At 43.5% G+C, this 72,089-nt stretch overlaps 3 non-coding genes across 3 annotated transcripts; all 3 read right to left on the minus strand.

Annotated features, from left to right (window-relative positions):
• Positions 1–20,224: 20,224 nt before the first annotated feature.
• On the minus strand, positions 20,225–20,304 carry TRNAL-UAG (transfer RNA leucine (anticodon UAG)). Its single transcript has one exon. It is a non-coding gene; the product is annotated as a tRNA-Leu (tRNA).
• A 1,544-nt stretch (positions 20,305–21,848) lies between these two features.
• Positions 21,849–21,928, minus strand: TRNAL-UAG (transfer RNA leucine (anticodon UAG)). The gene has a single exon. It is a non-coding gene; the product is annotated as a tRNA-Leu (tRNA).
• Positions 21,929–22,841: 913 nt separating this feature from the next.
• On the minus strand, positions 22,842–22,922 carry TRNAL-UAG (transfer RNA leucine (anticodon UAG)). Its single transcript has one exon. It is a non-coding gene; the product is annotated as a tRNA-Leu (tRNA).
• Positions 22,923–72,089: the final 49,167 nt, after the last annotated feature.

Genomic DNA, 72,089 nt, shown 5'->3' on the forward strand with positions numbered 1-72,089 from the left:
GCCTCCCCTCCGTGACTACCAAGACGACCTCAAGGCCCAGATCGCTAGGGCCGAGCTAGCGGAACAAAACCACAACACTATTGGCCAAGTACGGGAACAAGCCGCGTGCCGCGAAGCTGACCTCCAGCGACGTCTTGCCGAAAGCTCGGTCGCGCTCAAAGCACAAGAAAGAGAGGTGATGAACCTTAAGGTCGCTATCACTGAGACCAAAGAACAATTCATCAAGGAAGAAGAGAGGAATAGCCAATGGGAACGCGAGCTATTCGCAAACAACCAGGAATTATGGAGTCAACAAAGGGCCTTACAAGAACTGGGAAACGAACACATGCAAAAGTGGAGGATCTCTGAAGAGCAACGGGTGCAACTTTCCGATGCTTATCACCAATTGCTAGCAGAGGGCATCGCCGCCAGGGAACGACAACAGGACGTGTGGAGACAAGAAGTGAACAAAACTATAGCACAACTCACCAAACATTACGAGCAGACAATCGCGCTCGTAACCGCAAAAGCAAAGGATAACCAAGCTACTCTTGAGCTCCTCGTCAGCAAATGCCAAGAAGATGCCAAGGCCGCAAGGGAGGAAGTGGAAGCTCACCGAGCTCACATCGGCATGGATGATACTAGAATAAAGAGCCTGATCAACAAATATCGCCAACAACTCACCAAGAAGATTGAGGAAACGCTCGACCGCGTATTGTAGGAATGGTCAGCCCAAGCCGCTGAACTACACATATTACGCACGGATGCCGAAAACCGAAGGAAGGAAGGCCGCGGGTTCTACAAGATGGATGACACCAGCATCCAGACCCTCCGTGAAGACTTGACCAAGGAATATCATACCTTAGCAGAATCCCACACTGTGGCAATCGAGCAACTTCTAGAGGAATTCAACGACGATCAAACGATGTTCCGTTTAGATGCCGAAGCTTACGAGGACGAACACCTAGCTACCATGACTAACAGAGCTCCCACGACCGATGACCACGAACCAACGCGAACAACAACAACCACCACGAAAGCCAGACAAGGGGGACCCGCCCCTATAGACACCCACATCACAACCGAGCAACAAACTACGACCACAACCCTGCCTGAATCGGAACCAACAGAGGGCGGCCCACGCGAAGAGACATCCATCCCGGACTCGGCAGCAAAACCCCCATCACCAACCCCACCATCCGAGCAGCCTGACCAACCCCATGCCCCCGAGGATATCCTTGGCATATTAGAAGAGGATTAAAACAAACCCTTAAGCCCCCTTGTATAAAGGGCAATTTTGTAAATTTTTTTTGGCAAAATCCGTGGTTATCCCTCCACTTTGTGAATCGTGGTTCCGATGGACAAAGTCCTGTCCCACGGGCGTGCCAGGTGTTGTCCATAGGCCAAAAATATAAATACAAAATATGTAAACTCACCAGTAGGTAGAAAAGTAGGTAAGGAAATAGGTAGAACTAAAATAGTCGAGTTTTGAGCCCTCACAATCAGCCGACGGCTCGGCTCTGTGTAAAGAAGAAAACTATATAAACCGAGACCTGCATACCTCAAGAGGGATATACCCAAATTATTAGCAGGATTAATATAGCAACGCTTGGATCTTCACGAGACTGCTTCCAGCCGAGAGCCGTGTATTGTAAGCCGTGTACTGTATTCACTCTGAGCTTTCATATTTAATATAAATCTCGCTCTTACTGTTCCTTCATCTGTGTATTCTTCCTGTACTCGTAATCGTAGCTATGTCTAAGTCTACCGGGTTGTACCCCATGTACGCTCCCAGTTCCCTTGACGTCTTCTCGGTGTAGAGGAAGCCCTCACATAACACGACCCCTTGATACCGATAGTCGGTGGGCTCATCGTAGGTGTCTTCTCTAGAAAAGGTTAACATTCTGTAGAGTTTTATTGGTAGATTCGGTCAATCCATTGGCCTGTGGATAATAAGGGGTGCTTCGCTTGTGCACGACCACAGAAAATGTTGTTACATTTTCCACCACGTGGTCGAGGAAGTGTCCACCTTGGTCGCTGATTAATTCAATTGGACATCCATACCGGCACCAGATGTACTCGTATAGGAACTTTGTCGTTAACGACGCGGTATTGTCACGTGGTGCCTTGGCTTCCACCCATTTGGTACAGTAATCCATGGTCACAATTATGTACCTGTTGCCGGTTTGCATTCACGGTGGCTTGAATGGTCCAACGAAGTCCAGCCCCCATTTCTAGAATGGCTCTAGAGGTAGTACCTGTTGTTGCGGCATGCGTGCTTGTTCCGTTGGCTGGCCCATTCTTTGACATAGATCACATTCCTTTGTATATCGGGCCGAGTCCTTTAGTGTCCTTGGTCACCATCAGCCACTCCGCCATATTTTCCTTGTCGTAGCTTCACCGGCATAATGTCCTCCGACGACCCCACAATGCACTTCCCATAAAATGGTGTCTTTTTCATCACTCCGGACCGATCGCCGTCATATGTCGTCCGCTCCTTTATGATACAGGGTATCCTGCACTAGACAAAAGTCTCGGCTTTGCACCGCCAACTATTTACATTCAACCCGGTTCATCTCCTTTGGGGGTAGTTCGATATTTAAGAACTGGTGCATATTCGTTAGCCATTTGTCCTCGTCCACGATTGTCCCATCTACCATGGTTTCCACTGTAATTTTAAATAATGCGGCATCCGAAAATTCATCTTGAACACCGACACCGGTCTCTCCGGATTCTAATTGGCTCAAGTAATCGGCAACCGCATGTTTCATACCCGGCCGGTGATAGATCTCAAAATCAAATTCTTGTAATAATAATGTCCACCAGGCTAGCTTGTCGGTGAGTGATGCCTTCGAGATCAAGTATAAAAGCGTTGAATGGTCTACATGGAATGAAAACTTGCGGCCCAACAAATAATGTCGGTATTTGGTGACACTATATGTCATTCCTAGGGCTTCTCTTTCCGGAGTGGAATAATTTCGCTCCGGCTTTGACATCTTCCGGCTAGCATAGTACACCGGTCGGTACCACTTCGGTTTGGTAAATTGGATGAGGTACGCTTCTGATTGCGATATCCAACGCATCCACGAAGACATGGAACTCTTTTGACCAGTCCGGGGATTGTACCATTGGTGCTTGTGATAGCATTACCTTGAGTGTGCGGTAAGCCTTATCCTCTTCATCCATCCAATTAAATAGTGTCCGGTGTACAACTGCGCGTAGTGGCGTGGCGAGGTCTGCCAAGTACCAGAGCATCCGGCTATGATACCGATAGTCGGTGGGCTCATCGTAGGTGTCTTCTCTAGAAAAGGTTAACATTCTGTAGAGTTTTATTGGTAGATTCGGTCAATCCATTGGCCTGTGGATAATAAGGGGTGCTTCGCTTGTGCACGACCACAGAAAATGTTGTTACATTTTCCACCACGTGGTCGAGGAAGTGTCCACCTTGGTCGCTGATTAATTCAATTGGACATCCATACCGGCACCAGTTGTACTCGTATAGGAACTTTGTCGTTAACGACGCAGTATTGTCACGTGGTGCCTTGGCTTCCACCCATTTGGTACAGTAATCCATGGTCACAATTATGTACCTGTTGCCGGTTTGCATTCACGGTGGCTTGAATGGTCCAACGAAGTCCAGCCCCCATTTCTAGAATGGCTCTAGAGGTAGTACCTGTTGTTGCGGCATGCGTGCTTGTTCCGTTGGCTGGCCCATTCTTTGACATAGATCACATTCCTTTGTATATCGGGCCGAGTCCTTTAGTGTCCTTGGTCACCATCAGCCACTCCGCCATATTTTCCTTGTCGTAGCTTCACCGGCATAATGTCCTCCGACGACCCCACAATGCACTTCCCATAAAATGGTGTCTTTTTCATCACTCCGGACCGATCGCCGTCATATGTCGTCCGCTCCTTTATGATACAGGGTATCCTGCACTAGACAAAAGTCTCGGCTTTGCACCGCCAACTATTTACATTCAACCCGGTTCATCTCCTTTGGGGGTAGTTCGATATTTAAGAACTGGTGCATATTCGTTAGCCATTTGTCCTCGTCCACGATTGTCCCATCTACCATGGTTTCCACTGTAATTTTAAATAATGCGGCATCCGAAAATTCATCTTGAACACCGACACCGGTCTCTCCGGATTCTAATTGGCTCAAGTAATCGGCAACCGCATGTTTCATACCCGGCCGGTGATAGATCTCAAAATCAAATTCTTGTAATAATAATGTCCACCAGGCTAGCTTGTCGGTGAGTGATGCCTTCGAGATCAAGTATAAAAGCGTTGAATGGTCTACATGGAATGAAAACTTGCGGCCCAACAAATAATGTCGGTATTTGGTGACACTATATGTCATTCCTAGGGCTTCTCTTTCCGGAGTGGAATAATTTCGCTCCGGCTTTGACATCTTCAGGCTAGCATAGTACACCGGTCGGTACCACTTCGGTTTGGTAAATTGGATGAGGTACGCTTCTGATTGCGATATCCAACGCATCCACGAAGACATGGAACTCTTTTGACCAGTCCGGGGATTGTACCATTGGTGCTTGTGATAGCATTACCTTGAGTGTGCGGTAAGCCTTATCCTCTTCATCCATCCAATTAAATAGTGTCCGGTGTACAACTGCGCGTAGTGGCGTGGCGAGGTCTGCCAAGTACCAGAGCATCCGGCTATGCCACCGGATCTGTCCTAAGAACTGGCTTAAAGCTTTGGCGGTCGTTGGTGCCAGCGCCTACAAAATAGCCTTGACCTCATCTGGGTCCACGACAATCCCTTCCTTGCTAACAACATGACCCAGTAATGTGCCGCTGGTCACACCGAACAAACACTTTGCTGGGTTTAAGATTAACCAGTATCCTTTGCACTTTTCCAAGTGTAACCTAAGATGCTCGAGGTGTTCCCCTTTCCGACTGTGTACCGCAAAATCATCCAGGAATACCTGCATAAACGTCGGAATGAATTCTCCAAATACTTCCATAATAATCCTCTGAAAGGTTGTCAGCGCCGTCTTGAGTCTGAACATCATTACTACTTCTACAAAGACTCCCCATTCTGTCACGAACATCGTCTTTTCTTGATCGTTCGGATGCATCCTTATTTGGTTATATCTGCAGAAACCATCGTGAAAGCTATAAACCTCGTGCCCGACTACCGCATTTAAAACTCCATCCGTAAACGGAAGCGGAAATGCGTCAGTAACCGTTGCCGCGTTTAATTTCTGGTAATCCACGCAGACAGGGATGTTGTCGTTCTTCTTCAGCACTACAACAATTGGACTTAGCCAAGTGGCTTTCTTCACCGGCCAGCAGCTTGTCAATTTCCTCTTTTACTCTTGCCGTGTAGTTTAGGTTCATCCGATAGCGTCATTGTGCCACCGGCTTAGTGTCCTTGCTGAGGTGAATCTGGTGTTGATAGAGTTGGGGATCAAGTCCCTGCATATCTTCGTAGGACCAGGCGAATACGTCCCGGAATTCTTTTAATAATGTTATCATTGACGATTTGTCTTCCGGTCACATCTCCTTAGCCAAGTGTACCGGACACGCTTCCTTTTCGGTGCCCAAATTTACTTCTTCTAGTTGGGACGCCTTTACTCGTTGGGATACCGGCATTTCCCGTTCCAAGGCCTCATGTGCTTGCCGTAGTTCCCAGAGTGCATCCTTATCCGGTTCCTCCCCGACCTCTTCCGTTTGCACCATGTATGGAGATACCGCTTTTGCCATGTCCTCTTCGAACATAGGGACTATCCTTGGGTTCTCTTCAAGGTAGTGATCCACCTCCTCATTGGCCACTCCTGTCATCATGTTCACGCTTTCGTCATATAGTGGGGTCACGTCTTTGCTGGGGCCAGCTTGCGGTTGCATGGGTACTCTTACTTTCTTTTTCCCTCTGCGGAACGTAATATTGTTTTTCTCCAAGTTCTGTTTGATATGGGCAGTCTTCAACCATGGTCGTCCTAGCACCAGTGGGTATGCCCCTTGTGCATTCAACTGGTGGACTACCGAAGGAATTCGGAAACCATGACCTCCGATCGTCATCTCCAAGTCGCGGATGAAGCCAGCAAGTCGGACTTAGCTGGTGTCCGCCATCCAGAGCCAGAATGGGCATGGTTCCCACTCCTGAATTCCCAAAGTGTCGCATGTCCGGAGGCTTATCATGTTTACTCCTGATCCGCCATCGACTATCGTACTCGGTAGCTCCCGTCCTTTAATAATCGCAGTGATTGCAGGACTGCTGGTGTTCACCACTACCGGCGCTTCCTCCTATTTTGAAAAGAATGCCGGAGCCGGTGCAAGACTTAATGGAGCCATTGCTGATTTCAACCCATCGGTGAAGCAGGGCACTAGTTGCAGTAACTGGCCCAGTGGTAACGTTATTTGGCATTATTGAAGTGCTTTCCATGTGGGGTTCTTTTGTTGTGCCTTTATGGTGAGTTTCTCCACTGCATTCATGTGCTCTTTCATTTTTGTGACATTGCGTTTGTTGGCCTTTTCAATCCATTCGGTGGTCTGTTTTCGTATGCCCTCTTATGCTTCCCACTCCGCCGTCTTTCCTTATGATCTAGTGGTGACTTGCTGTATATCCGCTACTTCTACTACCACCATATTGACTGTCGGCCATTTTTCGTTCTTTTTACCTAGGCATTGGTTGTTGTAATGGTCCTCCTTGCAACAACAGTAGCCATATGCCTTCTAGGTATTGCTAGATTTTGCTTTTGTTTGGTACCCTATTGAAATCCGTTTACCGCTCGGTTAGGTTCTTCTATTCTTCTTTGTTCTGGTTGGGTGCCACTTTTGCATCTATCCGTATCCATTGGTACTCCTTTGGTGGCTCCCAACGATCCTCTTTCCGAAAGATCCGTTTCTTAAGAAAGCGTTTGTTCTTGTAACCTTGCTGTTGCTTTTGATCTGGTGGTGACTTGTTGTATGTCCGCTACTTCTGCTACCACCATATTGATCGTCGGCTGTTTTTCGTTCCTTTTAACCGGGAATTGGTTGTTGTAATGGCCCTCCTTGCGGCAATAGTAGCAATATGCCGTCCGGATATTACTAGATTTTGGTTTGTTTCGGTACCCTGTTGAAATCTGTTTACCGCTCGGTTAGGTTCTTCTGTTCTTCCTTGTTCCGGTTGGGCGCCACTTATGCCTCTATCCGGCTCTCTCCAGGCGATCCTCTTTCCGAAAGTTTCGTTCCTTAAGAAAGCGTATGTTCTTGTTACCCTACCGCTGCCAGTCTTCGTAGTTTTCTCGTTGGTCCTCCCTCCTCTAGTTGTAGCTTGGACAGTAGTCACGACCATACCGGTCATAAAGCATCCCTTCTCCGGTCGTAATCCAGTGAATAGTCCCGTTCATACTGATCTCGATTGTGGCCTTCCCTACGTTGGTCGTCGCGATCGTGCCCATAGTCATCACATCTTCTCTCATTGTACCAATCCATTTTTTCTGGTCGGTATCAGTCCTCCCTATGGAACCGTTCATCGTCCGGTTCGTGACTGCAATATGGTTCAATGATCCTCATCGGTGTCGCAAGTCCGTTGAGTAGGTTGTATTCGCATCAGTCCGTTGTGTGTGCCCGTAAGTGATAGATCATACACTGCATCCTCATTGTGCAGTGTACTGTCGAATGGCCCGGGTGTACACATGTTGTGCATTGCAACACCTGGTGAAACCTGAGATCCTCTTGATTTGGAAGGGCCCTCTGGAGGGCTCCCATCGTCATCAGGGAGCTATGTTTATCCATTTCCAACACCCGATCAATGACTTGATCTGTGCTGGCTCGGAAATCTAGTACCCCGCACATCATTCGGAGGGGTTCCCGTAGAGCGGCCAGAAACACCGCTTTGGCCTCTTCCTCCAGAGGTGCCCTTGTTAACTGGCTGTATACTGTTTGAAATCGGATAATAAATTGGGGCACTTTCTCCTGCTCCTCTTGGCAGGTTGTGTAAAACTGTCTGACTAGTTCGTGTTGTTCCAGTTGCCTATGGAATAGTCGGAGAAATTTTGTTTTCAAGGCCTTAAATGTGGCAAAGCTTCTGGGTAGGTGCTTTACGTGCCAGCGGGCCGCCGGTCCCTCTAATGTCATGCCGAATTCGGAAAATTTTGATCGTTCGGCTTGGAGTTTGGTCAGCCTTTGGGATACATGATTTTCCATATTAATAGACTATATAATGTCTTATACGAGGAGTGCGGGCACGATACTTCTTTGGCTGTGATTAGTGTTATTTGGTTAACTATTTGAGGATTTTGGGTTTGAAGGTTTCGGGTATATGGGTTAAATGAGGTTTTTGGGTTAAATATCTTAAGGGTTTAGGGTTTTGTTCGGAGGGTTTAGGGCATATGGGTAAAATATCTGAGGGTTTAGGGTTTGGTAGACTATATGATGTATTGCACGAGGAAAGCGGGCACGATACTTATTTAGGCTACGACTAGTGTTATTAGGTTAACTATTCTTAGGGTTTATGGGTTTGTTCTGAGGGTTTAGGGTATATGGGTTAAAATATTCTGAGGGTTTAGGGTAGTGTGTGCAAAAGTAAAGGTATTAAGGATTGGTAGGTTTAGGGTTTTAGTGGTAAAGGGAGATATGTTTGGAGAGGTATGATGATGAGGGTATGGGTTGGCGGGGATATAATGTGTTAGGGTTATTAGTTTAGGGTTGCGGGTATTGGGTAGGTTAAAGATTAAGGGAAAGAGGGGGGAGTGCCACGTTTTACTTAGTGGGAATGAAATAGCATATATATTATTGAAAGCACAACTAACCACAACATAAAAACAATAGACACTTGAGAAGAAAATATATATTGATCAAATATATATTAATATGACCTATGTAGCAAACTAGTTTCGCTCATATATGGAGCTCATCAGTGCTTAGGTCATTTTCGAGTACAAAGGTAAGTTTATATAGGTTTGTGGTAAGGGGGGTGTAAGATGAGTGGTGGACAAGAGTGATAAATGTGAAAAGAAGTGAGGAGTATGGGAGGGAGTGGTGTAACACGGTGATAAGGGGGCAAGATATGATTTTGTAAAGGGAGGGAGTGGGTATCATGAGTTTGATAGAGATAAGTGGGTAACTAGAGGGTATAATAATGGTGATAAGTGGGTGACCGGAGGGTATGATAAGTGAGGGGAGGGGTGTGTATATGTGTGTGATGGTGGCTAGTACGAGGTAAAGATGTGGGTGAAAAACGAGGGGAATACGAATTTAATAGTTATGGGGAATGAGGAGAGAGAGAGAGAGAGATAGAGAGAGAAATTTAACTAATGAGAAGAGAGTGTGAAAAAAGGTGAGAAAAGAGAGAGGGAGAGAGAGAGAGAGAGAGAAAAGAAAAAAAAGAAAGAAAGAAAGAAGAGAGACGTAGAGAAAAGAAAAGGTAGAGAGGGAGAAAAAAGGAAAAGAAAAAAGAGGTGAGTTTTAGAGTGTAGAGAGGGAGAAAAGTAAAGGTAGAGAGAGAGGAAAAAGAAATGATTTAGAGAGGGAGAAAGGTAAAGGTAGAGAGAGAAAGAGAAGGGGAGGGAAGGAGGAGATAGAGATAGAGAAAGGGAAAGTTAAGAGAGAAGAAATGTGAAGGTAGAGAGGGAGAAGATAGGGGGAGATCCTCACGTGGTAAATATAGGGAGATAAAACTTGTGGTTTAAAAAAATAAAAATATGGAGAGGAGTTAGTGTGGATCTATAGTAATGTTTTTTGTGTTGACTAGTGAAGAGTGTAGATTTTTAGATTTAGTCCAACAAATTATTGGTTTGGGGATGTGTTGTAGTAGAGGGTCTTCTTGGAGGTTTAAGTGTAGGCTAGTAAGGGTTTCTTTTATTCCTAGATTAGGGGCTTGGTGTGTGAATTTTAGTTTAAAGATTATGGGTGTGGGGGTTTGGTTAATGGTTTTGTTTGAGAGGAGAGTTGGTCTAAGGGAATAGGGGTGTTTTTTGAATATATTGAGGATAAAGTGTGTAGGGTATCCTCGTGCTCGTAGTCTCTTAAAAAATAGTTGTTGCATTTTTAAATAACCTTGGGCTGTACTTTCTCTAATAATGTATCTTTTAAGTTCGTTCGAGAGGAAGCTTTTTTTGACGTGGATAGGATGTGTCGAGGTGAAGGGTATGTATTGGTAAGTATTAAGTTCTTTTTGAAAACAATTAAAGTTGAAATTATTATTAGCGAGGTTTATCCAAAGGTCGAGAAAAGGAAGTTTAGTGAGAGAGGTTTGGATGGTCAGTTTAATGGAGTTTTGAGTGGTAATACTATAGAAATTTAGGTAGTCTAAGAGTTGTGTTTTCGTACCGGTCCATACACCAAAGGCATCGTCAATATATCTCGTGAAATAAAATAAATGGGGAGATGGGTTGGAATTCTCGAGGTATGACAAAAAAAGGCAAGCATATACTACGGAAAAATTGCTTCCCATGGCTGTGCCTTTAATTTGTTGATAGATTTGGTTATTAAATTTAAGGAAGTGATATTCTAAGGTTAAGGCGCTGAGAGTATAGATGAGGTTGGCTTTTTGTTTTGAGAAATGGGGGGTAATTAGGTGTTTTAGGGCTAGTAGTCCTAGTTTTGGTGGAATACTCGGGTAGAGGGATTCTACGTCAAATGAAAAGATGAAGCTATTGGGTGGTGTCGTAAGGTTTTCTAGGGATTGTACTAAGGAGAATGAGTCTCTAAGGTATTGTTTTTGTTGTAGGAGTATGGGGAGGAGTTGGTGGTGTAGCCACTTAGAAGTTTGTTCAAATAACGAACCGTTGTAAGAACAAATAGGCCTATAGCCAATGGGTTCTTTGTGTACTTTGGGTAGGAAGTACATGGTGGGGACTCGGTATTCGTTGGATGGTTTGTGTAAGATGAATTTTATTTCTATGAGGGAGAGGGTTCCTAGGTGTTGATTCATTAAGGTTTTTAATCTATGTAGGAGTTCTTCTAAGGGGAAGGTATCTACGGGTTTGTAAGTGGATGTATCGGATAGGTGAGCTAGGGCTTTATCTAGGTATGTTTGTTTGTTTAAGACACAAACACCTACATTTTTGTCTGCGGGGAGGATGATAATGTGTTTATTGCTTTTAAGGCTTTTTAAGGCTTGTAGTAGGTGTAGTGGAATGTGTTTAGTGGGTAGGTTTGTATTATGGAGTTTTATGGTGAGGAGATTAAGGTGTTTATGGAGTATGTCTTCTAACGGTGGGTATTGTGTAGGGGGGTTCCAAGAGGGGTTGGGTAGTTTAAAGGGGTTGTGTGGGGCGGAGGAGTCGTCTTGAAAGAAATGTCTAAGTCTAAGGGATCTACTAAGGTTATGGAATTCTTGAAGAATAGAAGTGGAGGTGGGGGGGGGGGAGGGAGGTATAAACTTAAGACCTAGGTTAAGAAGTTTAATTTCTGACTTGCTAAGGGTATGTGTAGAAAGGTTGTGGATTTTACTACTATGAGGGGGACTAAAGGGTGTTGTAAGGGGTTTCCAAAATTTATATCTAAGTTTCTTTTTACGTGTTTTTTTTGTATGTGGTCTAAAGGGGATTCTATGTGACATGTTACCTAGCCAATTAGAGGAATCTAGGGGGGTAGAGTTACTATTAACAAAATACCACACACGTTTAGTTGGGTGTACGGCGTGTCTAAAACGTCGGTTTGATCTTTTAGCACGCCGTACTAAACGTTTTTTGGCCGGTGGAGGTTGTGAGTGGTGGGAAGTGTGATGTGAGAAGAATACATAGGGGATTTAGGGTGACTAGTTGAGGGGTGGATACAACTTGTGGATGGTTTGGTAGAGGTGGTGTAGGGAGGATGTTGGGTATGGGTTGATTGGGTGTAGTGGTTAGGGATGTAGGGGTTAAGAGAGGTGTATGAGGGGTTGGGGAAGGCTAAGGGTATTTGGGAAAATAGGGGAGGGTTTATGTTGTGATTGTGGGTAGTTTCTTTAAACCAAGGGGGGCTTAGTGTGTGTGAATAGTTGTGAGAGGGGGGGGTAGGAAAGGTATTTCTAGAATTATTAGGAGGAGTATAAAAAGAAAACGAAAGAGAAGGAGAGTTAGGGGTAGGGTGAGCGTTAGGATTTACACAGTGGGTATGGGTAGGAGGGTAAGGATGAGTATTGTTTTGGGGTTGAAGGTCTTCGGGGGAGGGATACAAGGGGGGAGCGATGAAGCTGAATGGGGTGTGTTGGGGCTGGTGGTGAATCTGATGATAGGTATCTCGCGAATGGTGGAGTGGTGTGTCCTCCTCAAGTGGCGGCTGGAGCTGATAATTGGTGGTGGTTATGTTATTAATTGCCGTCTCGTATGTTGTCCGAGAGGGAGGTTGATGTTGGAGAGGGTGAGAAAACGGTGGGGGTCGAGGCGTCGGCAGAAGAGGCTGCTGTAATTTGCAGGGCTGGTCGCATGGCGGCGGCGGCGGCGGCGGCGGTGGTGGCGGCTGCGGCTGAAGATCATTGTTGGGTTGGCGTTGATTTATATGTTGATGTCGATGCTGATATGAGTGCATTTGGTGTTCTCTTTCCGTCATATATCTCCAGGGCTCGTGGTGTTGCGGTTGCGGCGGCGGCGGCGGCGGCGGCTGAAAACCATTGTTAGGTTGGCCTCGGTTTTGATGCCGGTAAAGGTATACTTGTTGTTTGTTTTCAGGAGGAAATGGAGAGGAGAAGCTATGGATAGTGTTTGCTTTGGGCTGAAATGGGGCGGAAGGTATATGGCGGAGTTGCATTCGTTGGAGAAGTTCGGGTTCGTTGAAACCAATAAATTTAACTATTGGTTCGTATTGATTGGAATCTAAATTATGGCGCGGGGTAATTTCGTGTGTTGTTATGTTATAAGTGTAGAATTTTGGTCGAGGCTTGGATGGTGGTAATGGTGGCGGCGGCGGTGGTCGAAGAGGGTGTTGTTGGCGGCGCTGGTGCGGTTGTTGTGAAGGGCCGAAAGGGCGTGTGTATTTTACAGATTTTGGGTGGGGTTTAGGGTTTAGATTCTTAGTGAGATTGGGTTTGGGTTTCAGGTTAGGGTTATGGTTCGGTTTTGGGTTATGGTTAGGGTTAGGTTTCGGTTTAGAGTTAGGGTTAGGATTCCTATTAGAGTTTGTTTTAGGGTTGGGTTTAGTATGGTTGGGAGTAGGGTAAGGATTTTGTTTACAAGGATTACGGTGGGATTTGTGGTTAGATGTTATGTTGGGATTAAAGTTATTGTTTTTCGGGGTAGATTTAGGGATGGGGAGAGGGTTAGGGTTTGATTTTGGGATAGGGTTAGAGTTAATGTTAATAATTACATCAAGGTGAGGATTGGATGTGGGGTCAAAGTGTAAACTTTTTTTGTTTTTGGTGATAATGGCTCGGGATGTTTGTGGGTTAGGATTTTGTTCTATAAGCTCCTCGTTTGTATCTAGATCTATTGGGAGATCTTCTATTTCGTTATCTAATTCAACATTTATATTATCAAAATCATGTGTATTATGGAGTATATCCGAGTGTTGTAACTCTCTATTGTTATTTCTAATTGTGATTGAAGTTGTTTTGAGTGTATTATTGATGTTGTTAGTAACACCAAACTCTTGGCACGCCGTCTTGAGTCTGAACATCATTACTACTTCTACAAAGACTCCCCATTCTGTCACGAACATCGTCTTTTCTTGATCGTTCGGATGCATCCTTATTTGGTTATATCTGCAGAAACCATCGTGAAAGCTATAAACCTCGTGCCCGACTACCGCATTTAAAACTCCATCCGTAAACGGAAGCGGAAATGCGTCAGTAACCGTTGCCGCGTTTAATTTCTGGTAATCCACGCAGACAGGGATGTTGTCGTTCTTCTTCAGCACTACAACAATTGGACTTAGCCAAGTGGCTTTCTTCACCGGCCAGCAGCTTGTCAATTTCCTCTTTTACTCTTGCCGTGTAGTTTAGGTTCATCCGATAGCGTCATTGTGCCACCGGCTTAGTGTCCTTGCTGAGGTGAATCTGGTGTTGATAGAGTTGGGGATCAAGTCCCTGCATATCTTCGTAGGACCAGGCGAATACGTCCCGGAATTCTTTTAATAATGTTATCATTGACGATTTGTCTTCCGGTCACATCTCCTTAGCCAAGTGTACCGGACACGCTTCCTTTTCGGTGCCCAAATTTACTTCTTCTAGTTGGGACGCCTTTACTCGTTGGGATACCGGCATTTCCCGTTCCAAGGCCTCATGTGCTTGCCGTAGTTCCCAGAGTGCATCCTTATCCGGTTCCTCCCCGACCTCTTCCGTTTGCACCATGTATGGAGATACCGCTTTTGCCATGTCCTCTTCGAACATAGGGACTATCCTTGGGTTCTCTTCAAGGTAGTGATCCACCTCCTCATTGGCCACTCCTGTCATCATGTTCACGCTTTCGTCATATAGTGGGGTCACGTCTTTGCTGGGGCCAGCTTGCGGTTGCATGGGTACTCTTACTTTCTTTTTCCCTCTGCGGAACGTAATATTGTTTTTCTCCAAGTTCTGTTTGATATGGGCAGTCTTCAACCATGGTCGTCCTAGCACCAGTGGGTATGCCCCTTGTGCATTCAACTGGTGGACTACCGAAGGAATTCGGAAACCATGACCTCCGATCGTCATCTCCAAGTCGCGGATGAAGCCAGCAAGTCGGACTTAGCTGGTGTCCGCCATCCAGAGCCAGAATGGGCATGGTTCCCACTCCTGAATTCCCAAAGTGTCGCATGTCCGGAGGCTTATCATGTTTACTCCTGATCCGCCATCGACTATCGTACTCGGTAGCTCCCGTCCTTTAATAATCGCAGTGATTGCAGGACTGCTGGTGTTCACCACTACCGGCGCTTCCTCCTATTTTGAAAAGAATGCCGGAGCCGGTGCAAGACTTAATGGAGCCATTGCTGATTTCAACCCATCGGTGAAGCAGGGCACTAGTTGCAGTAACTGGCCCAGTGGTAACGTTATTTGGCATTATTGAAGTGCTTTCCATGTGGGGTTCTTTGGTTGTGCCTTTATGGTGAGTTTCTCCACTGCATTCATGTGCTCTTTCATTTTTGTGACATTGCGTTTGTTGGCCTTTTCAATCCATTCGGTGGTCTGTTTTCGTATGCCCTCTTATGCTTCCCACTCCGCCGTCTTTCCTTATGATCTAGTGGTGACTTGCTGTATATCCGCTACTTCTACTACCACCATATTGACTGTCGGCCATTTTTCGTTCTTTTTACCTAGGCATTGGTTGTTGTAATGGTCCTCCTTGCAACAACAGTAGCCATATGCCTTCTAGGTATTGCTAGATTTTGCTTTTGTTTGGTACCCTATTGAAATCCGTTTACCGCTCGGTTAGGTTCTTCTATTCTTCTTTGTTCTGGTTGGGTGCCACTTTTGCATCTATCCGTATCCATTGGTACTCCTTTGGTGGCTCCCAACGATCCTCTTTCCGAAAGATCCGTTTCTTAAGAAAGCGTTTGTTCTTGTAACCTTGCTGTTGCTTTTGATCTGGTGGTGACTTGTTGTATGTCCGCTACTTCTGCTACCACCATATTGATCGTCGGCTGTTTTTCGTTCCTTTTAACCGGGAATTGGTTGTTGTAATGGCCCTCCTTGCGGCAATAGTAGCAATATGCCGTCCGGATATTACTAGATTTTGGTTTGTTTCGGTACCCTGTTGAAATCTGTTTACCGCTCGGTTAGGTTCTTCTGTTCTTCCTTGTTCCGGTTGGGCGCCACTTATGCCTCTATCCGGCTCTCTCCAGGCGATCCTCTTTCCGAAAGTTTCGTTCCTTAAGAAAGCGTATGTTCTTGTTACCCTACCGCTGCCAGTCTTCGTAGTTTTCTCGTTGGTCCTCCCTCCTCTAGTTGTAGCTTGGACAGTAGTCACGACCATACCGGTCATAAAGCATCCCTTCTCCGGTCGTAATCCAGTGAATAGTCCCGTTCATACTGATCTCGATTGTGGCCTTCCCTACGTTGGTCGTCGCGATCGTGCCCATAGTCATCACATCTTCTCTCATTGTACCAATCCATTTTTTCTGGTCGGTATCAGTCCTCCCTATGGAACCGTTCATCGTCCGGTTCGTGACTGCAATATGGTTCAATGATCCTCATCGGTGTCGCAAGTCCGTTGAGTAGGTTGTATTCGCATCAGTCCGTTGTGTGTGCCCGTAAGTGATAGATCATACACTGCATCCTCATTGTGCAGTGTACTGTCGAATGGCCCGGGTGTACACATGTTGTGCATTGCAACACCTGGTGAAACCTGAGATCCTCTTGATTTGGAAGGGCCCTCTGGAGGGCTCCCATCGTCATCAGGGAGCTATGTTTATCCATTTCCAACACCCGATCAATGACTTGATCTGTGCTGGCTCGGAAATCTAGTACCCCGCACATCATTCGGAGGGGTTCCCGTAGAGCGGCCAGAAACACCGCTTTGGCCTCTTCCTCCAGAGGTGCCCTTGTTAACTGGCTGTATACTGTTTGAAATCGGATAATAAATTGGGGCACTTTCTCCTGCTCCTCTTGGCAGGTTGTGTAAAACTGTCTGACTAGTTCGTGTTGTTCCAGTTGCCTATGGAATAGTCGGAGAAATTTTGTTTTCAAGGCCTTAAATGTGGCAAAGCTTCTGGGTAGGTGCTTTACGTGCCAGCGGGCCGCCGGTCCCTCTAATGTCATGCCGAATTCGGAAAATTTTGATCGTTCGGCTTGGAGTTTGGTCAGCCTTTGGGATACATGATTCTCTTCCAATGTTTGTAGGAACAGATAGAGGCGCATCTGCGCATCAAGGTCATCATGGTACTTCAGATACGGGTACGGCATGGTGTAGGTTATGGGAGGTTGTACCGGTGATGTGTGGTTCGGAAAGCATGACCTCCGATCGTCACCTCCAAGATCCAGATGAAACCAGCGGGTCAGACTTAGCTAGTGTCCGCCATCCGGAGCCAGAATGGGCATGGTTTAGGGTCTTGAATTCCCAAAGTGTCGCATGTCCAGAGGCTTATCATGTTTACTCTTGATCCTACCCGATAGCTCCCGTCCTTTAATAATTGCAGTGATTGCAGGACTGCTGGTGTTCACCACTATCGGCCGTTCCTCCGGTTATGAAAAGAATACCGGAGCTGGTGAAGGACTTAATGGAGTCATTGGTGATTTCAACCCATCGGTGAAACAGGGCACTAGTTGCAGTAACTGGCCCAGTGGTAACGTGATTTGGCATTGTTGAAGTGCTTTCCATGTGGGGTTCTTTGGTTGTGCCTTTACGGTTAGTTTCTCCACTGCATTCATGTGCTCTTTCATTTTGGTGACATTGCGTTTGTTGGCCTTTTCAATCCATTCAGTGGTCTATTTTCGTATGGCCTCTTATGCTTCCCAATCCGCCGTCTTTGCTTTTGATCTGGTGGTGACTTGTTATATGTCCGCTACTTCTGCTACTACCATATTGATCGCCGGCCGTTTTTCGTTCCTTTTAACCGGGAATTGGTTGTTGTAATGGCCCTCCTTGCGGCAATAGTAGCAATATGCCTTCCGGTGATTGCTAGATTCTGCTTTTATTTCAGTACCCTGTTGAAATCCGTTTACCGCTCGGTTAGGTTCTTCTGTTCTTCTTTGTTCCGGTTGGGCGCTACTTATGCCTCTATTCGGCTCTCATTAGTACTCCTTTGCCAACTCCTGACGATCCTCTTTCCAAAAGTTCCGTTCCTTTAGAAAGTGTTTGTTGTTACCCTGCCGCTGCTGGTCTTCGTAGTTTTCTCGTTGGTTCTCCCTCCTCTGGTTGTAGCTTGGAGAGTAGTCGCGACCATACTGGTCATAAGCATCCCTTCTCCGGTCATAATCCGGTGAATATTCCCTTTCATATCGATCTCGATTGTGGCCTTCCCTACGTCGGTCGTAGCGATTGCGCCCATAGTCATCGCATCTTCTCTCATTGTACCGATCCCCATGTTCTGGTCGGTATCAGTCCTCCCTACGGAACCGTTCGTTGTCCGGTTCGTGACTGCTATGTGGCTCAATGATCCTCACCGGTGTCACAAGTCGGTTGATTAGGTTGTATTCGCATCGGTCCGTTGTGTGTGCTCGTAAGTGGTAGATCATACACTGCATCCTCATTTTGCAGTGTACTGTCGAATGGCCCGGGTGTACACATGTTGTGCATTGCAATGCCTCGTGAAACCTGAGATCCTCCTGATTTGGAAGGGCCCTCTACAGGGCTCCCATCGTCATAAGGGAGCTATGTTTATCCATTTCCAACACCCGATCAATGACTTGATCTGTGCTGGCTCGGAAATCTAGTACCCCGCACACCGTTCGGAGGGGTTCCCGTAGAGCGGCCAGAAACATCGCTTTGACCTCTTCCTCCCGAGGTGCCCTTGTTAACTTGCTATATAGTGTTTGAAATCGGATAATAAATTGGGGCACTGTCTTTTGCTCCTCTTGGCGGGTTGTGTAAAATTATCCGACTAGTTCGCGCTGTTCTACTTGCCTATGGAATAGTCGGAGAAATTTTGTTTTCAAGGCCTTAAATGTGGCAAAGCTTCCGGGTAGGTGCTTTACGTGCCAGCGGGCTGCCGATCCCTCTAATGTCATGCCGAATTCGTCAAATTTTGACTATTCGGCTTGTGGTTCGGTCAGCCTTTGGGATACATGATTCGCTTCCCATGTTTGTAGGAACGCATAGACGTGCATCTCCACATCAAGGTCATCATGGTACTTCAGATACGGGTATGGCATGGTGTAGGTTTTGGGAGGTTGTAACGGTGATGTGTGGTTTAGTTCTTGCTTTGCGCGTGGTGTTGGTGCGCAGTTTTCTTCTGTCTCCGTGGGTGGTGTTGGTGCGCAGTTTTCCGCTATCTCCACGGGTGGGTTGGTGCGCGGTTTTCCGTTGTCTCTGCGTGTAGTGTTGGCTGCTTTTGAAATTCGACTGAACACTTTGTTCACTATCTGATTCCGACTGTAAGGCCGAGAATGCGTCCGAGTCTCCGTTGCCTTCGGCAAGCGTCCGCAGTCGCGCTTTTGCCTCTTGCAAGTTCGTTAGACTATTGCCCTCGTCAGAAAGTTGTTGTGTTTGGAACTGAAGTGCTTCTTCCTTTGATGTCTTTTGGCAAGTCTTCTTCCTCGTTCGGTGACTTGGTCATTAGTCGATCGAGACATCCATCCCCCGGTGTTTTATGCTCACTACAAGAATCGTGGTTGAGTTGATGACATCAAAAGAAGTGCACACTTGAGACAGTTTCAAAAGAGTGTTAAAAAAGAGAGTGACATTTTCATTGGGCAACAATGTTAAAATGGAGAGTGTTAAAATGCCCTTTCGGATTGGAGCCTAAATTCAACGCCTTAGACCACTCGGCCAAATTTTCATTGAGTCGGTGACATCAAAACAAGTGCACACTTGATAAACTTCTAAAAGACTGTTAAAAAAGAGAGTGATATGTTTAGTGGTGTCAATTTCGGTGGCTAGGGAACAATGTGAAGCACATCAATGTGCAATACAGGCACTAGGTCAAAGAAAGGACACACTTAAAAGTTTTTATCGCCCTCTTTTGTACAAGGATAACATAGTAGTTATTTCATGAAATGTTTGGTAATTCTAGATTATTTCAATTCTCTAATAACAACGGTTGGATTGGAGAGTGTTAAAATGCCCTTTCGGATTGGAGCTTGAATCCAACGCCTTAGACCAGTCAGCCAAATTGTCGATGGGTTGACGACATCAAAGGAAGTGTACACTTCATAAAGTGGCAAAAGAATGTTAATAAAGAGAGTGAAATTTTCAGTGGTGTCAATTTAGGTCACCGTGCAACAATGTTAAGCATATCAATGTGTAATGCAAGCAATAGATCTTAGAGGAAATATGTTTAAAGTTTTCTAGTGCCCTATTTTGTTATGCTTCTGAGAGGAAATATGTTTAAAGTTTTCTAGTGCCTTATTTTGTACAAGCATAACGTAGTTGTTATTTCATGAATTTTTTGGTAATGTTATTATTTTAATTCGCTAACGAGACCTGTGGGATTTGAACCCACGCCCTTTCGGATTGGAGCCTAAATCCAACGCCTTACACCACTCGGCCAAATTGTCGAGGTGTTGATTATATCAAAACAAGTACACCATGGATAAAATTGCAAAATAGTGTTAAAAAAGAGAGTTATATTTTAAGTGGTGTCAATTTAGGTCAGTGGGCAACAATGTTCAACACATCAACGTGCAATGCAAGTATTAGGTCGAAGAAAGGACACAATTACAATTTTTTATGGCCCTTTTTTGTGGAAGAATAACATATTTGTTATTTCATGAAACGTTTGGTAATGCTAAAGTTTTCCAATTCTCTAATGACAACTGTGGGATTTGAACCCACGCCCTCTCGGATTGGAGCCTAAATCCAACGCCTTAGACCACTCAGCCAAATTGTCACTGAGTCGATGACATCAAGACAAATGCACACTTGATAAAGTTTCAAAAAATGTGTGTTATTTTATGTGATGTCAATTTTGGTGTCTAGGCAACAATATTAAGCACATCAATGTGCAGTGCAAGCACTACGTCGAAGAAAGGACACAATTAAAAAAATTTATCGCCCTCTATTGTACAAGGATAACATAGTAGTTATTTCATTAAATGTTTGGTAATGCTACATTATTTCAATTCTCTAATGACAACTGTGGAATTTGATACCACGCCCTTACGGATTGGAGCCTAAATCCAACACCTTAGACCACTCGACCAAATTGTCGATGGGTTGATGATATGAAAGGAAGTGTACACTTAAATAAAGTGGCAAAAGAGTAATAAAAAAGAGAGTGATATTTTTAGTGGTGTCAATTTAGGTCTCTGTGCAACATTGTTAAGCATATCAATGTGCAATGCAAGCACTAGATCGAAGAAGGAATATGTTTAAATTTCTGTGGCGCCCTATTTTGTACAAGAATAACGTAGTAGTTATGTCATGAAATTTTTTGTAATGCTAAATATTTTAATCACTAATGACATCTGTGGGATTCCCACCCACGTCCTTTCGAATTGGAGCCTAAATCCAACGCCTTAGACCACTCGGGCAAATTGTCAATGTGTTGATGACATCAAAAGAGGTACACCATTTATAAAATTGCAAAATAGTGTTAAGAAAGAGAGTTATATATTAAGTGGTGTCAATTTAGGTCAATGGGGAACAATGTTCAGCACATCAATGTGCAATGAAAGTATTAGGTCGAAGAAAGGACACACTTACAATTTTTTATGGCCCTCTTTTATACAAGATTAACATAGTTGTTATTTCATGAAAATATTGGCAATGCTAGATTTTTTCAATTCGCTAATGACAACTATGCGATTTGAACCCACGCCCTCTCGGATTGGAGCCTAAATCCAACACTTTAAACCACTCAGTTAAATTGTCATTAAGATGATGACATCAAAAGAAGTGCATCATTCATAAAATTGCATAAGAGTGTAACGAAAGAGAGTGATATTTTAAGTGGTGTCTATTTCAGTGGGTGGGCGACAATGTTAAGTGCACAATGTGTAATGCAAGCACACAAGGACTATGTCAAAGAAAGAATATGTTTAAAGTTTTCTACAGCCTTGTTTTGGAGAAGAAAAACATAATAGTTGTTCCATGAAAATTTTGGTAATGCTAGATTGTTTCAATCCACTAATGACAACCATGGGATTTGAACCCACACCCTTTTGTATTGGAGCCTAAGTCAACCATCTTGCACCACTTGGCCAAATTGTTGATGACATCAAAGAAGTGCACACTTGATAAAGTTGTAAAGACTGTTAAAATAGAGAGTAAAGTTCTCACTGGGAAACAATGCTAAGCATATCAATATGCAATGCAACCAGTAGATCTAAGAGGGGATGTTTTAATATTTTCTAGCGCCCTGTTTTGTACAAGAATAACGTAGTAGTTATTTCATGAAATGTTTGGTAATGCTAGATTATTTTAATTCGTTAATGACAACTGTGGGATTGGAACCCATGCCCTTTCGGATTGGAGCCTAAATCCAACGCCTTACACCACTCGGCCAAATTGTCGATGTGTTAATGACATAAACGAAGTATACCATTGATAAATTTGCAAAATAGTGTTAAAAAAGAGTTATATTTTAAGTGGTGTCAATTTAGGTCGATGGGCAACAATGTTCAGCACATCAACGTCCAAAGCAAGTATTAGGTCTAAGAAAGGACACACTTATAATTTTTTATCGCCTTTTTTTGTAGAAGAATAACATATTTGTTATTTCATGAAACGTTTGGTAATGCTAAATTTTTTCAATTCTCTAATGACAACTGTGGGATTTGAACCCACGCCCTCTCGGATTGGAGCCTAAATCCAACGCCTTAGACCACTCGGCCATATTTTCATTGAGTCGATGACATCAAAACAAATGCACACTTGATAAAGTTTCAACAAAGTGTTTAAAAAGAGAGTGATATTTTATGTGGTGTCAATTTCGGTGTCTAGGCAACAATGTTAAGCACATCAATGTGCAATGCAAGCACTAGGTCGAAGAAAGGACACAATTAAAAAATTGTATGGCCCTCTTTTGTACAAGAATAATGTAGTACTTATTTCATGAAATGTTTGGTAATGCTAGATTATTTTAATTCGCTAATGACAACTTTGGGATTTGTACCCACGGTCTTTCGGATTGGAGTCTAAATCCAATGCCTAAGACCACTAGACCAAATTGTCAATGCGTTGATGACATTAAAAGTAGTACACCTTTGATAAAATTGCAAAATAGTGTTAAAAAAGAGAGCTATATTTTAAGTGGTGTCAATTTAGCTCAACGGGCAACAATATTTAGCACATCAACGTGTAATGCAAGTTTTAGATCGAAGAAAGGACTCGCTTACAATTTTTTATGGCCCCTTTTTGTACCAGAATAACATATTTGTTATTTCATGAAAAGTTTGGTAATGCTAAATTTTTTCAATTCCCTAATGACAATTGTGGGATTTGAACCCACGCCCTCTTCGAATTGGAGCCTAAATCCAACGCCTTAGACAACTTGGCCAAATTGTCATTGTGTTGATGACATCAAAACAAGTACACACTTGATAATGTTTCAAAAGAGTGTTAAGAAAGAGAGTGATATTTTATGTGGTGTCAATTTCAGTGTCTAGGCAACAATGTTAAGCACATAAATGTGCAATGCAAGTATTAGGTCGAAGAAAGGACACAATTAAAAATTTTGATGGCCCTCTTTTGTACAAGGATAACATGGTAGTTATTTCATGAGGGCCCAAGAGAATGGTTTTGGGCGAACTCGAGGGTCCGGGAGATTCTACTTTTGCTTGGATGGTGCTGAGAGGAATAATAACATGGCTTCGTTAGTATGGTTAACTTGCAAAATAATGTTGGACAGGGTCTGAACCAGTTGATCGATTGGCAATGTGGGTTGATGTTCTTGAATTTGTTGTTCTAGAAATTCTGGATTCATGGAGTTTGTGTTGCCGCTGTTGTTGTTGTGATGCATCGTGGCGTGTGTTTTTGGGGTCGTGAGTTAGGGCTGCTTTGCCCGTCTTCTCCACCAAGATGTGAAATGCTCTCAAAATAGCTCCCTTTCCATTACGTTCTAAGTTACATCTTATAGGCTACTCTTAGCGTGGTGGGTGTTTTCCTGCTGCTATTAGCACTTCTATTTAGTGGTTACAACTCCATGTTGTGGTTGTGAAAATTTGGTTCCCATTTGGTAACACAAACTCCGTGGTTGTAGTTTAGTGGTTAGAATTCCACGTTGTGACTTTGGAGACCTGGGCTCGAATCCTAGCAACAAAACCAAAAGTGAGTCTATATCAACTTATAATATATTTCGAATCCAGATGGATTTAAGATAGGAAGTTGGTTGCGAAAACAAAGAACCATAACAATTTAATTTGAGCAAAAAACTACGACCAACCATCCCCAATAAAGGTTCCTTTCAAATGGGATCCTTTCAAATGTTCATCCCAGCCAAGATTGTTTTCAATTGAAAAGCATTTGATGGTTGCACTTTAGTGGTTAGAAGTCCACGTTGTCGTAGTGTAGGTTGCACATTATGTGGAAATTATATTTTTGTCCCTCCGGATAGAGAATGGAGTGCTCGGTGAGAACCGGAGGAAAACGGCATACCGGCAAGGAAGAAAACGGCATACCGGCAAGGAAGAGCCGGATAAAGAGACATAAATGTAAAAAAAAAAAAGGGAAATACTCACTACTGCGCAAGGCATGATTCGAACTCTACACCTCCACGTTGACAAACCCCAACCTTACCATTACATTAACTTATCTTAAGTGTTTTAAATATAGATTTAATACGTATAAGACCTTTATTAAAAGGTAAATCGTGTATTTTTTTAATATATGAAAAAGAAAACACGAGACACTAAAAATAACTCATGCACATCTAGTGTGCATGAGCCCTATACTTAGGAAATAAAAAAAGCATCACATGCACATTTAGAGGACATGAACACTTTTTGTAAAAAAAAAAAAAGCATGAAGCCATGCTTAGCTCTTCCTTCCTTATATAAGGAGGAGAGAAATATATAAAGGGTTGTTGATTATTTGGATTAAGTATTAATCAATACAAAAATTATTCGTGGGATTCACGATTTATACATCTACTTCTCTCTTAACACCCTAAGTACCAATTAATATAGTATACTCGTGTGATTCACGAGTTTCTTATCTTTCTCTTTGCTATTTACTCATAATTAATCTCTATCTCACGAACTTCTTTCTCCTAGTCCAAGACCTCTGTGGTTCCCACCCGACTCACGCAACGATCCGGAGCCGAAAGGCACGACACAGTTGGTGAACCCGACGTGAAGACGGGTGGCAAGGAGATGGAGGCTCAACAAGCTAACAATATGATGGCGATGTTCGAACGGATGCTTCAAGAACAACGCACGATGTCGGAGATTTCGGCATCAGTAGAGCGGCTCGTGCAACGCAACGGGCAATTTAATGGTAAGGATGTGTCGCGATATTTGCAGGACTACAAGGCGGAGATGCTCTGGTGCCGGGCTTCGGAAGGACTGCAAGTGACATCCTTTAACCGGGTGGCGACCGACGGGCTTCAAGGGAGTATCCACGGGTTGCAACAACAAAATCCGACGTGGGAAGCATTCGAAGAGGCGTTAAAGACCACGTTTGCCATCGAGGACTCCTCCAAGGCAACGCAGAGGGGATTCGAGGATTGGGTGGAAACGTCAGGTAAGGGGCTGAAGGTCCTCGAAGTGTTTTCGACATTCGAAAGTCGGTTCGGGAGGTTGTCCGCGAGAGATCAAACTATTCTTGCACCGGACAAAGTCATCATGTTTTTGCGAGCTGTGGACGTCTGGGACCGGAAAGATCTCGGAGTGCTTCTTGAGGACACGACCACCGAAAGCGGCCTCACCGAAACATGGGAAAGTGTGCGGGATATCGTCGCGCGGTACACGAAGAGGGGGCAATGGCTTGCCAACGAAGAAAAGAGGGTTTCAGAACCGATTCCGAAACCGAGAACGGGACTGGAAGACCATCAACCGAGGGCTCGGGAGATTACGGCCGAGAAGGGAGTCGACGCGTCTACGGTGGAGCAGCTGCTGAAGGAGATGGAGAATCTAAAGATCGCGATGGTGAAGAAGTCGGATGACCGCCCCACAAGCTCCAAATATACGGATCGACGGTGCATATGGTGCGATAGCGCCGAACACGATCGGAGGGATTGCGACGACCATAAGGAGGCGCTACGACGGGATCTCATCTACTACGAGGGAAACCAGATTCATTCGATGGACTCTCGGAAGCCACTCCGACCGAACTTCCGGAAAGGCGGCATGAAGAAGGTGCTCGAGGAGGAGTTAGCGGCAAGAAGCAACTATGCGACAACCGCGGGAATATGTGTCGGGGAGTCAACGGGAGCGAAGGCGTCTTTCTGGCCGGAGGTGCTAGGAAACACCGAGAAAACCGACTCCAACGATATCCGAAACACCGCGGAAGGCGTCCGGGAAGCTACGGGATGGGAGTGCCCTGTCGACAAGAATAGCATATACGCCCTGTGTCAATTACATGAGGTGTATGTGGACGAGAAACGACGGCGCACGGAGGATGCGGTCGGACCATCGAAGATACCGGAAAGCTGGAACTCCGGAGGTAAGGGAAAAGAAAAGGCGACTCCGGCATTCAAGCTCGCCTCGGACATAGAACAACAAACCGACTTGAAAAGAGTGTTCGAGGAAAGAATCTTGGATAGCCGGGTAGATTTTTCGCTGCGGGAACTACTCGGAATAGCGAAGAAGGAGTTTCACGATCTTCTCGTGGATCTCGTGAAAAGGAAGAGACAAAGTACGGAGGAAAATGCTCCAAGGGTGAATGCAAATACCGTTTCAATGAACGACACCGAAGTGGAAGGAGAAATTCCGAACTCCCACTATACAAGGCCACACTAGGCACGTGCGACCACGGAGACTCCGGTCCGAATGGGCAACATCAAAGAACCCGTGCTAGCATTGATTGATCACGGATCGGAGATCAACTTGATGTCCAAGGAGTTCTACCGAAAGGGGAAGTGGCCTATAAACACCAACCATGGATGGAAGATTCGGGCAGCCACGAAAACGACAGAAGACCTATTTGCGGCTTGTCCGGATGTGACGGTAAAGATCGGGGATGTCGAAATTGACAAAAATTTCTTTGTGCAGGATGAGGTTTCACATTCTGTCATCCTCGGCCAACCCTTTATCACGGCTTCATGGATGGAGACGAAGGTGCTCGATAGTGGTGCGGCTTTTGCGCGAATTCGGAGCCAAAACGGAGGGAAATCCGTCCAATTCCTAACGGTGCCGGCAAATCACGAAAGGAACAAGAGGGAACTCTTGTCCCAAGTGAGAATGGATTTTTAAAGCGGACTGTTGCGGAGTGGGGAAGTGATAGTCCGAGAAGCCCTGATACCCCACACAGGATGAAAACTCTCGGAGCAAAACAAGTACGAATCGGCCCGGATGGGGCATCTACGTACACGGCCGTAACCGGAGGAATGAAGAAACAATACCGACAAGTGGAGGATAAGTTACGGTCGGCATCAATAATAAAAGAAGACGAAGAAATCGTGGGAGTGATCGAGGAAGTGTTCTATGGGAATACACTACAACAGCTTGAAGAGCTTGCGGAAGATAAAAGCCAAGGGAACCGGGTAGTCCCGGTGGAATCGGTCGAGATGTACGAGATCGTTGCGAAAATGGGGCCGGATGCGCTCCGCAAAGAAGAAGCAATGGTAAGTACGAAATACAAGACCGTGGAGAAGAAGGTGAAACCGGCCGCGGGACCACTACCTGCCGATAGCAAACAAAAGAAGAAAGAAGTCTCGGGAGATCCGACACTTCGGAAGTCCGTGGATATCGGACATGCCTTCACAGATGAGACCCGGAAGAAACTTCGGATCGGTGGAGGTGGGTTCCTCTTACAAGAAGAAGAAAAACGGTTTCGAGAGATGTTGGAGCAACATGGCAAAGCATTCGCGTTCACATCGAGGGAGATCGGATGCATTGATCCAAAGATAGTGGAGCCGATGGTGATTTTCACGATTGATCATGTACCGTGGAACCTGAAGCCGATTCCGGTGCCACGGGCGCATATTCCGAAAGTCATCGACTTGCTCAAGGAGAAGGTGGCGATGGGGATTCTAGAGCCATCAAGTGCTCCGTACTCAAATCGATGGTTTACGGTTCCGAAGAAGAATGGGTCACTCCGATTCATCCAAGACTTGCAACCGGTGAACAAGGTCACGATCCGGAACTCGGGAGTCGGTCCGATAGTGGACGAATTCGCGGAAGCTTTTGCCGGACGTGCGATATACTCCATCGGGGACCTATACTCGGGGTATGACCAATTCCAACTAGCCGTGGAGAGCCCAGACATCACTACCATGCGGACACCGATAGGACTAGTTCGAATGTGCACACTACCACAAGGAGCGACAAACTCGGTTGCACATATGATGAACGCGATGAACAAGGTGCTTAGAGATTGCATCCCGGAGATAACGATGCCGTTTCTAGATGACATTCCGATGAAAGGATGCGCAGTGGAAGAAAAAGATGAGACTATGGATGATCGGGGATGCCGAAAGTTCGTGGTCGACCATATTCATGATTGCGAGAAAGTGTTGCGAAAGCTAGAAGATGTGCACCTAACACTTTCCGGGGAGAAATCGGCATTCGGGCAAGAAGAAATATTGGTGGTCGGACATCTATGTGGACCCTACGGCCGAAGACCGTCACCAACAAAGATCGATGCGATTCAAGCTATGAAGGAAGTATGTGAGTCAACATCGGAAGTCCGAAGGTTTCTGGGTGTGTGTGCATTCTATCACATATGGATTCCGCACTATGCACATATAGCGGACCCGCTCTCTCACTTGTTGCGGAAAGGTAAGAAATTAGAGTGGAAACCGGAACACACTAAAGCCATGAGGAAGCTCAAGAAGACACTATGGAGGGCGGAATCACTTAAGAAGCCAAGCTACGAGCGGCCAATCATAGTAACGGTTGATACAAGTCCAACCGGTATCGGGTGGGTCATCAATCAAGCCGACTCGGATGGTTCGCGGTATCCGATCCGATTTGGAGCAAAGGTCCTCAACGAAAGGCAACGCGGATATGCACAAGTCAAAAGAGAATTGTGGGGAGTCGTGTCGGCGATAAAATCGGATCGGGATTATTTGATCGGAGCTGAAGTGGTGATCGAGACGGATTGTCTTCCGATACTCGGGATGATGCGGTGTTGTACGATACCGGATGTGGCTATGCTAAGGTGGATTGCATATGTCAAGTCACTTAATCCGGAGGTTCGACACATCTCTGGGAAGGACAACGCGGTAGCGGACATGTTATCGAGGGCGCGGTTTGAAGACGACATAACCGAATCAGATAATGAAGAAGTTTCCGAAGACTACTTCACGTCAGAACACATATGCCGAGTGAACGTGATCCGAGAATTCCGGGAAGAAGAATACGAGGGGGAAACCTTGATGATCGGGAAGATGCTACAAGAGGTTGAGGATTCAACCAATGATAAAGAAAGGAGAGCCGAGATCCGAAGGAAGAAGAGGCAAGTCCAAAAGTTCTTCTTGGAAAACGGTTTAATATGGAGGACGCCGAAAAGACCGGATGGGATACCACTTCGAGTAGTCGGGACGAAAGAGCAACGAAACCGGATAATGTCCGAGTTCCACGAATCCGATTGGGCTGGACATCGAGGAACATGGGCAACTTTTGTGAAAATCAAGCAAAGATATTGGTGGAAGAACATGTATAAAGATGTCGCGGAGTTCACAGAAAGCTGCGAGAAATGTCAAGTCTACTCCGGGGTCCGACACCGAGATGAGCTGCATCCGACATTCTCACCGACAATCAACTTCAAGTGGATGGTCGACATTGTAGCTATGCCGACCGGGATTGGACAAAAGAAATACTTGGTGTTAGCTCGAGAAGATCTCACAAACCAAGTTGAAGGTCGAGCGCTTCGGAGGAAAACGTGTGCCGCGGTGTGCCAATTTCTTTTGGAAGAAGTGTTTTGTAGGTACGGCTGCGTAGGACAAGTGATTGCGGACCGGGGAGAACTCGACTCTGACAAAGCTAGGGGATTCTTCGCCAAACATGGAGTTCGGTTAACGTTGACAACGGCCTACAATCCGGAGGCCAACGGGAAGATCGAACGAGGACATAGTCCGATCGTGAAAGCACTTGCGAAGGCATGCGACGGAAGGGTGAAGGATTGGCCACAAATGCTTCCGTATGCACTATGGGCGGATCGGACGACGCATAGCTCCGTGACCGGTTACATGCCGGCAGAACTCATGACCGGACAAGCACTAGTAATGCCAACGGAAACCGCAATCGCGACATGGACAATACTACCGTGGAAGGAAGAGATGAGCCGGGAAGAACTACTAGCGGTCCGAATACGACAACTGGAGGGAAGACCGAAAGATGTAGCGGAAGCGTCACGCCGACAACAAGAAGCACGGTTCCGGAACAAAAGCCGGTTCGACACAAAGCACCGACTACGACCGAGGAGGATTGAAGAAGGAGATTGGGTGATCGTCTATGATAGTAGCTTGGACCATCAACATACAACGATGCGGAAATTCGCGAAAAGGTGGTTCGGGCCGTACGAGGTTCGGAAGGTCTTCGACAACGGGACGTACCGACTGTCCGAGTTGGATGGAACAATACTACGAGTGCCTATAGCCGGGAAGCGGGTGAAGATTTTCAAGAAGCGGACCGACGACAAACCTTATGTGATCCAAGTCGAGGCCGACAACGAGGAGCAATCGGACGAAGACCACAATGATGCGGGAAGCGAAGAAAGTGGATTACAACTCATAGTCGACATAAGCGGAGAATCGGAGGAAGCTTCGGATGAAGACGGATACGAAGAATCAAGAACTTCGGCACATACCGGAGGATGTGCGGGTTTGGAGGGGGCAAGTGTCGTAGTGTAGGTTGCACACTATGTGGAAATTATATTTTTGTCCCTCCGGATAGAGAATGGAGTGCTCGGTGAGAACCGGAAGAAAACGGCATACCGGCAAGGAGGAAAACGGCATACCGGCATACCGGCAAGGAAGAAAACGGCATACCGGCAAGGAAGAGCCGGATAAAGAGACATAAATGTAAAAAAAAAAAAGGGAAATACTCACTACTGCGCAAGGCATGATTCGAACTCTACACCTCCACGTTGACAAACCCCAACCTTACCATTACATTAACTTATCTTAAGTGTTTTAAATATAGATTTAATACGTATAAGACCTTTATTTATGCATACCTTTATTAAAAGGTAAATCGTGTATTTTTTTAATATATGAAAAAGAAAACACGAGACACTAAAAATAACTCATGCACATCTAGTGTGCATGAGCCCTATACTTAGGAAATAAAAAAAGCATCACATGCACATTTAGAGGACATGAACACTTTTTGTAAAAAAAAAAAAAGCATGAAGCCATGCTTAGCTCTTCCTTCCTTATATAAGGAGGAGAGAAATATATAAAGGGTTGTTGATTATTTGGATTAAGTATTAATCAATACAAAAATTATTCGTGGGATTCACGATTTATACATCTACTTCTCTCTTAACACCCTAAGTACCAGTTAATATAGTATACTCGTGTGATTCACGAGTTTCTTATCTTTCTCTTTGCTATTTACTCATAATTAATCTCTATCTCACGAACTTCTTTCTCCTAGTCCAAGACCTCTGTGGTTCCCACCCGACTCACGCAACGATCCGGAGCCGAAAGGCACGACAACGTTATGGTCATGGAGACCTAAGCTCGACAAACAATGAGCTTGGCATTATACATTGTTATCGGAGGGCCTTGACCCATATTACGTATCGCATGTGTACATGGATTTGTGTTTGCAAATGCAAACAACCATAATAATTAATTTGAGCAAAATAATTGACTCAGTGGTTAAAATTCGAGGTCGTCGCAGTTGAGAATTGTGCATGAATCCTATTCAAGGCCCCAAAATTCACTATACATTCACGTGCGATAATTGTTAGATTTTGAATTCGGTAGGGTATGAAGTTGGCATATCCTTAGTTATGATTTTTCCATTTGCAAAATGTTGTGACGAGTGCAATCACGACGCGTATTTCATATAGAATGTGCACATGTATTTGTCCATGGCTTTATCGAGACTTGCGTCATATGTTATATAGATTGTGTACATGAATTTATTCACGCCACATAGGAAGTCAACTCTAAGTGATTAGAATTCCATATTTATGGATGCCTTTGTCGACACTGTCCTAATATGTTATATAGAGTGTAGTTATGAATATATGCATGCAACATGGGAAGTCAGCACTTAGTGGTTACACCTCCATGTTGTTGTTGTGAAGACTTTGTTCCAATTTGGGAACACAAACTCGGTGATTGTAGTATAGTGGTTAGTATTCCACGTTGTGCCCGTGGAGACTTGGGCTCGAATCCCAACAACCACACCTAAATTGAGTCAATATCAACTTGTAAAATTATTTGAATCCCAATGGATTTGAGATAGGAAGTTGGTTGCAAATACCAAGAACCATAACAATTTAATTTGAGCAAAAACCTACGACCAACCATCCCCAACAAAGGTTCCTTTCAAATGGTCGACCCAACCATGATTGTTTTCAATTGAAAAGGATTTGATGGTTGTACTTTAGTGGTTAGAAGTCCACGGTATGGTCATGGAGACCTAAGCTCGACAAACAATGAGCTTGGCATTATACATTGTTGTCTTAGGGCCTTGACCCATATTACGTATCGAATGTGTACATGGATTTGTGTTTGCAAATGCAAACAACCATAATAATTAATTTGACCAAAAAATTCGAGTCAATGGTTAAAATTTGAGGTTGTCGTAGTCGAGACTTGCGCATGAATCCCATTCAAGACCCCGAAAGTTAGTGTACATTCACGTGCGAAAACTGTAAGATTTGTAATTCGGTAGGGTATGAAGTTTGAATATCATTAGTTTTTATTTTCCACATTGCACAATAATTTCACAAGTGGAATCGTGGCTCGTATTTCATATAGAATGTGCACATGTATTTGTGCATGGCTTTATCGAGACTTGCATCATATGTCATATAGATTGTGTAAATGAATTTATTCACGCCACATCGGAAGTCAAGTCATAGTTATTAAGAGTCCATATTTATGGATGCCTTTATGGAGACTTCCCTCATATGTTATATAGAGTGTAGTTATGAATTTATGCATGCAACATGGGAAGGCAGTACTTAGTGGTTATAACCCCATGTTGCGGTTGTGAACACTTTGTTCCAATTTGGCAACACAAACTCCATGGTTGTAGTTTGCTGGTTAGAATTCCACGTTGTGGCCGTCGAGACCTGGGGTCGAATCCTTGCAACCACACCAAAAGTGATTCTGTGTCAACTTGTAAAATGCTTTGAATCCGAATGGATTTGAGATAGGAAGTTGGTTGCAAAAACCAAGAACCATAACAATTTAATTTGAGCAACAAACTACGACCAACCATCCACAACAAAGGTTCCTGTAAATGTAAACGTGCAGAAGCATTAGACAGAACCAGCTCAGCCTGATAGCAACAAAAAATAAGAGGTTTAATGGAGAAGCTTAATACATAGAGAGCGTATTTAGAGGAGAGCAGAACGTAAACGTTTTTCCAAATAACTCAACAACTCTTTACTTACAACGTGCTAAGCAACACTATTTATACAAGTCCATAAAGGACTAACAAATGTACTTACGGGTACTTCCATATTCCTTCGTGCGACTGACACTAAATACGAGACAATGATTACCTACTGGTCTAGGCTACTACTAGGCTTCCGGTTCCCACTCGAATCCGGCTCTCCTATCCGGCCGGTTGTTTCCAGATACCATCCGGATACCTATCCGGCTCATCCTTTCGGATGCGAATACGGGTTAGGTTTCTTCAGCCGATCCGGATCCGGTTGAGCTTGCTTGCTCAACTCTCCCCCTCAAGCTCATCTCGAGGTCGGATCATGGTGTTAGTGTTTGTGGCAGCGGGTCCTTCCACGTGACTCCTTCTGTCGTCGTCACGCCTTGCTAGCGCTTCTCGTCCGGATACCATCCGGATACCAATTCGCCAGATACCGATCCGGATGCCAATCCGGCTCAGGCTTCTTCCGCCGATCCGGATCCGGTTGAGCTTGCTTGCTCAACACCCCCCCTCAAGCTCAACTTGAGGTTAGATCATGGTGTTCTTCTACCTGACTCCTTCTTGTATCACCACGCCTTGCTCACGCTTCTCGTCAGGTTCGGTTCATCTTCCCATGACTTGTCCGGTACTGCACGCCTCGACCTCCTCGGTCAGGTTGGCTGCTCAACAAGCCCATTTCAGCTCCCTCGCTACTGCGACTCTGGCGTTTGCCGACCCTTCGGTTCCTTCACGTTGGCATCGACTTCCGTTGCGTCCGTGTCCGCTTGGGCTTTAGTTCATCCGGCTTCGCCGAATCTTGAACCGAATCAGTTTCCTTCGATTCGTTCTACTCTTGTTTGAATCGGTCACTCCCGATTCGTTCTGGCTCTTTTCCGAGTCGGTGCTCTCCAACTCGTTTTCCAATTTCAGGCCCTTCACCATATCAGACCATGTCTAGGTCTTAGCCTTTTGCTTCTGGTCGTGTCTGTCCTTCTTGACTCTGCCACCGTTGCTGCTCATTCCGACTTGTTCGGATGTGTCGACTTCCTTCGTCGACTCGGCTTCCGTATTCCTCTTGTCTCCCCTTTTGTTGATTCTTTCTTCCTCTCCAGCTCCTTGTCTGGTGCCATCTGTTCCCTTTCCTTTTCTCCCCCTCAAGTGTGGCACGTCGAGATGCTGAACACCAACCATTTCGGTGAAGTGCTGCAACTTGTCCAATCTGAGCGGTTTGGTGAAGATATCGGCAACTTGCCGATCCATCTGAACCTAAACCCGCTCATGCACAAAGTGATAGTGGACTTCTATGTGCTTCGTTCGAGCATGGAACATGGGGTTCTTGGCGAACTATATGTTGCTCATGTTGACGCAGTAGATTAGGATCGGGGTCGGCACCTCGATCTAGAGATCTTGCAGCAGCAGTCTCTGAAGCCAGATGGCGTCATAGGTGGCATTTGTAGTGCCCCGATACTCAGCCTCAGTGCTTGATAGAGCCACTATTGGCAGCTTTTTGCTGCTCCACGCAACAACCGCGCTACCTAGACAAAACATGTAACTAGAGGTGGATCGGCGATCCGATGCATCATCGGCCCAGTCAGCATCTATATATGCCGGTATAACAGTCCGCGCTCCATCCTGCCGCTCATATACCGCAATATTCGATGCGCCCACTAAAGGTGCTCCACAGTTGGCTTCTGCATGAATTGGCTGAGCACACCGATCAGATAACTGATATCGGGTCGGGTGATTGTCAAGTATATTAGGCTTTCGAAAAAATTTCGAAACCATTTCTCATCGCAGGTTGGTCCGGAGTTGGGACAGAGCTTTTGGTTCCGGTCCAGGGGTGTGGAGACAGGTCGGCATTTCGTCATGCCGAACTTGTACAACATATTCAACACATAGTGTCGTTGTGAGAGCAATATGCCATGGGGGATTCGGATCACCTCGATCCCAAGAAAATAATGAAGGTCCCTAGTTCCTTCATTTCAAATGCGTCTGACAGTTGGGACTTTACTCGACCGATTTCATTGAGTCCGGGTCCGGTGATGACTAAATCATCAACATAAAGTAGGATGCAAACCAGACCGTCTGGACCTTTCCGGATGAACAACGATGAGTCGGATTTAGAGGTCACAAACCCCATCTTACGCAACCGGTGCGTGATCTTTGCATTCCAAGCTCGGGGGGCTTGTTTCAGACCGTAAAGGGACTTCTTAAGCCGGCACACCGCCGACTTGTTCATCTCCGACTGAAATTCGGGAGGTTGGATCATATAGACATGTTCTTCAAGGTCACCTTGAAGAAACGCATTCTTCACATCCATCGGGTGAAGATGCCACCCCCTTGCTGCAACAACCGCAAGTACCACACGAATCGTCGTCATCTTCACTACTGGAGCGAAGGTCTCGTCGTAGTCGATTCCGTGGGTCTATGCGTATCCCTTCGCCACTAACTGGGCCTTGTACCGGTTAACTGAACCATTAGCATTGTACTTTACCTTGTACACCCATTTGCAACCGATCGGTTTACAATGTCGGGAAGGATCAACGAGGTCCCATGTGTCGTTGGCATCGAGTGCCCGCATTTCTTCCTCCATAGCGGCACGCCAATTTGCATCCTTTGTCATTTTTGCGTAGCTCTCCGGCTCATGCACTTCCGCCACTTTGGTCATGTACGCATAGTGATGTGCCATGTACTCGTTGTACCCATACCGCGTAACGGGGTTCTCCTCTAGCATTACCCTTGTTGTGTCGACAATCGACCAGTTCTTCCTTTCGGCCACACCATTTTACTCCGGTGTGTATTTGCAGTTGAATTCTCTCCGAATTCCGTTGTGTTGCAGATACCTGTTGAATTGGCAAGAAAAGTATTCTTTTCTGCCATCTAGCTTCAGACACTTCATCTTCCTCTCCGTTTCCCGTTCAACTAAACTTTGAGGGTTTCAAAAACATTCGAAGACTTCGCCCTTCCTCTCAATGAGGTAGATCCATGTGTGTTGGCTGTAGTCGTCGATGAAGGAGACGAAGTATCGACTCCCGCTAAGACTAACTATTATAGATCATAACACTAATGTAAGCTTAAGATAAGGATAAAGAATTGAAAGATAGAAAGGAGAAAGAGAAAGAAGGGTGCCGATCCACCCGACCACCCCCGAGCGAAGGGATCGAGACGGACTCGAGCCTCGATCGGCGTCCCATACCACCACCGTGGCGTCGAGTCGTACCTGGTGCTGGCGCGCTCGCTACAAGAGTTGACCCACCACACGAGCAGAGTCTCGATGTAGTCAAAAGATGATCAAATGAGGGTAGCTAGGCCTCTTATTTATAGCGATACCCAAGGCCCCCAGGCAAGTTCACACTTGACCTAATGGGTTGTCTCAATCCCGAGGATAAAAGTAATCCTCCCCTTCTTTACACTCTCATTTAACCCTCACACTTATCCACGTGTATAGATTACTACGGTAAATTCTTACCACGGGATATTATATGGTCATGCTCGTAACATACTCCCCCTCTTTAAAACATTGCACTCTTGCAATGGAAAGTTAGGGAAGTTAGTTCTAAGAGTAGTTTCGCGTTCCCATGTGGCATCTTTTATTGATTTATCCAGCCATTTTATTTTAAATTCTCGGATTTCTTTAGTACGTAATTTTTTTGTTTTAACATCGAGAATTCTTTCTGGTACATGTGGTTTAGAAGATAATTCTTCAGAAGTAACCAGAGTTTCAGTCGTAACTGTATTGTTGCCAGAACCTAAAAGTTCTTTTAGACGACTCACATGAAAGACTGGATGAATTCCGACACCATCGGGAAGAGCGAGACGATAGGCTGATGACCCAATGCGTTTGAGGACTGTAAAAGGTCCACAAAACCGTGGGGCTAACTTAGCGCACTTACCCGTAGACAATGTCTTAGAATTGTGAGGTACACGTAAAAATACCTTCTGTCCAGGGTTGAATACACGAGGTTGCCTATGATGATCGGCATAAAAACGCGCTCTATCTTGAGCTGTATTTATATTATCTCGTGCAATATGCAACATATCTTGCATATCCCGAAGAAAGTTTTGGGTACTTCGCAACTCATCATGATGTATATTAACATCAATCGGGGTTCGTGGCTGAAAACCATACATCAACATAAAAGGACTATATCCCGTCGACGTATGCTTGGAGCTGTTATAAGCAAACTCCAAAATTGGGAGATAACGTTCCCATTTTGTTGGTTTTGCACCAACGTATGCTCGAAGCATGTCCTCAATAATTTGATTTACTCGTTCTGTCTGTCCATCGGATTGAGGATGATCCGTGGAGCTCATGCTCAACGTAGTTTCTAACTTCTTAAAGACTTGTGTCCAGAAGTCACTAGTAAACTTTGGATCTTGATCACTCACGATATCCATCGGTAACCCATAAAAACGAAACAATTCGTCAACGAATTGGTAAGCCAATTCAGGAGCTGTTACCGTGGTTTTAGTAGCAATAAATCTGGCCGTTTTAGTTAGTCGATCAACGACAACCTAGATGGCATCATGACCTTTTTGGGTGCGAGGAAGGCTAACAATAAAATCCATGGATATACTTTCCCACTTATTATTGGGAATGTCCAAGGGATGTAAAAGTCCTGCGGCTTTAAGTCGCTCGGCTTTGTTAACCTGACACTGGTGACATTTAGTCACATAGCTATGTATGTCAGGACGCATCTTAGGCCAATAAATTGAGTGGAGATGAGAACGAGTGTACGATGTATTCCAGGGTGCCCTGCTGAGGGTGCATCATGGCATTCAAAAAGAATCCTCTTTTTGACCTCGGGTAAATCTGGAACACAAACCTTCCCATTACGGTAGAGCAAACCGTTAGCAATGTGGAAGTATTCCTTCGAGGATGTGGTAGTGTCTATTCCAGACTCAACTCTTGCCCAGTATTTTGCGAAATAACTGTCATCAGGATACTTTCCTCGAAGGTGATCATAAAGATCTGATGATATTTCAGTGAAGCTAAGCGTGTTAACTTCACGGATGCGACTTAGTGCATCAGCGACAGTGTTCATGGAACCTTTAGGATATCGTATGGAAAAATCAAAGTCCTGGATGAGATCAGCCCATCGTGCCTTACGACCTTTCAGGTCTTGTTGGTCACAAAAATATTTCAAGGACTCGTGGTCCGTAGTTACCACAAAGTGATTTCCATAAAGATAATGGTGCCATGTTTTGAGCGCATGTATAACTGCAAATAATTCCTTTTCTTGAACGGTATACCGACATTGAGCAGAATCAAGTTTCTTACTCTCGAATGCTATTGGTTTACCATCTTGATACAAGACAGCACCTATAGCGTAATCGCTGGCATCGGTTTCAACCTCAAAAGTTTTTGAAGGATCGGGTAAAAGAAGTGAAGGAGCCTTGCAAACCAGGTCCTTGAGTTCCTTAAAGGCAAGGTCTAGTGTAGCATTCCACACAATAGGTTTTGTAGACTTACGCGTTTGACCTTTTAAAAGATCAGTAAATGGCGTCGTCAATTGGGAGTAATTACGAAGAGACTTTCGCAAAAACCCCACAAAACCAAGGAATGATCGAACTTCTCGAATATTCCGAAGAGTGGGCCAAAGCTTGATTTTCTCAATGCGAGAAGGATCAATTTCAACTCCTCGTTCGGTTATGAGATGTCCTAGATAAGTAATTGATTTCTTGAAGAACTCACATTTTGAGATCTTCGCATAAAACTGTTTGTCACGCAATGTTTGTAAAACAAAGCGGACATGTCTAGCATGTTCTTGTAATGTACGGCTATAAACTAAAATATCATCCAAGAAAATAACGACAAATTTTCCAAGTTGTTCTCGGAAAATGTCATTCATTTCTTGTTGAAAAGTAGCCGGAGCATTGGTCAAACCAAAAGGCATAACCAAAAACTCGTAATGGCCATAGCGCGTACGAAATGCCGTTTTAGGAACATCGTCCTCACTTATTCGTATTTGATGGTAGCCAGTAGGGAGATCAAGTTTCGTAAAATACCGAGCTCCCTAGAGACGGTCAATTAGATCGTCAGCCCGGGGCAATGGATACGAATCCTTGATCGTCACTTTATTCAAGCGTCGGTAATTAATACACATACGCCATGTGCCCTCTTTCTTTTTAACCAAGAGAACTGGTGCACCCCATGGAGATTTACTATAACGTATATAACCCATTCGTAAATAGTCCTTGAGTTGCTTAGATACCTCATCTTCTTCGGATCGACTTAAGCGATACGGAGGTATACTTATTGGTGCAACACCAGGTACAATATCTATACGATGGTCTATATTACGTTTAGGAGGTAACCCATCAGGTAGTTCACTTGGAAAAACATCATGAAAATCATTTAAGATTTCATCAAGTTGTTGTTGTTCAAAATATGTTAATTGAATCGGGACATTATCGATATTGTAAACGTGAATGTCCGGATCAAGTACACAATAAAATAACGTAGAACAAGACAACTCGGATATTGATGGACACGAGGAAACAATCGAGAGGGATTGTTTTTTTACACATTGAATAAAATGCGTACAATCGTTCAGTACAAAAGAAATGGAATGAAGAACCCAATCAATAAATAAAGAAGAGTTTTTATTATAAAACCAGGGATAACCCAGTATTACATCGGTGGTACAAAGATTCATTACATGGAAGTCTACTTCCTCTATATAAGTATCAATAGAAATTCCTAATGAATGAATCGCCCCGTTGATGTATTGTACTCTTCCATCAGCCAAGTGCACCGTGTAGGTGTGATCACTTACGGTGGGTTGGATTCCCCATATCTGAACCAAACGATCATTCACAAAATTGTGTGAGCTTCCCGAATCAAATAAAAATTGTACGGGAGATCCATTGATATACCCATTTGCACGTAGTAAATCATTGGGACCCAATACATAGTGAGGGAAAGAACATTGACAATTACTTAAATGGTGTGTATAGACCTGAAGGACATTAGGAATCTGACCTTTATGGTCTGCAGCTTTAGCTTTGTTGTCGTGCTCTTTCCGTTGGAGCTTTCGACATTGATCTTTTGTATGACCCTTCTTTTTGCAGAATACACAAAAAGGATGTTGTCGCTTACAATCGCGATCCAGGAATTCGTTGGGTGTCTTGCGTTTCCCAACAAATTGCGACTGCTTAGTCCCGGGCGCTTCGTTGGGTTTGTTATGGTCCTTCTTCGAAGTGCGTTGATAGCGAAGAACTATTTCAACGGCCTCTTCGAAGGATTTTGGATCCTTATCGTGCACTATCCAGTGATAGTCCGAATTGGGGATGCCATTGACAAAACAAGCTATCAACCAATTGTCCCCTTCTAGACCCGATTTTTGGATTTGGGTTCTAGCATGGTGAACATAGTCTTCTAGCGAGGAAAATTTCCTGCTAGAGAGGTTCATTAAAGCTTGTGCTGCCTCGGTTCGAGAGGGAGGTTGCAGAAATTGGCCCTTAAAAACCGTGACAAAATATGTCCAGGTATCGGGCAATTTCCCCATAGTACAGAGGCCACGCCACCAGGCGGCGGCCTTACCCCCGAGTTCTCGGCCGACATATGCAATCTTTGTACTATCTGGCGTGGGATAGAGCTCAAAATGAGACTCCCATCGTCCCAGCCATGTGCTGATTGCTTCTTCGGTTCTTTCCTTTTTGTCTCCCGTAAAAGGCTTAACGACAAATGATGGTTCACCTTGTCGCTCATCAGGTCTATTAGTCTCACGTTGTAGACTAATGACACGTGCCTCAAGAGCACTCTGAGATTGCCGAAGTTCGGTCATCTGTTGAGCGGTGAAACTAAGGTATTGGGTTATTTGTGCCAAATACATCTCAGTGGACATTTGTCCAGGAGGATTCCCTTGAGTTCCTTCCGCTTGAGCGGATGACATCGGGTCGTTAATTTGAGCCATTAAAGATTATTTCTGGAAAAGAAATCGGATAAGGTCAGAGATATAGTCATAACATCTTGTCATGATGTAAACATATCATGGGCGAGCATTAATCGATATCATTATCTCACGTCAATACCCCTCTAGACGTATGAGATGAGGTTCAAGATCAGGTTACTATGGTAACACAAAGGTGTTTTAAAAACCATGGGGGTGACAAATAAATGTCTTTCCCTGATCTCTATATCGATTTTTTCATGGTGGCTCCCCGAGGCTCAACCATGTATGTTCGCGTCATGAATAGTTTATACACGAAAAAAAATGTTAACAATAAACTATGTTTCGGTGCCCACATAAGTGGTTTCGGCTCTTTAAGTCCTATTACGAGGACCCCGAGGTGCACTTAGACCTTAAGTCTAAACATGTGTTATAGTCATATGTATCAAGGATGTTGTATGGTCTTGGTCATATTCGAACTCGAGACCTCGAGAACAAATACATTAAACACTTGAGCCAACCAAGTAAGTTGCTCTTCTCGAATGCTTAATGTTTGATGCGTATAAGAGATATGCGAGGCAATTGATCATATATGTTTTTTTTAAAAGAACATATATGTCAAGGTCCTTATTTCGCCCTCATTTACCAAAACTTTGTTGGTACGTTACCTAACCTCAAGACTCGTAATTACGATGGCATATGCCAAAGGGCAACCTAATGGTCAAGCCAAATGAGCCCTCGTTTCGTAGTAGGCTCACGTGGGCCATCACATGGTCACGTCATTACGAATGCCTCTCGTAAGAACGAGCTCATGGTGGCATCGTATCCATGTAATGAGGGAGGGATGTTGGATACGTGCGTCATTGGAGCGACCTCACTTGAAGTGGGTCAAGCCCTACGTACTCAACATCGTTTTGGCTATTCGCGTTTCTTTACGTAACGAAATCGAGGTCGTCAATGGGGTTATCAACAATAAAAAAATGTTGAAAAAGGGATGGTGACAACGCCATTCTCACAAAAATGTGAGGACGGCCACCAACATCCTTTTCCCGACAAGGACAACTTTCGATATAATCACGTAATAACGAATATACACATATGTTTACTGATCACATATATACGATCAAATACGTATATATGTGACCACATATGCCTATATTAAACATATCGTTATATTAAATAGCCACAAATGATGTGATCGAGATACGTAATCGAGGTATATACCTCTACGCACACGAAACATCCACAAATAAGAGATCATCGTAATACGCAATGGAGGTATTGACCTCTTACGCATACGAGACCAAACGCATATCGTTTACAACAAATCAAGGTATTAAACTCATATGCAAACGTAACATATGTTCGTGAACGTAATACGTAATTGAGGTATTAACCTCGTACGCATACGACACTCATCACATATTATCAATATGTCAAACGAGGTATTGACCTCGTGCACATATGTAAACGTTTTAGATAATCAATTAAAGACCACTACAACATCATTGACTTAATGAAAAAAAATTACATATAAACTAAACACATGATTAGATGGGAGAAGAGAGAATAGAAAGAAAAATTCTGGAAAGAGTTACCGAAGTTCTTTGTTGATCGTTGTCTGGATCAAGGCCAACCGCACAACGATCGATCAGCATCAATCAAAAGACAAATGAAAAACAAAGAAACATTAGTACAAAAATCTGATACCAAATATTATAGATCATAGCACTAATGTAAGCTTAAGATAAGGATAAAGAATTGAAAGATAGAAAGGAGAAAGAGAAAGAAGGGTGCCGATCCACCCGACCACCCCCGAGCGAAGGGATCGAGACGGACTCGAGCCTCGATCGGCGTCCCATACCACCACCGTGGCGTCGAGTCGTACCTGGTGCTGGCGCGCTCGCTACAAGAGTTGACCCACCACACGAGCAGAGTCTCGATGTAGTCAAAAGATGATCAAATGAGGGTAGCTAGGCCTCTTATTTATAGCGATACCCAAGGCCCCCATGCAAGTTCACACTTGACCTAATGGGTTGTCTCAATCCCGAGGATAAAAGTAATCCTCCCCTTCTTTACACTCTCATTTAACCCTCACACTTATCCACGTGTATAGATTACTACGGTAAATTCTTACCACGGGATATTATATGGTCATGCTCGTAACACTAACGTTTTGTGCCGACCCCCATACATTCGAATGTATTAGATCGAGCATGTTACGGCTCCGGTTTCGTTCGGTGCGGAATGGAAGCCGGTGTTGCTTCTTGAGTTGGCAGGCTCCACAAATTTCGGCCTTCCGGCCGCTAAATTTCGGCAAACCGAAAACGGCTTGTTTCGATTGCAAGTCTTGAAGCCTCTGATAATTGACGTGGCTGATCTGCTTGTGCCACAGGTCGATGTCTGATTCAACCTTCTGCCCTTTCGCAAACATAGCGGTGCCAACGTCATTGGTGTTGAGGATGACCATCCTCCCGTCTCTACGCCCTTGCACGCTTATCCGACCTTCTTCCTCGAGGAAGCACCCAAGGTGCGTAAACCGCACCTGCATCCCTTAGTCGACGATTTGTTCGACTCACACCAGGTTCTTTGTGATTGTCGGAACGTGTAGTACGTTCATCAGCTTCCCTTTTTGTCTGAAGTGGCTTAAAGGGACTTCTCCGACATGCATAATAGGGTGAGGGGTGTCGTCTCCGGTTTCAACAATCCCCGGTTGTTCCGGTTTTTAGTAAAGGAGAACCACTGTTCATGGCTCGTCATGTGGTTGGACGCTCCAGAATCAACGTACCATACGTCCTCCGATTTGGAAGTAGTTTTCTTCATCGAGTTAGCCTTGTGCTTCATCACGAAGGTTGGCCCTTTACCGATCTTCCAGGTTCTGGATTGTTCTGATCCTTCTCTGTAGTGCGAGCTTTGCTGGTTTTCCCAACCGGTCTTGTCGAATCCAGATTTGTCCGAATCGGCGCGCTTCTTCCAACACTCGCTTTCCATGTGGCCCTTTTTGCCACAATACTAGCATTCCATGTCGGCTTTTCCTTGCCAGCTTCCGGTGCCGCTTTGACTCCCCTTGCTTGTGGAGGGTCCGGAACTACTTTCGGTACCGTCTCTATGCCTTCAGTTCTGCTCTTGTCGGCCGCCTCCATTGCATGCTGGCCCACTTCGTCCACCACATCCATGGGGCCGATCATCTGATTGTCCGATTGAGTGGTCCTTGACTCACTCGCATGGTTTTCCTCGACCATCAGCATTGATTGCAAATCGAAGAAAGACGGTGGTTTCTCCTGGGTGCAGATCGCTGTCCGGATTGGTTCGTACCTTTGCGCTAGACCACCGAGGCAGATTTGTACCATCTCGTCTTCGTCCACCGCCATGTTGATGGACCTGAGTGCGTCACAAATCTCCTTTATCTTGGTGGTGTAATCCGAAACTGACATGTCTCTTTGCCAAAAATTGTTCAACTCTTGCCGGAGCTGCAACTTACGGGCTGTGGTACTCGTTGTGAAAATCTTTCTCAGATTTCCCCAGGCCTCCTTCGGTGTCTTTGCATCCTTGATGTAGCCCACCATCTAATCGTGTAGAACAATACTCGGCTCGCTCTTTGCTCCCATACCGGGAAGTGCTTGTGTGATGGCTCCGGTGCTACTTCATGTCTTCCTTCTACGAAGTTCCAATATCCATGCCCCAACAGGTACTGGTGACTTTTATATGACCAAGACACATAGTTGCTACGGTCGAGCTTCGCTGTTGGAAGTGAACTCGCAATTCCTCTATCCATATCTTCTCTCTATATATTGTTAGAGGGTTCTGGGTTTTGTCTACGGAAGCAAGTGTCGGTTGCAAAGGTTCTCACCCCTCGCGCTCTGATTCCATGTAAATGTAAACGTGCGGAAGCGTTAGACAGAACCGGCTCAACCTTATAGCAACTGCGAATAAGAGGTTTAATAGAGAAGCTTAATACACAGAGAGACAGAGAGAGCACTACGTAAACGTTTTTCAAAATAACTCTACAACTCTGTACATACAACGTGCTAAACAAAACTATTTATACAAGTCCATAAAGGTCTGACAAAAGTGCTTACGGGTACTTCAATATTCCTACGTGCAATTGACACTAACTATGAGACAATGATTACCTAGTAGTCTAGGCTACTACTAGGCTTCCGGTTCCCGCTCGAATACGGCTCTCCGATACATCTCCCTGATTTGGCCGGTTGTTTCCGGATACCATCCAGATATCGATCCGGCTCACGCTTCTTCAGCCGATCTAGATCCGATTGAGCTTGCTCGCCCAACAATTCCTTTCAAATGTTCATCCTAGCCAAGATTGTTTTCAATTGAAAAACATTTGATGGTTGTACTTTAGTGGTTAGAAGTTCACATTATGCTCATGGAGACCTAAGCTCGACAAACAATGAGCTTGGTATTATATATTGTTGTTAGAGGGCCTTGACCCATATTATGTATCGAATGTGTACATGGATTTGTGTTTGAAAATCTAAACAACCATAATAATTAATTTCAGCAAAAAAATCGACTCAATGGTTAAAATTCGAGGTCGTCGTAGTTGAGACTTGCCCATGAATCGCATTAAGGACCCTGAAATTAAGTTTACATTCACGTGCGAAATCTGTTAAATTTTGAATTCGACTGGGTATGAAATTGTCATATCATTGGTTTTCGTTTTCCACATTCCACAATGTTGTCACAAGTGCAATCATGGTTCCTACTTCATATAGAATGTGCACATGAATTTGTTCATGGCTTTATGGAGACTTGCCATATATATCATATAGATTGTGTACATGAGTTTAGTCACACCACATAGGAAGTCAAATCTTCGTGATTAGAATTCCATACTTATGGATGCCTTTATGGAGACTTGCCTAATATGTTATATAGAGTGTAGCTATGAATTTATGCATGCAACATTTGAAGGCAGTACTTAATGGTTACAAGTCCATGTTGCAGTTGTGAAGACTTAGTTCCAATTTGGCAATACAAACTCTGTGGTTCTAGTTTAGTGGTTAGAATTCCACGATGTAGCCGTGGAGACATGGGCTCGCATCCCACCAACCACACCTAAAGTGAGTCTAAATCAACTTCTAAAGATGATTCAAATCCCAATGGATTTGAGATAGGAAGTTAGTTGCAAATACCAAGAACCATAACAATTTAATTTGAGCAAAAAACTACAATCAACCAACCCCAACAAAGGTTCCTATAAAATGTTCATCCCAACCAAGATTATTTTCAATTGAAGAGCATTTGATGGTTATACTTTAGTGGTTAGCAGTCCACGTTATGGTCATGGAGACTTAAGCTCAACGAACAATCACCTTGGCATTATACATTATTGTCTGAGGCCCTTAACCCATATTACATATGAAGTTGGCATATGATTAGTTTTCATTTTCCATATTGCACAAATAATTTCATGAGTGTAATCTTGGGTCATATATCATCTAGAATATGCACATGTATTTGTCCATGGGTTTATCTAGACTTGCCTCATATGTCATATATATTGTGTACAGGAACTTATTCACGCCACATAGGAAGTCAAGTCTTAGTGATTAGAATTCCTTTATGGAGACTTCCCTAATATGTTATATAGAGTGTAGGGGTAGTATGCTTTGTCGACTCCAATGTCCGACTCCGAACCGATTCCAGAGGATGAGGCTACTGAGCTTGAAACGATCCGAGCAGACGAAGAAGAAGAGTCTGTGACTCTCGATGAGAGTTTGATTTCATTCCGGCGAACTGGGACAAACGAGTAATTGGGGAGTATCGACCAATGAGATGAACAGCCAACGAGTAATGGAGAGTTGGCCGTGCTTTCCCCATGTAAGGCACTGAGGCGACGGTTCATGCGCAAAGAAAAAGGGAAAAAGAAGATGACATATTTGTAGAGACGAGTCGAATTGGAGGAAATCTAACTCCGGAAGGAATGAAGACGGACCTTCAGTTACGAAGTCCGAGTCGGCGAAGAGAACCTAAAAGTCGGGAAACGAGCAATTACGTTGATCAACCCGCTAGAAGAACCCTATCAAATGGTATGGCTACAATGAGTACATGGCGCATCATTATGCGTACATGCGAAAGGTGGCGGAGTGCGTGAGCCGAAGAGCTACGCAGAGGCGGAAAAAGCTGTGAATTTGTATGTCGCAATGGAGGCAGAGATGCAAGCACTTGATGCCAATGACACATGGGACCTGGGTGATAGTCCCCGACATTGCAAACCGATCAGTTTCAAGTGGGTGTAAAAGGTGTACCAAGAACCAGAATAATTTAATTTGAGCAAAAACCTATGACCAATGACCCCCAACAAAGGTTCCTTTCAAATATTCGCCCCAATCAAGATTGATTTCAATTGAAAAGCATTTGATGGTTGTACTTTACTAGTTAGAAGTCCACGTTATGGTCGTGGAGACCTAAGCTCGACAAACAATGAACTTGGCATTATACATTGTTGTTAGAGGGCCTTGACCCATATTACGTATCGAATGTGTACATGCAAATGCAAACAACCATAATAGTTAATTTGACCAAAAAAATCGACACAATGGTTAAAATTCGAGGTCATCGCAGTCGAGACTTGTGCATGAATCCCATTCAAGACCCCGAAATTCAGTGTACATTCATGTGCGAAAACTGTTAGATTTCGAATTCAGTAGGGTATGAAGTTGGAATACCATTAGTTTTCATTTTCCACATTGCACAATAATTTCACAAGTGAAATCTTGGCTAGTATTTCATATAGAATGTGCACATGTATTTGTCCATGGGTTAATCGAGACTTGCATCATATGTCATATAGATTGTGTACATGAATTTATTCACGCCACATAGGAAGTCAAGTCTTAGTGATTAGAAGTCCATATTTATGGATGCCTTCATGGAGACTTCCCTAATATGTTATATAGACTGTAGCTCTGAATTTATGCATGCAACATGGGAAGGCACTATTTAGTGTTGCCGTTGTGAAGACTTTCTTCCAATTTTGCAGCACAAACTCCGTGGTTGTAGTTTAGTGGTTAGAATTCCACATTGTGGCCGTGTAGACTTGGGCTCGAATCCCAGCAACCACAACAAAAGTGATTTTATATCAACTTGTTAAATGCTTCGAATCCCAATGGATTTGAGATAGGAAGTTGGTTACAAAAACCAAGAACCGTAACAATTTAATTTAACCAAAAAACTACGAGCAACCATCCCCAACAAAGGTTCCTTTCAAATCTTCGTCCTAGCCAAGATTGTTTTCAATTGAAAAGCATTTGCTAGTTGTACTTTAGTGGTTAGATGTTTACGTAATGGTCATGGAGACCTAAGCTCAACAAACTGTCAACTTAGCATTATACATTATTGTCGGAGGGCCTTAACCCATATTACATATGAAGTTGGCATATCATTAGTTTTCCTTTTCCACATTGCACAATAATTTCACGAGTGCAATCTTTGGTCATATTTTATATAGAATGTGCACATGTATTTATCCATGGCTTTATCAAGACTTGCCTCATATGTCATATAGATTGTGTACATGAATATTCACGTCACATAGGAAGTCAAGTTTTAGTGATTAGAATTCCATATTTATGGATGCCTTTATGGAAACATCCCTAATATGTTATATAGCGTGTAGAGGTAGTACTTTCTGCCGATTCCGATGTCCAACTCCGAACCGATTCCAGTGGATGAGGCTAGTGAGCCTGAAACTCCGAGCTGACGAAGAAGAAGAGTCTGTGATTCTCGATGAGAATTTGATTTCATTCCGGCTAATTGGGCCGAATGAGCGATTGGGTAGGATCGATTAGTAAGATGAAGAGCCGGTGAGTAATGGAGAGTCGGTCGCGCTTTCCCCATGTATGGAATCAAGGAGACAGTTCATGCGCAAAGAAAAAGGGAAAAGAAAGCTGACAGATTGGTGGTGGAGTGTGTGAGGCGGAGAGTTATGCAGAGGCGGAAAAATCCGCGAATTGGCGTGTTGCAATGGAGGAAGAGATGCGGCCACTCGATGCCAACGATACATGGGACCTGGTTGACCCTCCCCGACATTGCAAACCGATCGGTTTCAAGTGGGTGTAAAAGAGTTGAATGCATTTCCTCAAGGTGACATCGAAGAGCGGGTTTACATGATCTAGCCCCCCAGGTTTTAGTCAAAGATGAACAAGTCGACACTCTGCCGACTAAAGCAAGCCCCCTTCACTTGGAATTCAAAAATCACACACCGGTTGCATAAGATGGGGTTCTCAGCCTTGATTTCAAACTCTTGACTGTTCATCCGGAAAGGTCCAAATGGTCTAGTATTGTCACGGACACACGAAGCATGGACTAGGAAGAAGCACATATGACGAGGCTACGAGCGACGGATGAACTTGGAGCTAGATGTGACAAGGCTAGGAACTTTAGATGTTGTGAGTGACATGAGGGCGTGAAGACAGAAATAAAGATCAAGGAGACAAAGATGAGGCGAAACGCGAATACTAGATAGATGTGTTGATGACAGGTGTTGAGTCCCTTGAAAGGGACCAAGGAGGTTACAAATATTTATAGATGTTCTGAGATTGAATATCTCTAGGATATACTCGAGAAATATCTCTAGAATATACTCGTCTAGAATATGTCGTACAATATTTCTAGAATATACTACTGACTAGAATATTTTGATTTTGAAATGTATTATATGCTAGACTATAGAATACTAAACCATTATATACAAATGCATGATCATATCAAAATGGTAGAACATGACATCTTGTAGCTGTGAGGTTGCATGTTCAATCTTCACTAACTACGTATTTACCGAATTTGTTGTGTCGTGACATTATCTTGCCCTTTACGGCCGTCTTTTTGAAAGCGTGGTGTAGGGGTGGATGGGAATTGGAACATGAACAACAGTAGGCATGAGCGACCCATGTTGGTCCTCACTAGGATCCGGAACACGAACAATAGCTGGAGTGAGCGACCATGTGCTATCCTCGCCGGAGACTGGAACACGAATACCAACGGGCATCACTGATGATGTGCGGTTCTCACAAGGAACACGAACACCAACGGGAATGAGAGACCATGTCAGTCCTCTCCGATAGTTAGAATACGAACTCCAATGGGCATGAGAGACCATGCGGCCCTCACCGAGAATTGGAACACGAAGTGACCATGCAGCCCTCACCGAGAACTGAACACGAACGAGCGTGAGTGACCATGTGTGGCCCTCATCAAGAACTAGAGCGTGAGCGACCATCTGCCGTCCTCATCAAAAACAAAAAAGGGCATGAGCGACCATGTGGCCCTCACCAAGAGTAGAACACGAACGGACGTGAGCGACCATGGGGCCATCACCGAGAACTGAGCACGAACGAGCGTGAGGGACCATGTGGCCCTCACCGAGAACTAGAACAAGAACATACGTGAGTGTTATCCCTTAGGCTGGACAAGCCCTAACATAGGGTGTCCGTATGGAACACTTCATTAAGGATAACACTCACCTTCGTTCCTGTAATGATTGAGGAAAGGTTGGTGGAATCATTAAGGATGAAGTGGGAGGATGCTAAGAGGACAAAGCTAGAATACTACATTGCAAATGTCAACCCTGAATGTTGGTCTCAATATAAAGCAAGAATGTCTATTGATCGTATCCAACCTTATCTCATTACCAATATGAGTAGCAATGCTCGTAGAGACCTTATACTACTTCACACTCGATCTCACAAGTTAGGTATTGAAGTTGCATCATGGTATCAAAATGTAATGAATTTGAAGACATGTAAAGTATGAAATGAAGGCATGGTAGAGGATGAATGTCACTTGCTCTTCACATGCTCAACATATAGTGCAATTCATTCAAGATATGTTGGCATATTAAGAGGGAGTGATAACTTAAGATCCATACTTAAGACACAACCTAGAAGGTTGAGCTCATATGTGTATGCTTTATTAACACATAGCTCAACTTTGTGCTTCAACATATGAATACCCCTTCTTAGCAAGGAGACATATAACAAGAACACATGTATACTCTGGTCCCATAGGTCAAAATTAGCCTCTTTATGGATGATAAAAATTCTAATTATAATTCTAATTATAATTCACCAAAGGGTGGTACGGGGAGATATGGATAGACCGTTGTATCGAATGGGTCTTAACCGGTTACTAACCGGCACTCTTAATTAGTCGTAACACACGCGTAAGATTAATTATATTAAGCATAGGACGGTAACCAAATAGACACTAAACATATGTAAACAACAACACTCCTATTAATTATCCATCGTTGATTACATTCTTGTTGGGTCCTTTTATAGGTCTCCGATTGAGTTACAAACAGGTGCCAACCGGCAACTGGCAACACTCCGGTCCAGATCCGAATCGGCATACCGATTCTCGGTCTGTCCGTCCGCTTCTCATAATACTGATTAATTCTCAAAATAACATAGTACTTATTAATTTCAACTCCCTATCCTAATTAAATAGCCCTTTTACATTCTGGACTCTAACCGGCCCTTTTGCCTTGCTGGCCAACACATGGCACGCTCGTGGCAGATGTCGGGTCCTTTTATAGGTCTCCGACTGAGTTACAAACCGGTGCCAACCGGCACCGGCAACGCTCCGGTCTAGATCCGAATCGGCATACCGATTCTGGGTCCGTCCATCCGCTTCTCACAATACTGATTAATTATCAAAATAACATAGTACTTATTAATTTCAACTCCATATCCTAATTAAATAGCCCGTTTACATTCTGGACTCTAACCGGCCCTTTTGCCTTGCCGGCCAACACATGGCACGCCCGTGGCACATGCCGGGTCCTTTTATAGGTCTCCGACAGAGTTACAAACCGGTGTCAACCGGCAACCGGCAATGCTCCGGTCCGGATCCGAATCGGCATACCGATTCTGGGTCCGTCCGTTCGCTTCTCATAATACTGATTAATTCTCAAAATAACACAGTACTTATTAATTTCAACACCCTATTCCTAATTAAATTGCCCTTTTACATTCTAGATTCTAACTGGCCCTTTTGCCTTGCCGGCCAACACATGGCACGCCTGTGGGATAGTACATTGTACGTCGAACCCACGGTTCACCCCTGATCACTCGTCTGTCAAAATGTCTAGAATGCTTTGGTCCAAGGGTTCTACAGGTTCTTCGGGTAGTTGCTCCGCTTGTTGTTGTGGCTGTTGTTGTTGTTTCTCTCCGGTCTGCTCCACCTCTCCTGCTTTCATCCCTTTCGGCTCCAGTCCCTTCCAGGCTTCCATCTCCGGCTTATCTGTTCTAGGCTCCTCTTGCTCCTGTTGTCCGGCTTGCACTTGCTCTTTCGGGTCAGCTACCTTCGTCTGCTCCTCTTGAGCTACTTTTGTCTGGCTTTCTCTGGTCTCAACTGCATTTGGCGTCTACTCCAGAGATTTCTCTTCATCACTACTCTTAATTGCCATCGTTCTTCTAGGCTCCATTTGCTGTCTCCGCTCCCGTTCGTAACGCTCCAACAGGAGTTGGGTATCCAGTTGTTCCAGCAGTCGGCCCACCGCCACTAATTGCTCTCCAGCCAAGGATAGGAAGTCATCCGATAACTCCTCCCGTATGGTCACAACACTTTCCGCGTCAAGTTTGTAGAAGTTATTGCCGTCCTTTTGCCAGTTCTCCGCATCCGCTCGCAAGACCTGTAACTCGGCTGCCTGCTTTGCCCATTTGGACCACCACTATAATGAACTTTCTTCAACTAACTTCTTCCTTTAATCCCTCCATGTCAGTACAATATCTCGAATACGGTCAAGTCCCATCTTTGACCTCTCCTCTGCAGCCTTCTTTTCATCCTTTAATTTCTTTATGAGGATTGAGGTTGCCTCAGCTTGCCCCTTATATTGCATCAATTGCGTCTGATAAGTCATCTGAACTCTGTTCAGAGCCATCTTTGCTCGTTCCATCTCCTCATGATGTTTCCAGATAAGCTCCAATTTGTCCTTCGCCGCTTCTGCCAGCATCTTTGCCGCTTCGACTCCCTTGATCCTTTCATCCACCAATGTTGTTGCCGTCCTGTGGACTTCATCCCAAAGTTCCCGCATCTTTTCTTGCTGTCGGTCACCTTCTGCCATCAATTTCTTGTGTTCCGCCTCTAGGTGCTTGTGATCCCAGTGCAACCTGTCAAAATCCTCTGTTTTCTGTTTCAGTCTCTGATTGATTTGGTGTTGGGACCGGTCCTCATGGTCCTTCATTTGCGGGAGTTCTTCTTGGAGCCACTCGATCTCAACTTCCGCCGATCGCTAGAGTTTGTCCCTTTCTTGCAACAATTTGTCTTTTTATTTCTTCAATCGGTCATATGCTTGATGACCATTCCGTAGATTTTCCGTTTTCCGTTGCTCTTCCTCCGCTGCCTTCTTTAGGACTCGTTCTCTAGCCCTTAAGGCCTCTTGGGTTGCCAATTCCTCTCTAAGAGTTGCTAGTGCTTGTTCTTGTGCCTTATTTGCATCTGGTGCTATTTCAGTTACCAACATCTTATTAGTCTATTCATTCACCGGAGCCACCGATTCTGGTTGTCTTTGTCCTTCTGTCATCTGCTTAGCCGCCTCTGCTTTAGCGTGCGCAATTTCTTCATCCATGTTGCGGATCCTCCACTGGGCCTTCTCAAGTTCTACGTTTGTGGCGAACAACTGATTCCCCTGTGCTATCTCCTCCATTTCTTTTGGGCACACCTCCCCGGCCACCTGCTCGCCGATCCACCATAGCCATTGCCTTTTTGTCGTGCCGGTTCTAGTTGTGGCGTGGCCTCTGTTCTCCCTGGAAGCCCTCTTTCGATTGTTGACTAAAACAACTCGTGCTCTTGCTGTGCATGCTACCCCGGTGAGGTAGGCAATACAATTACCGGTTCTTGGACCACCTGTACTACTGTTTCTTGCCACACAAGTAGTTCTTCCATCGGTTCTGGTTGAACTGGTTCCGCCTCCTTCCTTGGCTCCGGTCCCTCTGAACGGGGTGTCGCTGAGCTATCCTTCACCGGACCCAATTCGTCCCCCTTCTGCTCTGCGTCACCACACTTCTGACGACGCAGGAGGTTCTCGACGGGGTCTTCCTCCGCCTCCTCCTCTTGGGTCCTGATATTGATCTTTGTTGCCAAGGGGTCCAACTCTTGTTCTTGTCAATGTAGCTTGATTTTCAGAGGCCTTAGAGGTGGCTCCACCAGTGTCTCTGTCTCTGCTTGCCTCTTCTGGCTAGGCGGCTCTTTCCCTTGCTGCGAGGTAATGCCCTCTTTCCATCCAGACGTGTGCTTGGCCAGAAGTTGCTGCCGTTCTGAAGATTTGTTAGGCGTGGTCTCCGTTACTCGAACCCGCTTCTTAGTCCTTACCGGGTCCACCGGTGGCGCCAAAAGAGTTAGCCATTGAGCCACGGCCGTTCATAATTTCTTGCCGTTCTGCACTGATTCTATAGCCTCTCGCAAACAATCGGCGATGATTACCAACCAATCCACTTGCACCCCTGTGTACGTAGCAATCATGAAACCAGTTTTGTTCTTTGGCATTGCCGGGGGTCGGGGGTACACGAACCCATACTCGTGGTGGACACGAGCCACTTCTCTGAACAGGGGGTCCTCGTCGCCCTGATTCCGGTGAGCCACACTAGCGAGGGAATACTCACTAAAAAACTTGGTTAGTGTTTCAGGAGAAGGGTAGGTAGGGCAGATGTGCTTGTCTATGCTTGTCTGTCCTTCTTGCGTTCGTCTATTCACTTGCGCTCAGTGCTCTGTGTTCGCGAAATGAAAGAAACTCTGCGAGGCAGAGGTTTCTTGTTCCCATGCTTGGCGCCTTTCTTGATTCCCGTGCATGCATGTCGTGTACTATAATAGCAACGGTTTTCTTTTTCTTCTTTTTTTTAGTTCCGGTTACCCGGTAACCCGAGCTCCCTTGTCTTCATGGTTGTTAGGCAGCGGTTTGCCGTTGCCTATGTCCGCATTGTTCTCTGGTTGATGAAACGGGTTCTGTGGCTTGGGTCCATAATATGGTTCAAGTCGGAACCCATTTACCCACTTGTCCAGCACCTCGCCAGCTAGCATTCCCAACTGATATGAGTTGTTGAACTCTCGCGTTACCGAATATGGTCCGGTCCACCGGAACCGTAGCCTCCCCGACATCTTTCCCATTCGGGTCTCGAACACTAGTATCGGCTTGCCGATTCCAATCATCTTCTTATTACCCTTTCGATGGCGGTCGACAAATGCTTTCCTTCGTCATTGCTCGAGTTCCATCTGCATTAAGCTCGCTAGTCGGTGTCCCTCCAGCTCACATAGTGCTGCTAACCGGATTTTCCCAAGTCCGAAAATTATGTACCTATTCCGGATTCGCATTGCCGGTGGCTTGAAGGGTCCAACGAAGTCCAGGCCCCATTTCTGGAATGGCTCTAGAGGTAGTACCGACTGGTGCAACATGCACGCTTGTTCCGTTGGCTGGCCCATTCTTTGACACATATCACATTCCTTCGTATATTGAACCGAGTCCTTTAGTGTCATTGGCCACCATAAGCCACTTCGCCATATTTTTCTTGTCGTAGCTTCACCGACATAACTTGCGGCCGAACAAATATGTTGGTATTTGGCTCTCCAGATTCTAACTGGCACAAGTAATTGGCAACCCCATGTTTCATACCCGGCCGGTGATAGATCTCAAATTCAAATTCATGTAATAATAATGTCCACCGGGCCAGCTTGCCAGTGAGTGATGCCTTCGAGACCAAGTATAAAAGCATTGAATGGTCTACATGGAATGAACAAATAATGTCGGTATTTGGAGACACTATATATCATTCCTACGGCTTCTCTTTCCGGAGTGCAATAATTCTGATCCGCCTTTGAAAGCTTTCGACTACCGTAGTACACTGGCCAGTACCATATTGGTTCGGTAAGTTGCATGAGTACGCTGCCGATTGCGATATCTGACGCGTCCACGAAGACATCGAACTCTTTTGACTAGTTCAGGGGTTGTACCACTGGTGCTTGTGATAGCATTACCTTGAGTGCGCGGTAAGCCTTGTCCTCTTCATCCGTCCAAGTAAATGGTATCCGGTGTACAATTGCGTGTAGTGTCGTGGTGAGGTCTGCCATGTACTGGAGAATCCGGCTATGCCACCGGATCTGTCCTAAGAACCGGCTTAAAGCCTTGGCGGTCGTTTGTGCTAGCGCCTGCAAAATAGCCTTGACCTTATTCGGGTCCATGGCAATCCCTTCCTTGCTAACAATATGACCCAACAATGTGCCGCTGGTCACACCGAAGACACACTTTGCCGGGTTTAAGCTTAACCGGTATCCTTTGCACTTTTCCAAGCATAACCTAAGATGGTCGAGGTGTTCCCCTTTCCGACTGTATACCGTGAATTCATCTAGGAATACCTACATAAACGCCGGTATGAATTCTCCAAATACTTCCATAATAATCCTCTAAAAGGTTGTCAGCGCCGTCTTGAGTCCGAACATCATTACAACTTCTACAAAGACTCCCCATTCTGTCACGAACGCCATGTTTTCTTGATCGTCCGGGTGCATCCTTATTTGGTTATATCCGCTAAAACCATCAGGAAAGCTATAAACCTCGTGCCTAGTCACCGCATCTAAAAGTCCATCCGTAAACGGAAGCGGAAATACATCGGTAACTGTTGCTGCGTTTAATATCCGGTGTCATGCCTTTCGGCTCCGGTGTCGCGAAGTTTCGCGGACGTGTGTTACTTGGGCGGGACCACGGGGGTCTTCGACTAGGGAGTACTCAAGGGATGGGTCGAAGCATGCTACGGTGTACCAACTTTTGGCCAAAAATTTAGTACTAAATCGAAGAAGAAAATAAACATTAAAAATTGTAAATAAGTTTCAAAAAACAAAAAACAAATTCATTACGTCACACTCGAATGCACAAAGATATTGTACGTCACACTCGAAATGTCCCTAGGCCATATTTAATACATTAATTGTTGCCCCAGTCTCCTAGGTAGAGTTGTACAAAGCACACCTGGAGAAGGTATCCATTGTGACAGTTGGTCAGTCTCAGTATCTCTCTCTCTCTCTCTCTCTGGTATGGGTAGTCGAACGTGTCAATTGGTATGTCTCTCTCTCTCACTCACTCTCTCTCTCTCTCTCTCTCTCTCTCTCTCTCTCTCTCTCTCTCTTCTGTCTCGAAGTTGTCAGACAGACAGTGGCAGAAAGTTAAAGAAAGACGACATATCTATTACAGGTCTATCTCTCTGTTTCTTTCTTTCACTCCACCTTCGATTCTTTCTGTTTTTTTCTTTCAAAGCTCTGTTTCTTTCTTTCTTTCTGTTTCTCTCTCTCACTCCACCTTCGATTCTCTGTTTCCCCGCGTAGCTGTTCTTGTGTTCCCCTCTGTGCCAGGTTCGATCTCTGAACGCAGAGATTTTTGTTTCCCCTGCTCGTTGTATGTGTTGTTGATTTTCCTTCCTTGTGTATGCTCGTTTGTTTCCTCTGTCTATGCTCGTTTGTCTCCTCTGCAGCAGCCTCGTTTGTCGAAATCAACACGGTCTGGTACCTCTGCAAGTTGTACAACCTCCAGGTATTCTCTGTGTTGCATGCCCAACTGGTATGTTTTCTTTTTCTGAATGTTTCCTGTCTGTCTGTTTTTTATTTGCATGTGTATGGTCATTTTTAGGGTTTGATTATTCATAGTCTATGTGTTGCATGCCCAACTGGTATGTTTTTGTTTTCTCTGTGTTTCTCTGTGTTTCTTTTAAAAATGTATGAAAATATTTTGATCGAGGTGGTTGTGTGTTAGACATGTTTGTACATGCAACGTAAATGGAGTTGGCTATGATGAGTTGCTATGTTTTCGTTTTGTTCTTGTTTCTTGTCCATCTGTTTTATTTTGTGTGAGTTTGACATGGATGAGTGTTTTTCCGACTATTTTGGGTTTTTGTGTGTTTGACATGGCTTGTACATGCGATGTGATGGAGTTGGCTATGATGATTTACAATGTTTTCGTTTTCTTTGACTTTCCTATCCGTCTGTTTTTATTGTCTGTGTGTTTGACATGGATGAGTTTTTTTCCGACTATTTAGGGTTATTGTGTGTTTGACATGGTTTGTACATGCAATGAGATGATTTGCTATGTGTTGATGGTAATTGCTTGAGTTTTCTTCTAGTACATGCATATTCATTCCCTGAGAATTGTGTTGACTAGGACAATGACGAGAAGGACACCCATAAAGAAGACATTGATGAAAGAGAAAGTGAAGACACCAGTGAAGGAAGGAAGAAGGACACCCATGAAAGAAAGCAAGAAGACACCCACAAGAGAAAGGGTGATGAATTCATCAACACAGAGAAAGAAGATGTACCACTCCATCAGTCGAGACACACCTCTTGGATGGAATTATTTCCTTCGAGCACGACCTGACGTGTATCTAGAGCTGAGAGAGTGGTTGTTAAAAACCTGGGGGTCAGCACATCCCGACACAAGGCGAGGATTCCACATAAGTGGTTTGAAGAGGGAATACATGAATTTATTGAAGACGAGATACGAACATGTTTATGATACAAATCAAATCACTAACAATGAGGTGGGTACTGTTTTTGCACGTGCTTTTGCATGTGAAGTTCAAGGTGGCATTGACGTAAATTGGGAAGATTTTAATCGGCACCGGTCAGAACATTACAAAGGGTCCTCCAGTACCAACACTGGCTTGAAGTCATCTGGAACCTCTCATGTGGATATTCTAGCTATAACACCTATCCACCAAGTTCTAGAGGCAAAGGTACGGGCCACAATGACTGAAAAGCATGAACAGATGATGGCCGGTTGCATAGCTTCTATGAGCTCAAGAATACAAACACTACTTGCTGATTTGGAAGCAGTTAAATCAGCTGAGATACAGGCAGAAAAGAAATTTTCTTCAATAAAAACTACATATGAATGGATTGCATCGACAATCCAAAATTCAGAAAGTGATGTGTTGAAAGAGGAGTTGAAGAAAGAGCTAAACAATATGGGCACTCAATTAGGTTCACAGATGAGAGACCTTGATACTTGCAGGAATGCACATGAAGAAATAGATAATAAGTTGTCAGCCTTAAAGTTGCATTCTGAGAACCTTGCATGCTTGATGCAGGATTTAAAACAAAATGGTTTTGATACTTTGTGTCCATCTGTAATTGAGCACCCAAGTGGTATAGAAAGTACCATTATTAGTATAGCTATATCACGGTATTGGCTTTAAAAGTTATTTATTTCTACTTCTTTGGTATAAATAAGTGAGCAACTAATATATTATAACTTGTGTTTGCAATCTTCCAGGTGTATATTTTGTGGCCTCGGATTCAAGCTGGAGGCTATGGATGTTGTGATTACACCATGCTTGCACACATATCATGTGCTATGTGCTAAGTATCATTTTGAGAAAGAGAATACATGTATGGACTGTAAAACTACAATTGCGGCTGAGTGGTACTATGCTTGGGGTTTAAAAGTACACCCGTACGGTATGTGGCTCTACTATTCTATTGTTTGTATTATATGATGTCAATTAACATTTGGACTAGAACTAGTGTATGCCACAATTCATACTTCAAATTTAGTGTAATCTCTAACAACTATTATGTGGAACCCTAATTATGTGGGTTAGTATTGGCAGTACTCTTAATATATAATTGGTATGTGTAGTTGAAGGGATATTTTCCACAATTAGTAGTACTAAAAGGAACCAGGTACAACATCGTCCAATCTATATTGCAACTTGCCTAGTATTAGTTTAGTAAACACTATACTTATAGTACACTGTTGACTGTTAAGATTGTTTGTGTAACTTGGGAATTAGTACTAGTAATGTAATTTGGGAACAAGGTGTATAGTAAATTGTTGAATAATAGTACAATTATTGTAATTTGGAAATGAGGTGTGTCAAACACATATCACGTTTAGTACTAATACTGTTCAAGATTAATACTGTTGGTGTAATTAGTACAAGTTATGTAACTAGGTGTGTAGAAGACATATCATGTTTAGTATTACTTGTGTGCAAAATACCAATCTACATTTGTTGGATTAGTACTTAGTAAGTACTACATGGTTCATGATTAGTACTAGTTCTGTACTTTGTGAACTAAGTTACTAGTACATTGCTCATGATTAATACTAGTTTTGTAATTTGGGAACTGAGTAGTACTTTGTTCCTTATTAGTACTAGTTTTGTACCTTATTAGTACTAGATCAGTAATCTAGAAAATAAGTGAGTAGTACATTTTGTAGGATTAGTACTAATTGTGTAATTTGACTAAGTCAGTGGTACATTGTTGAGTAGTACATTGTTTAGGATTAGTACTAATTGTGTAATTTGACTAAGTCAGTGGTACATTGTTCGGGATTAGTACTCCTTGTGTAATTTGCTAACTAAGTGAGTAGTATATTGTGCATGATTAGTACTACTTGTGTAAATTGGGAACTAAGTGAGCAGTACATTGTTCGGGATTAGTACTCCTTGTGTAATTTGGTAACTAAGTGAGTAGTATATTGTGCATGATTAGTATTACTTGTGTAAATTGGGAACTAAGTGAGCAGTACATTGTTCGGGATTAGTACTCCTTGTGTAATTTGCTAACTAAGTGAGTAGTATATTGTGCATGATTAGTACTACTTGTGTAAATTGGGAACTAAGTGAGCAGTACATTGTTCGGGATTAGTACTCCTTGTGTAATTTGCTAACTAAGTGAGCAGTATATTGTGCATGATTAGTACTACTTGTGTAAATTGGGAAGTAAGTGAGCATTACGTTGTTCGGGATTAGTACTCCTTGTGTAATTTGCTAACTAAGTGAGTAGTATATTGTGCATGATTAGTACTACTTGTGTAAATTGGGAACTAAGTGAGCTACTACATTGTTCGGGATTAGTACTAGTTCAGTGATTTAGGAAATAAGTGAGTAGTACATTGTTCAAGATTAGTACTACTTATTAATTTGACTTAGTCAGTGGTACATTTTTCGGGATTAGTACTTGTGTAATTTGGTAACTAAGTGAGTAGTATATTGTGCATGATTAGTACTACTTGTGTAAATTGGGAACTAAGTGAGCTACTACATTGTTCGGGATTAGTACTAGTTCAGTGATTTAGGAAATAAGTGAGTAGTACATTGTTCAAGATTAGTACTACTTATTAATTTGACTTAGTCAGTGGTACATTTTTCGGGATTAGTACTTGTGTAATTTGGTAACTAAGTGAGTAGTATATTGTGCATGATTAGTACTACTTGTGTATATTGTGCATGATTAGTACTACTTGTGTATATTGTGCATGATTAGTACTAATCGTGTAAATTGGGAACTAAGTGAGCAGTACAGTGTTCCTTATTAGTACTAGTTCAATAATTTAGGAACTATGTGAGTAGTACATTGTTCATGACTGGTACATTGTGTAAAATGGGAAGCAGCTCTTGTGACCTACATTATATATTTTAGATGATGGTACTAACATTCAAGGTTTTTTTGTTTCTTGCAATGAATGTTGTAGTGTCAAGCAACTCCACGCCAGGGAAGGTAATGGAACAACCAGCCCCTGTGCCTAAACCCTCAATATCTGCTGCACATTCCAAGGTTCAGGGACCATCATTACCAATAACCTATGATTTTTATGATGAGGATGAATGTATGAGAAGGGCCATTGGAGCAGTGGAACATATGCTTCTACAAACAAATTCCCCAAGCTCCGGTCAACATCAAGAAATAGAGCCCACTAAGAAGAGAAATGCAGTTTCTTTACAAATAGAGCCCATTAAGAAGAGAAATGCTGCAAGAATATTGTATGGAAACGGCAAGAAAGGCAAAGTTGAATGCAATGGTGAGTCATATAAGTTCTCACCTGTCTGGAGCATTGTCAACCTAATCCATTGTCTAATACCATGTACTTGTGTTACTAGCTGATGATGAAATGATATTTGGTGACGGAGATACGAGTCCAAAACCTGATCATGAAGACGAATTTATCACACTCCCAGGTACACGTCAAAAGCCAGACTTTGAAAACAATGATTTAGCTCATAACAACCCTATTCTTGTTGTTATTATAGATCATAACAACACTGTTGAGCACCTAGATGTTGTGGAGAAGATGACCGAGCCCACCACTTGCAATGGGGTATCTACGGCTGTACAGTATGACGATGTAACATTAGGTAAAAATGTGGCCCTAAACCCTATGTTCATTGTTTGCAAACTTTTGAGTATGTGAGTTCATACCAATATTCTTTGGAATCCCATTAATTAGGTTTACAAGAGCAGTCTGATTCCCAACTGCAATCAAATGAATCGGGAACTTCATGGAGCACAAGTGCAGAATCAGATTCCCATCAGAGTCAGAATCAAATTAACCTTTGCAAGGAGGCAGACTCTAGAAGCACATCTTCCACACATGAGGATTGTGAGAAAAACGAAGCATTCATATGTGAAGAGCAGCTGGCATGTACAAACAACACTATGTCTAAAGAAGCCTATGAGTGTGGAAAGAATATGGCAAGTACTGAAGAGAAGATTGAAGCCCATGAAGAGTGTGGAAAGAATATGGCAAGTACTGAAGAGAAGACTGATTGTACTGATAATGTGGCAAGTGCTGAAGAGAAGACTGATTGTACTGATAATGTGCTAGTACTATCTAAAGATTCCCATGAGGATCATGGAAAGAACATTGCTAGTAATGAAGAGGAGCTTGATTGTATTGAGAATGTGCTAGTAGTGTCTTGTGAAGCCCATGAGGATCGTGGAAAGAACATCGCTTTCCCTGAAGATAAGCCTGATTGTACAGAATCCCATGAGGAGTGTAGAGTGAACAACGTTACTAATGAAGGTGGGCCTGATTGTACTCAGAGCGAACAACGTTGTCTTAAGAATGAGGTGACATCCATCGTACAAGAGGAGTTGACCATGACTACTGCCACGGTCCACATACAGGAGTCTAATAAGAACGAGTGTATAGGCATCGGTGATGATGATAGGGCAATAAAGATCGCTAGGAGTACAAGCATTCAGGAGATGAGTGATAATTTGTCTATCGACAGCACCTTTGTGGATTTGTGTACAAGCATTGCAATTGCAGAAAACAAAGTTGCTCTCTCAAGCTTGCCACCAGTACAAGGTGCCCGCGCATCCACGCCTGTCTCTGATGCCTCTGATGATGAAGTGCCACTTAGTCAGCTCATACCTAAAGGCTTTAAGATAAAGAAGAATGTAAAATCAGAAAAATCTGGCACCAACAACAAGCGCATTACAAGATCGGCCAAGTTACCCTCTAGTGCCTGATTGTCTTTCGATTGTACTTGAACTTTAGTTGTTAGTGATGTCTGAAATTGAACTATTTGGATACCAAAATACTGTTTCAATTGCCAATGTAAAAAATCCAGTTCATGAATCTGAAATAGTTATACCAGTGTGAAATCAAGTTCATGTTTAAGGATTGCTTCTATATTTTGCTCATCAACATATATCAAAAACAATGGGAATATACTTTTTGATCTAAGTATTCTTATTTTACAACGTTTTGTTTCTTTTTTGAGATCATCTCCTAATCCTCGCAAAGTCTTTCAGTCTATTGTAGATAAAATGCTTGAAAGTCTTCTTAGTTTGCTAGGAAAATTTAGGTTTTTAGGTGTTGATGATGAGAAACAGAAAATATCGGGTATCGGGTGTTATTGAAGATATCCTGAAGTATAGACTGTTTCATCAATCCCATTTGGACGGTAACCAGAATGTGTGCAAATTGTTGAAGCAATGTGGGCCATATTTTGATGATATCATCCCAAAGGATGAATCATCCACTAACAGTAGTAAGGAAACACTTACCTTTTTGAGCTATCACAAATTATTGTTTCAGAAGTTGGATTATTTTGTTAAGGAAAGGAAGGTTTGTACTTTAAAATCCATAGCCTGGATATTCAGGACTTATATACAAGAAGTAAAAACTCAGATGGCTTCACAGGACATATCATGAAACAAAAAAGGATTCTGAGAGAATAATTTTCATTGTTGTCTTCACAGAATTCATCGCCCCCTTTGAAAAATGAACTTACAGTAGAAAATCTTACAATATTAAAGTCTTTAATGAATTCAACTAACAATCTTCTCTTGGTAGCAAAAGAAGAGCAGATTTATGTGCCAACAGAGGACACACCAACTCTGCAAAACTCCTATGCTCAAATAACATCAGGAAACATGAGCAATATCGGCAATGAAGAAATCCAAGTCCTGTTGATAACAACTAATATATTATGAAAGATAAGTACAAGTGGTTGAGAGGCATAAACCCTTTGGAAGAAAGACGAAATATATCAATTCATTTGTCAATCATCAAAATTAATAGTGAACTCCAAGTGGATGTTTTTCAGTTTTCTAGTACAATGTATTGATAGGGTGACTTTCAAGCATTAAATAGAGAGACCTCCCCTAATATGTGCTCATGAACCTCTTGGGGGACCTTGTAGACAGTGTTGTATCCCTTAACCTTGTGCTTTGCTTGAGTCATATTGAATTTGATCGCAAGAATGGCATCAACGTAGATTATTGCGATGGGTGCTTCTTTTAGTAATGCATATGTGTTCTTGCACTGCGGCAACTTTGCATAATAGTTTCCATACACGACAGACTCACCAACGTTGAAATTGTTGCCCCAACCATCCCTCACCACTTCTTTCAATAATGTCTTTCCTTGCTTGCACACCACAATGTAGTAGTCTTCTAAATCTTCATTCTGAGAATATTTGAGCACTGCAAAATGATCTCCAACTTCCAATAAAACTGCCAAGTCTTGATTTTGGTTGTAGTATACAATATCGTTTGAATGCACATCCTCTTCAATATCATCTTGTAGTTCAGGCTCAAGCTTCTGCAGCTTCCAGGGCTCCACGATTGATAGGTTGATGCATTTATCCCAAGCTTCATCTAGACACATGGAACAAAAGCATGATAAACTACGGAGTAACAATTGGGTTGTGTCCTTGCGGCAAAACCCTAACACACAATGGGTGCTGCATGTGCCTTTCACGGTTTTACAACCATATGATTTAGTTCTATCGACCTCATCAGCGCGAACTTCAACAAACAATCTGTTCTTACCATCATTTGACATCTTCCATGTTAGCCACTGCACAACATCATGTGCATTTTGTAACTTAGCGCCATTATTATCTAACTGCTCACTTGTAAGGGCACGTTTGATCACAGCCCCCGCGCCATCATGCTCTCCTTTTCCATGTCCAGGCCCGAAGTAATTCCATTGCATACGAATATTGAATAAGGAGAAATACCTGCTTTGGTGAGTACAAGATGAGTACAATACTATGAGTACAACATGAGTAAATACTGATTTAGTACAATTCTCTTAAGGACGGACAATACTATGAGTACAAGATGAGTACTTTATATCCTCCTGTAAACACAACATAGTACAGATACAACACACAACATAGTACAATGTGTCTATGGAGAACCCTTCACATGGATTAAAACATAATTAGTACAATTCTCTTAAGGACGGACAATACTATAAGTACAAGATGAGTACTTTACATCCTTTTGTAAACACAACATAGTACAAAACCAACACACAACATAGTACAATGTGTCTATGGAGAACCCTTCACATGGATTAATCGATACTTAGTACAATTCTCTTAAGGACGGACAATACTATGAGTACAAGATGAGTACTTTACATCCTCCTATAAACACAACATAGTACAGATAGGACACACAACATAGTACAATGTGTCTATGGAGAACCCTTCACATGGATTAATCGATACTTAGTACAATTCTCTTAAGGACGGACAATACTATGAGTACAAGATGAGTACTTTACATCCTCCTGTAAACACAACATAGTACAGATAGGACACACAACATAGTACAATGTGTCTATGGAGAACCCTTCACATGGATTAAAACATAATTAGTACAATTCTCTTAAGGACGGACAATACTATAAGTACAAGATGAGTACTTTACATCCTTTTGTAAACACAACATAGTACAAAACCAACACACAACATAGTACAATGTGTCTATGGAGAACCCTTCACCTGGATTAATCGATACTTAGTACAATTCTCTTAAGGACGGACAATACTATAAGTACAAGATGAGTACTTTACATCCTTTTGTAAACACAACATAGTACAGAACCAAACACAACATAGTACAATGTGTCTATGGAGAACCCTTCACATGGATTAAAACATAATTAGTACAATTCTCTTAAGGACGGACAATACTATAAGTACAAGATGAGTACTTTACATCCTTTTGTAAACACAACATAGTACAAAACCAACACACAACATAGTACAATGTGTCTATGGAGAACCCTTCACATGGATTAATCGATACTTAGTACAATTCTCTTAAGGACGGACAATACTATGAGTACAAGATGAGTACTTTACATCCTTTTGTAAACACAACATAGTACAGAACCAACACACAACATAGTACAATGTGTCTATGGAGAACACTTCACATGGATTAAAAGTTACTTAGTACAACATAATACAAACAAAATTAGTATGCATGCATCCATTGACAAGTGCAAGATTCGAATAGTTAGAAACATAATTAGTATGCATCGATGTGACTAGTACTGTTTGTTAATAGTTACAAACATAATTAGTATGCATCCACTAACACAAGATTTACTTCCTTACACATTGCATGATAAGTATTAAACATATGGATTAAAAATTACCTGGTGATAAAGTAGAACGATCGTGCCGCCTTAAACTGCGAGGCAGCACCATCAGACCAAACCCAATGTAAGGTTAACCCTAGAGAAAATAAATCTGCATGGTGAAGCTTAAAACAATGTTGAACAAATAGTGTATCATGCTTTTTATCATCTGAAATGTAAAATATTGATTTCTTATGTAACTCACCGTCTTGCCTCCAATAGCAAATATGTACAAGTATTGTACATTGATCATTGTACCAATGCATTGATTGAACCTCATTTTGAACTTTAAATGTATAGTTTTCTGCAAAATCAATAACGGATACAATGACACCCGTTGGTAAGTTATTAATACATTCCTTGAACTGTGAATTTTGCCAATAACTCCGGAAGTTATGTGGAATAAACTCCCCAAGTTGTTTCTTAAATTCTGAGACAAGGGTAGCAGCACATGTCTCCTTATATACTTCCTTGATACGCTTAGTTATAACTCCCTTGCCAATATTTTCAGTCACATACTCCAAATATTTCCATTTCACGATATGACTATTTCCCATATCAAGCTCCTGCCTACAAAATAATGGTAGCGGACAAACCTTACATGTTCTTAATAGACATGTACGACGATGCCACTCACATGATGGTTCTTTTTCACAAACACAAGACCTCCATAGCTCAGAAACGGATGCATAAGTCATGTTTCGTGCATTACACCTATTATCCTCCCCATTTTGTCTACAAATCTCACAAGTGCAGACACATAATTCCCCATGTATACCCTTAGAATCAGTACGCATTGCATTCACAGAAACCCTTAACATGTCCATCTTCACATGGTACACACAACAACATGTATTCCTCTCATTTAATTTTCTAACATAAAATGGTTTCAAACCTTGGAACTTGCGGAATCCGACAGTCAAGCTTGGATGTTGGTCTTTAAAGTTCATGTACAATTCAGCCTACATCAACCAATATATATAGCAAACATTAATATACACTTGGTCAAAACACAAAGTTATGGAATGTGAATTGATATAAAAAAATGGAATACCTCTGTCATCTCCAAGAAGTGTCTAGGGTGAATCTGGTACTTACCCTGACTTATTCGTTGTCTACACACGTCCTTCTTATTTGGTGAGACACGCGTATTTTTGGCCCAAAATGAATCCACTTTCTCAATAATCTCTTGAGATAAGGCATCACATCGTCGTCTACGTCCCGACCCCAGCCACTTGAATTTGCTTGAGTGTATATTTCGGCGATGTTTCCTCAAGTTCCTTCTTTGAATACCCAGGGCTAAGGCAACTTTAGTATCACTATATTTTTTTTCTCTCGCACCATTCACAACCATGTGTAGGGCTGCCCTCTTTGCAGCAAGTTTGTCTAAGCTCTCTACACCTTTCACTAAGTCTAGGGATGACTTCATAGACTCCACAATCTCTTCTGAAACACATTGGTCCCTAAATTTTATTCTCTCCATGTCTTCATTCAAACTTTGATGGTGTAACACTCTACAAATAATATCCCTACAATCCTCTTCACTAAATCTCTTCGTTATTTCTACCAAATAACGAACTATGTGAAGAACCACTCGTCTCTTAGTCCTTTCAGATATGCATGAGTTACTTGACAACTCACTCTCGTTAGGAACCCCCATTCGGTCACTAGATTTATCCACAAAAATTAAGTGTCTTGCGAAAGTAGTTAATGTTATATAGACTCAACCAAGAAAACACAATCAAATGTTTTTAAATGTGGCCTGCAAAGTGAGAAATATTTTGTTTCAAACATTAGAATTACATATCAAATATGGCAAATGTCAATTCTAAAAATTTAGTACTGAAATATGAAGAAATGAAACATTTTAGTACTGAAAATGAAAAAAATGGATGGAAGGAACCTCCAATGGTGGAGGGAGCGTGGATATATAGACTCAACCAAGAAAACACAATCAAATGTTTTTAAATGTGGCCTGCAAAGTGAGAAATATTTTGTTTCAAAAATTAGAATTACATATCAAATATGGCAAATGTCAATTCTAAAAATTTAGTACTGAAATATGAAGAAATGAAACATTTTAGTACTGAAAATAAAAAAATGGATGGAAGGAACCTCCAATGGTGGAGGGAGCGTTGGATATGCCGCCTCGATTTGGTGGAAGGAACCTCCAATGGTGGAGGGAGCGTGGATATGCAGCCTCGATTTGGTGGAAGGAACCTCCAATGGTGGAGGGAGCGTTGGATATGCCGCCTCGATTTGGTGGAAGGAACCTCCAATGCCGCCTCGATTTGGTGGAAAAAGCCCCAAATCACCACGACATCAACTGCAATCGGTGGAAGTACGAAAGTCGTTGTCAAAGAAGTGATTATTGGTTGCTACCTAAACCCTCAGAACAGTCTCTGTACCTCAACCGAAACCTAACAAAAACAGAAACCCTAAAAAAATCAGAAATCCTCAACTCAAACTCTCCAACCAGACATGGATGTCTGAGATTTAGATTGAAGGAAAATCAGAAACGTGACATGGATGTCTGTGATGAAAAGCTCAGAGAGATAGAGGAAGAACAGTATGAGGGGAATCGCCAAAACGACGTGAGGGGAAGCGCCAAAATCGACGTGAGGGGAAAATAGCCCCCAAAATGGAAGAACATCTCCTCACGTGTTCCCCCCACTCCTTCTACAGTAAATGACACTTGTACTACAGTCACCCCACTCTCCAAAATCGATTTTCTTTTTCTCTAATTTTTTTTCTGAATTATTCAGTACTAACAGTATTGAAAGTACTGACAATTTTTGTGGCCAAAAACAGTACTTTTTTGGTACCTCGTAGCGTGCTTCGACCCGGATAGAGAAGACCCGAGGTTTGGTTTACGACAATATTACTTCCCGACCCCTTCCCGAGCAAGGTCTCGTTGCCCTTTGTTTTGTGAGGCCGGTGGCTCTCGTTGATCACGACTCGTCGACCTTCCGAGATCACCGCACAAGCCAAGTGACCAAACGGGTACAAGCAAGATGAGCACGCAACATCAACACACAAGGGGACGATAACACAAACACGAATGTCCGTACGTCTTTATGAGGAGGAGAGGTGCATGGGCACGCCTGAACGCTCCCTTGTCACAAGACATCGAACGTACGAGGAAGACACAAAACACATGCGCAAATGCTCGTACGCCTTTATGAGGAGGAGAGGTGCATGGGCACACCCGAAACGCCCCCTCGTCACAAGACGGCCGAACGTACAAGGAAGACACAAACACGCACACAAAATGCTCGTACGCCTTTATGAGGAGGAGAGGTGCATGGGCAAGCCCGAATGCTCCCTCGTCACGAGAGGACCGAACGTACAAGGAAGACCCAAACACACGCACAAAATGCTCGTACGCCTTTATGAGGAGGAGAGTTGCATGGTCAAGCCCGAAACGATCCCTCGTCACAAGACGGCTGAACGTACAAGCAAGACACAAACACACACACAAATGCTCGTACATCTTTATGAGGTGCATGGGCACGCCCGAAATGCTCCCTTGTCACAAGACGGCCGAACGTACAAGGAAGACACAAACACACACACAAATGCTCGTACGCCTTTATGTGGAGGAGAGGTGCATGGGCAAGCCCGAATGGTCCCCTCGTCACAAGACGGCCGAACGTACAAGAAAGACACAAACACACACACAAAATGCTCGTACGCCTTGATGAGGAGGAGAGGTGCATGGGAAGCCCAAAATGGTCCCTCGTCACAGGACGGCCGAACGTACAAGGAAGACACAAACACACGCACAAATGCTCGTACGTCTTTATGAGGAGGAGAGGTGCATGGGCACGCCCGAAATGCTCCCTCGTCACAAGACGGCCAAACGTACAAGGAAGACACGAATAAAGAAAGAAGGAGAGGAAGACGCACGAATGATATCAACCAAAGAGATAAATACGTGTTCGGTTCCAACGCAAGAGGACCCTTTATAAAATAGGGTTTTGTTTACAATGGCAACTTATAGTTAACCACAAGCTCAATCAAAACATAAATATTAAATGCCCTTAGAGACAAAAGCAAATCCGAACATAGCAAAGATGAACACACGAGCACCACCAAAATGCCAATCCCAACGAACCATGACCACTCAACGGCGAGCACACGGGCTCGCAACGACGAACGGGGCGGACCAACGTCGAACCAACGAAGTTTGGGCTCACGAGCACTTCGAGTGCCGACGCGAAGAAGACAAGCACGTGGAGATGGGGGGATGAAGGGGTATGAGATGAAGAGAAGTGGTGAATAAGAAGATGTAGAGCTTTGAAGGAAAATTGGCGATAGTCTCCTCCTCCCAAAAAGTCCTCCCGAATGAGCCCCCCTCAACCTCCTTTTATAAGAAAAAAAGAAGGCGGGGTCACCAAATTTGTCTTCAATGAAAAAGGAATAAAATTCCTTAAATCACACTGCACTGTCAGTGTAGATTCAAACTGTGCAACTCTAGCTAATAGTCAATGTGACTATCCACTAGCCCACTAACTCTCTCTTATATAATATATAATTCTATCTCTATAAATTCTTAGCATGTCTCTCCTCTACATTTTATCTCTCTTCTCTCTTACTTTTTGCACGGGCTTCTATGCATCCTTTCCACTCTTTCTTTTCCCTTTTATTTTGCATATGCACAACTAAGCGCTTCTGTGTGCACACACATTACACATGCACATTTTTGGACCCCCCCCCCTTTCGCCGGTTTTTCCCACTCTCGAGCACGCCACATCACTACAACGGATCATTGCGTGAGTCGGGTGGGAACCATATACATCTTTCTCTCCTCCTTATATAGGATGCTAGAGACTAAGCATAGCTTCCTGCTTTTTCTAAAGTGTTCATGAACACTAAATGTGCATGAGTTGCTTTTTCCACTATGCTTTTATTTCCTAAATATAGTGCTCATGCACGCTAGATGTGCATGAGTATTTTTCAATTGGTTTATATTTTTATTGTAAATAAAGTATTCATGCACTCTAAAAATGCATGATATACCTTTGAATAAAGGTAGGCATAAATAAAAGTCTTATACCTATTAAACCTATATTTATAATATTTATGATAAGTTAATATAATGGTAAAGTTGTGGTTTATTTACATGGAGGTATAGGGTTCAAATCTTGCCTTATGCATGTAATAAATATTCTAATATTTATTATTATTTATATATATGTACTTAAATCGGATATATTATTTTACATTTTTCACGTAGTGTGTGAACTACACTACGACACTCCGAAGTTCCTGATGCATGTTATTCGTCTTCCTCCGTAGCACTCTATGATTCTCCCCTTACATCGACTACGAGTTGTAGTGCACTTTCTTTGCTTTCCGTATCACCGCGATCTTTGTTTGGTTGTTCCTCGATGTCGATCTTGTCTAGGGTTACATAGGGTTCTTCGTCAGTCCGCTT

The sequence above is a fragment of the Azolla caroliniana genome, unplaced genomic scaffold (assembly GCF_043228905.1).
Source record: "Azolla caroliniana isolate FFs.n. ecotype wild unplaced genomic scaffold, voAzoCaro1.0.p SCAF_12, whole genome shotgun sequence".
Classification (NCBI taxonomy): Eukaryota; Viridiplantae; Streptophyta; class Polypodiopsida; order Salviniales; family Salviniaceae; genus Azolla; species Azolla caroliniana.